The following is a 71625-nucleotide window of genomic DNA, read 5'->3' on the forward strand; positions in this document are numbered from 1 at the left end:
ATAACAGTAGATAAATACAAGCAAGTAACTACTACATAATATAAGTAAAAACATTCTACACTCTTTTGGTCTTATAAAAGAACTTCACCGGAAGAAGTACCACCTATTTTTTTTAAAATGCAATAGAAATTTAAGATTTTTTTTTTAAATAGTTTTTTTTAACTATCTTTTATTAATTTATAATGAGCTTATATTATATTTTTGTAATTCTTTCAAGACCAACTTGATTGAAATTAAATAGTTCATAAATTTAATAGATTTAATCAATAATTCAAAAATTAAATTAATTTTGATTTATATATTTTAAGAATTTAATAGATTCAATGAATCATTAATGAATTATGGCCTTTGTTTGGAAATAAGGATTTTTAGGTCAAGTTTGGCAAGTCAAATATAATCCAAAAAGTCAAAAAATTACACAAAAAGTAAAAAATGTATTACTATTCACAAATAAAAAATATTAAAAAAATAGTTTATACATTTTTATAATATAAATCCACTGACAACGTCACAGAGGCTATCATACACTTCTCTTGGGCAAAAAAAAATTTACCTCCTTCCGGGCAAATAATTTTTCGATAGTGATGGTCGGTCTGTAGCGGCCACCATAGGTCCCATTTTAATAATCTGAATCGTTGAATATGTTGAACTCGTCGAGTAATATACGCCCGTAAAAAACCACGTTGATCGGATATCGTTAACTATATGATCAAATCAATTTTGTATAAACAAAACAAAACAAATGGTGTGATAGTTAACTCTTGAACAAAACTAATCCGATCATATAGTTATTGATATCCGATTAATGTGATTTTTTACAATCATATAATACTCGACGAGTTGTACATATTGAACGGTTCAGATTATTAAAATGAGACCCATGATGGCCCCCATGGACCGACCATCACTGTCCAAAAGTTATTTGTCCTAAAGGAGGCAATTATTTCTATGAAGACATGCTGCGCAGCCGCAGGAGAGCCGTACAATCAATTAATTTTCTTCTACTATACACTTTATTTATACAATTTTTTATTACATATTTTTCTGTAAAAAAATAAAAAGTTAATCAAAACATCCATATTTTTTTCCTCAATTTTTTAGTTCAAAAAAATAAAAAGTACACTTATTTAGGACACAAAAAACAAGTTTCAAAGTCAAAAAAATACTACAAATTATCAAATCATTAATTCTATTCTTTTTTTTTTGCACATTATTTCATAAAAAATTAAAAATAACTGAAAAATTAATTTCCAATCGAGCCATAATTACATAATTTGACACTAGTTGAAGTAGAAAGCGTAATCAACCCAAAATAATTCAATAAACTCATCAAAGATCTAGGTTTGTTTGGAAATTGAATATTTTTTTTTTTCAAATAAGTTTTCAACTTTTTACAAAATACATGCATAGAGTTTATTTTTATAATGATTTTTTTTTAAATATTTTTTTTGACTAAACGCCTTAAGAGCATCTTCGACGTTTAAAATTTTTTTTCATCAAATTTAAATAAAAATTTAAGTTAAAACTTCGTCTGATATCACGCATTCTAACGAAAAATTTTGAATTTGAAACACTGGCCGATCAAGAGGATCTCTGGCCGGTTGACCGGCTTGGTGTAAATTGACCACAACCTACAGAATAATTTGCAAGGAAGAGGTTATGTCCGGGAGTCACAGATTCTCATATTTGTAAGAGCTTGACCTCTTCGATCTCTCAATCATGCCGAGCATCATCACCAATGAACTCAACGATACCAAATCCATCAAGATCAGCGACATCAGATCCAATGGCGACTTCACTCTTCGGAAGCGAAGATTGAGATCCGATTCGGCTGCAGAAGACGGATCAAAGTCGAAATCTCCTCGTCGATGCATCAATGGCGGCCTCAATTGCACTGAAAATGTGAGTCTGAAAGCACTTCGATTTGCATCTGTTGATATTCCGCCATTGATGGTGATAGTGTTGGAGTTTCTTACATTTTTATGTTTTTTTTTTTTCTCCAGGGAATTATTGAAAAAGAATCTGGTGATAATAAGGTTGTCAAATCTCGCGAATTGCTGGTGAAAAAATTGTCTGATGATTTTATTGACAAACCAAAATGGAATCCAAGAGGCAAGTTTGAGCAATTAAACAATTTTATAGGTTGTGCTTTTATTAACGACAATTGATAGATGAACGAAATTTAAAATGTGGAGTTTAAATTAATAAAATTAAAATTACGAGAACTAAAATGAAATTTCCCTCAAATTAGAGGATTAATGATATATTTGACGTTCGAATAATTATTAACCATTTTGAAATTAAATCCGTCTTTCCCTTTCATCAAATCGTCAAAGAATTTAGATGTGAAGTTCAAAAGACACAATGCATTTGTACTCACCGCCGCAAGTGTGTATATGTATAAATATATATATATATATATATATATGGTATACATATATATATATATATATATATGGACATTATCGTTCGATATTAACCAAATGTTAGTTTTGATCTTATGTAATAGATGCGGTGCAGTTGAGTGCAGTGAAGGAGGCATTGCATGTATCAACGGCGCCACATACGGTTGTGTGCAGGGAAGATGAGAAGAAAAGGGTTTTGGAGTTCTGTAAACAATGCATAGAGCAAGAGAAAGCAGGGAGTTTGTATGTGTGTGGATGTCCAGGGACTGGGAAATCGCTGTTGATGGAAAGAGTTAAAGACTCTCTGGTCTATTGGGCACAGGGGGTAAGCTGATTGCCCTTAATTGAATAAGTGTTTGGTTGAAAATGTTAATCTTGCTGCATTACCGGTTTATATTCAACAAACAAATTATCGGTCACTCCTTTGTTTGGAAATTGTTAAGGGAAAAGTTCAGAACATGTTTTAAGCATCATTTCCATTGTTCTTGTTTTTGTCTCTGGTTTTCAATTTTTGTGTTTTTAGAAGTTTGAAAACACTATATTTTTTGTGTCACTTTTATTTTAGTACAAATTTTTTTGGGACCTTATGGAGCATATTTCAATTTTTCCTCAAACATGAGTTGTCTTTCAGATTTTTTTTTTTTTTTGCCTGCCAAAACAATTTTAATATGGATGCTGCTAATGACAGCTCAATAGGCTCTCAATAAGAGAAACAAAATGTTGAAAAAATTAGAATATCGATGTATTTTTTACACATCCCAAAGCATTTTCACATTTTTTATACAATTTTTTCAAATCCACCAAGGCTATTAACAGCCCAAAGTGCTTTAATATTACTTCTTTTCTTTTCTTTTTATTTTTTATTTTTTTATAAACAAAAGCAACTTTTGAAAATGATACCAAACAAAATGAATTATACCACAAATGCTAGTATGATTTTCTCTTTTTGTGCAATCCCGGGCACAATTTTCACTTGCACTCACTTGCATTACATTGATTGCAATTATTTTCCCAATTTTGAGAGCTAGCTCTTCAGCTGATCTTTGCACAAGTCATTTGAATGGAACGTAAGAAGAATCATTATGTCTTAATTTACCTTTTATGGAGTTCGACGTAGGATATTACATGCAAATGCAGGTTAATTGATAAGGAAGTTGGGAAATATAAATGTGCATATAAATTTCCTTTTATTCTGTAATAGGTGACTTTTTTAACCCTAATACTAATTGAATCATAACTCTTGATGTCAGGCAGGTTTTCAGCCACTGGATGTATTAGCCATAAACTGTACTTCTCTTACTAACACATCTGAAATTTTCAGTAAGGTACTGAAATCAATGGGATTATTTCTTTTGAGCACCTGAAAATTACAACTTCCATATGCTTACATTGCATTAGCTTTGGCAGATACTTGGAAAAAATCAACTCCAGAAGAAAGCCAAAAGTTCTACTTCACCATTAAAGCATCTTCAGAATTTGTACTCGCAAAAGCAGCAATCAACTGGCCTGAAGATGATGTAAGATGCATTTCCTTACCCATGCAGTCCTAGATTCCTTAAAACAGTATGGGCCCCTGATCTCTTAATATAGCAATTAGCTATGTTGAATTAAATACAACAAAAGCAAGATCCCTCTGACTTTAAAAATATGATGTAACTTGTTTAAGAATATCAGTATCACCATAAGTATGGTTGTGCTCACGTGGATTTCTTGTTTACAGGCTAATTATTGCTGATGAATTGGATTATTTAATAACTAAAGACCGGGCTGTACTTCATGATCTTTTCATGCTTACGACTTTCCCTTTCGCTAGATGTATATTGATAGGTATGATGTTGCAAATACAATGTTTTAAACTTTTTTTGCTCTATTTATGTGATTTTGTGCAGAATTTGATGACAGAGTAGCTGTTAGCTGCCTGTGGTAGGGGAGTTCTCATATTCCATTTGCTTTTACAGGAATAGCTAATGCTATAGACCTAGCAGATAGATTTCTTCCAAGACTGCAGTCATTGAGTTGTAAGTTAGTCACTTGCTTTAGTCAGTCATCTTTATTCACTATCCTTTCTAATTCATCAGGTCTGGTGACAAGATTTCTTCCGCTAAGGCCCTCTTTGATGCCTGGCCTTCTCCCTAAATTGCTTACATCTTCAAAACATTTCTCCAATAGTTTTATTCAACCAATGTGTAATTGAATTGTCACCCTAACAACTTAGCTGGTTTCCATCAACAAGGATAATTGTTACCTATTGGTATTAGGGAATGTGGAAGTTCCTAGTCCTGCTGTTTGGATAACTCACTTCCTCCTTTCTATTTGCCTAAACCTTCCTTAGCAATAGCAGGAGGCAACTGCTAAGCACTACTTGGTGTAATGCTCAGTGATTGGTGTCTTCTATTCCCCTCTCCATCCTCTCATCGAAGTTTCACATATAAAAATGACATAAAAGAATGTGCTATGTTGTTGGCCTTGGTACTTACTGTTTGGTTCTACTTCTACCCATTTCTTGTGCTAGGCAAGCCTATGATGGTAACTTTTCGGGCATACTCCAAGGATCAGATCATCATGATTCTTCAGCGGAGGTTAATGGTAATTCTTGTGCTCCCTTTTTTGCTTTTCTTTAAACAAGTGGTCTGCTTTTGTTTAATCAAGCAATAATTTTTTATTATTTTGAATTGGATATGCTTGAAAGACCAAATGCTATGTTTTTTCTATTTAAGACCAAAGGTAAATCACTTTGTGTACAACCTGTTCTCAGTATGGCAGCATCACATCTGAGTGAATGTATGGGTTGGAAATTATGACTTTCATGTTTTATTTATCTGAAGTTGGCCTAAGAATTCTAGCTTTTTTTCCAAAAAGCAAGAAGAAAAAAAATGTAGGTACGAGGCTGTGAGAAATTATACATTTGCAGTTGCAATTACAAGTTGATAATTGAACAAGTTGCAACTTAATCATTTTCAGTATTTTCCTAGGAATCCAATGCCACTATTGTGACCTTTCTGCATTTAATGTTAACATATCTAAGTACTTCAATTGTGGAGATACCGCAATGTTCAAGGAATGTGTAAAAAAGTACTTAAAATGCAATCTTTAAATTCTAAAACAGAATTTATTTGTTATTGACTTAACTTAAGACTGAATGCTATTCTCTTTATTAAAAAAAAATAAAAAATTAAAATGGAATCTTCAAACTCTAAAACAGAATTTATTTATTTATTCATTTATTTGTTATTGACTCAACTCAAGACTGAATGCTATTCTCTTACAACAGGCACTTCCGTACGTCGTCTTTCAACCCCAAGCCCTGGAACTCTGTGCCAGAGTGAGTCACCACCATTGATTTTTTCTGTGTTCTGATAAATAATGATTGCTTCTCTTTTCTTGACACATTGCCATTAATTTGGTAGTGGATCTGTATATGTAATATTACTTGAATGAATTCTCTTGACGTTAAGGATGCAGCCTCAATTTTCTATATTTCAAGTTAGCAGTGAAACTTCAGCACCAAACACCATTATGTGTAATTGTCTCATGAGCAAAGAAATTGATTATCTTTTAAAACATGGCAGAAAGTTGCAGCTGCATCTGGAGATATGAGGAAAGCTCTGTGCATCTGCAGGTTGGCCTTTTATTGCCATAGTTACAGTACTTAATTAGTAGCATATGTTGAACTTGTATTGTATTCAAGATGATTGAAATTAGATTGGTAGAAAATGTGCTTAGAAGTAATCATCAAGAAGATGACAGTGTCAATGAAATAATGTTAAAAAAAAGTTGACTTCTATAGAATTTTTTGGACTTAATGATTACTATACATGTACACCATCTGTGTGTGAGCAATGGGTGTAATAAGCTTAACACTCTTTCGGAATATGTAAATAAGGATGTCGTCCATACTTATGTGAAGCTAAACAATTATCATGCATACAAGAGAGTAAACTTAGGGGCATAGTATGGGAATTTTTTAGATGTCAATAACCAACATTAGCAATTTTCACTTACAAGGAATGCTATATCAATAAGATGATATGGATATGTTACAATCCAGCAATGTTGATGTATCAATGGATATTATCTGCAGAAATCAATTGTACTTTTGAAAAGTGCAAATTTTAATTTAAAAGATTATAAGAACATTTTGAAAGTTTTAATGTAACAGACATATCTAAGTCTTGAAAATACAGACATCTACAAGTATATCGCTGATATTTAATTTGATGCTAATTTATATATGCCTGTGCAATTAATTACGCCGATAACAATCTACTCTGCCCCTTCTCTCTCTTTTTTATGGGGCTTGGCTTCATTCAAGTGTGCATCCATGATGCTCTCCCTTGATCTCATTTTAAGCAGTACTAATGACTGAGAAATTAGATTCCACGAGAAATGTAGGAATTTGTTCTCTTTCTTGCATATATTACTATTGCTAAATCTTATTAACTGCGAGGTAGTCACTCAGCCCTGTGATAGGCTTTAAATTGTAAATGTAGTATCAGCAAAATCTACAACCAATGATGTAGATGGCATATCTGTGATGAAAATGATGCTTTTGTTTTGACTAGGGTATAAACTGCAGTGTAATTACTTCGTCTTTTATTTTTTCTGTTTCAGAAGTGCAATTGAGATGCTACAAGCAGAGCTGAGGGAATCTGCATGCAATTTGGATTTCTCATTAGCAGAGAATGGGTACTCAAATCAACAGACAACTCCAGCTTGTGATTTAATAAAGCAAGGAATTGATATTGTAGGCACTTGCTATTTACATCAACTTCATCCATTCCAAGCGTAAATAAGTTAAATTAATGATATAAAAACATGTTTTGTCAGTAACTGTTTGTCTCACCATATAAAGTTTTTAAACTTTTTGTTAGCCCAGCTAAAAGCAATCAGATTCAGATATCCCTTTTTAAGAATTTCATATTTCTTACAAGTTTTGCTGCTTGTCACAGGTGAGGGTTGACCATATGGCTATTGCTTTGTCAAAGACCTATAGATCACCAATAATGGACACCATACAATCTCTTCCACAACATCAACAGGTAAGTTTGTTCTGCTAACATGATTAATTAGTTGACTATTATGGCTCAAAAGATGTGCATTTTATATTGACGGGTCTGTTTAAAGGAGTTTATTCATGACTCGAAGGACTTTATTTATGCTTTGATCTAATAAGATAATCTAGATACGATGTAATTGAAAATCTAGTGTCAACTGAATTCAGTTACTAAACTAGCATGTGTGCCCTATGATTGTAACATCACGAAAATTCATCCAAAACTGAGATCTGGTGAATGTTAAAAGTGATGATAATATGGGAGGTATGTACTTATTTCAAATGTTCCTCACTTTATATATATCAATCAAATGATGTTTTTTTTTAGGCAACTCAACTTCCTGAAAGTTGTCTTTGATCTTGGCATGCCTTGTGATGTGTTTAATTGATGGCATCATAAGAAGCGTTATAAGTATTTTTGTGGAAACTTGCATAATACTATTGCAGCCAACTGTTCAGCTCTTAGAATTGGGGTCCACTGTCCAAAAGTCCAAACCAGTTTCGATAAATTGTAGCCTGTTAGTTTTTATGCTGTTTTCCTTCTTGCTCTTGCTTACCTATCTCTAGAAACATTATTCTGTTTTTATGTTTTTTACGGTTTTTCCCTTGGCTTCAGATTATACTTTGTTCTGCTGTGAAGCTTTTCCGTGGGGGAAAGAAGGATACAACTATAGGCGAGGTATATTAGCTGACATAGTGTTCAATAAGACTTTAGAAGAGTACATTGTACAACAGTTAATTGAGATTTGTAAATTTTCTAGATGAATGCAGCTCAGTAAATCATACTTAGACATCTGCAAATTAACATTAATCCCACCAGTTGGAATTATGGAACTTTCAAGCATGTGTAGAGTTCTAGGTGACCAGGTGAGCTTAATATGCTGCGTGTTCTGATTGAATTTATTTCTTTGGATATAATTCTCTATACAAGATTTAGATTGAGCGCATGAAGCTTATTTTGCAATACGATACGATCCCCGTGAAATGGCAAGCTAAGATGCATGATTCAAAGTGCAGGGTCTTCTCAAACTTGGTCAATCTCGAGAAGATAAATTAAGAAGAGTAACACTAAAAGTCGATGAAGCAGATGTTGCATTTGCATTGCAGGTATTAGAAAATAAATTTAAGCTTATTGTGTGTCCTGCTCGTCAATATCTTTTGAAAGTTACTCTGGCATAGCTTCAATCTGCTTATTTACAATGAACTATTTTGTTTTTGCTAATTTTTGTATAATCTGTTTGGCAGGGAATTCGTGTCTTTCGAAATTGCCTTAATGCTTGTCAGTAGGATATGGCCTTGTGATTGTTATTTTTGCTTGGTATTGGTGGCCGTTCCATTTTCAGTTATGTGGATGCTCTAATTATAAAGGTTAGAAGGCATCACTTATTTAGTTGTTTCTCGAGATATCACTTCCTTAAACTCATGTTGGTCGTTTATCTTCATTCCACTTGTGGAACTTGACACTATATAATGCCTCTTCACTTGTATCGCTTATGTTGTTCGTTTTTGTGTCTTCTATCTTCACAAAAAATAGCTTCTCATTCTTCAGACCTATTTGCAACAAGAATGCTGATGCAACTTATGTTTGATATATGACTGAAGAAATGCTTTGTAATTCGGCTGACTGCCATGAAATCATTATTTTTACTGTACAAATTAACCAGCTGTTCACTTGTTCAACAATTTGTTCTAGGGAACCTTTCCTATGCTAATGAAATTTCCCTTTCACAAGCCTTTTTTTTAGCCTTTGCTTGCCTGATGTTTTGTTTCTGTATTCTAGTGTTATACAATGCTGAAACACTGAAGTTTCAGCTTTTAGGATTGCCAACGCTGTAGAGCTTTCTCATTTCTAGCTAATTCTAATTGTTTGTATTTTGGGTTTTTTGCTTGTATTCTAGTTTATTTGATGCAAAACACATGTCTGTTTCACTGTAAGATTACCTAAGCTATGGAGGTTTGAGTTGGGACATTCTGAGTGAAAGCATGTTAAACTTAACTCACTCACTCTCTCTTTCTCTCTCTCATGTTTGCATTATTCTAAAAGGCTCCATTTTCGTTGCAGATAACAGTGCTTTGGTGAGCACATATTATTTCACTCAGAGGTTGCAATGAATAAGCTTTAACCGATGGAATAATCAAAGAGCAAACTTGAAAGGCTAGGAGGGTGTTGCTGTTGCTAACATTTCAATTATCTTAGTTTTTTAGAATTAAAAAAAAAAATATATATATATATATATAGCTCAAAAATATTGAAGAATGGAATATATACATCCATATCTTCCTTGTAACAGAATTTCCCAGGTATTTATTTGAAGAATGAATTATACACATCCATATCTTCCTTGTAACAGAATTCCCTGATATGAGTGCAAAGTCGTCAAATTTTCAGCTTACCAAGAAGGGCGAAAATGATTGCTTATAAATGACCAAAAATTATCTAATCTGTCTTGATTTTGACTTGTGCTGATTTTTTCCTTCGCGATAAAAAAAAAAAAAAAAAAAAAAAAAAAACGAGGAGGATATTTGCATCACCCTATTCATATTTTCCACCCACTCTTTCAAAAGCAAGCTTGCGAAGAAAATTGCAGTGTCACGGGTGTACATGATATTCTTAATTATATTAAATTAAATATTAGATTTTATATGTATATATATTAATATATAATTTCAGTTTGCTAAATAATAAGTAAAAAACCAAAACATTCCTATATCTTTCATTTTTTACCTCTTATCTTTGATATTTAATCTTTTTTTATCTCATTTTAATATTTTTAATTCTCATTACTTATCAATATTTGTGTTATATATTTTTCAGTATGTGTTTTTATATTTTCACTAGTACCATAAAAAAAAGTGGAGGATAGAAAAAATAATTTCAAAATGATGATAAGTACAAGTCTTCATTAAATAAATTATTTTATACTTTCATCATTTTGAAATTATTTTGTCTACATTTCACTTTTTTAAAATTCTTCCTAATACTTATAACTATTTGTGTTTTATATCTTTTTTTTTTTTAATACCATCCCTTTATATCTTTTTTTTCATTAATACCATCCCCTCTTAAAGGTAGGAGTGAGCAGTGGATATACTGATCCGTTCAAACCGACTGAACCGCATCGATCCACCTCATTTTGGACGGATGCGTGATGACGAGTGGACGGTTGCGAATTGATTTTTTCCAATCCGCTTAGTTTTGGACAGATGGTGGATTTGAGATTTTTGGCCGCAACTGAATTGTTAAATCATGAGCACTCCTAATAATTTGTAAGATTTTGTGTTTTCAATTCTGTTTATAATTTTAATTGAAAAATAATTTAAATGTTCTATTGAAAAAGAATTTTCAACTTAAATATATATTTTTTGAATTGAAAAAAATAAATGTATTATTTTATCTATATTTTTTTTATTTTTAAATCTAACTCTAAAAGTAATAAATAAAAAGATGATGTATGTTTGTTGGTTTTTGTTTTCGAAAACAGATTAAATGTAACAATAGGCATATAATCTTCACTATTGCTCTGTTTTATAATTTTAGTGGTTTGAATTATTTTTATATTTTAAGAATCACAGATTGTAATATTTGAAACATGCTATGATTGTAATACTTTTTTAAGTCAATGGCTGTAATATATATATATATTTTTTTGAGGAAATGCATAGTTAAATTATGTTAAAAATTTATAAAATTTTAAACTGCCAAATCGATTCACATCCATCGCCAATCCGCTCAATCCACATTCGCCGAATTGACGGACAGATGTGGATTGATTTTTTCCAATCTACCAATCTAACGAACGGATAACAGATTAGAGATTCTGTGATTGCAACCGACCCCTTCCCACTCCTATTAAAAAGTAATAATAATTATCTTGACATTACATTTCCTCACTCCAGTTCCGCTCTCATCAAAGATGGGGATGGGATGGGGACAAGAGACTACAAACTCAACCTCGTCCCATTGACATGAGACTACAGAAGGAAAAAAACGCATTTGATTAGGATATGAAATAACTAAAAAGCCAAAACAGTAATTCCAACTATAACCAAAGTTTCCCATAAGTCAAACAGAAATCAAACCAAAAGGATCCTAAACGATACCAAAACATAGCAAAAAAGTTCACCATACTACTCTCTCTTCACTCATCATCAAACAAACCGAAGATAGGTTGATCGTCATCAGACTCCTCCTCAGGCTCCTTAACCTCTTCCTTCTTGGCATCAGCTGCAGGAGCAGCAGCAGCAGCAACTGGAGCAGCAACAGCAGCAGCAAATTTGCTTGGATCCTGCAATTTCATCGTTCAAACAATTTACCAATGTTGCAAAGAAAGGAAAATGAAATGAAACCTAGTGCTTGGTTTACTGGAGCGGAAGGTTGGAATTAATTTATCGTTCTGTCAAAATACCCATTTCTATGTTTATTTCGGTAAAAAAGAAAATTGAATCACCATTCACCAATTTATGAACCATTTTATTGGCATTCCAATAAACTAAAACACTACCTTGGATCCACAAATAAGTGCTAACCTTTAAGTATTCCTTCACGGTCTCAGCGTATGTGAAAGAGTATGGTGTTTCCACTGCAACAGCAAGAACATTCTTGTAGGCGTTAATGAACATGTGAGGTGCAGCAGCAAGTGTTGGGTATGTTAGAGCCAATGACAGGGCGGCAACCATGGATATCCCAGAAGCAAATTTCACCATTAGATCGTCGTCTGTGAGGTGAAGCACCTCAGGACTAAACACAGAACCATTGTCGTAGACAGACAACACTACAAGACCGTAAGAGAATGGCCTTATCAATAGCTTTGAGAGAAGGGCGGCCTCGGAAGAACCCACCTTTTCGCCCTTCTTGATAAGCTCCACAGGGGTGATGATTTCAACTGTACCTTTGTTGATCTTGGTTGGAATGTTAAGCACCTGAAAAATGGAGTGAGATTACAGGGAGCGAGTGAGAGAAAGAGGGGGGGAATCACCAAGTGGTGTTAGGAGCTTGAAAGATATAAACCTGGAAGAAGGAAGTCTGAGATGGATCCAATCCAGTGTTTCCAGGAGGAACAACAACATCAATTGGAGCAATAAGGCCAACACGAGCAGGAGCTCCGACCTATTCATGCAAATGTTGTCAAACGGAATAATCTCAATAGATTATATAAAATCTAAAGAGAATATTGCGGATCCGTTAACAAAAGGTTTGACAAAAGAGCTAGTGTATAGTTCATCAAAGGGGATGGGATTAAAGCCTATTACATAAGAGTCGTCATAATGGTAACCCTACTTATATGACTGGAGATCCCAAGAATTAAGTTCAAAGGGACAACTAAGTTATGTATGGCTCACCAGAAATCACCAGGGGATTAAAAATTCCCTACCCATTCCTATGGTGAGAGTGATATCTGCAACATATGTTGTATGCAGGGGTATAAGGATAAGCTTTGCTTTTAATGATTACTTATATCTTGATTAAGGCATAAAATCAAGATGAGTATAAGGAGATACTCACAATAAGAATCACATATATGAGTGTTGAACTGGGGCCGGTTCTATGAGAATGAAGAGGCTAAATTCTCTAGAAACACTTATGAAAACCAGGCGCGTTCAAGGCCAAAATGAACACAACAGTGAGAACCACGATGTGTTAGAAGATATTTTGTGTGAAATCTATTGTCTTGGCTTACACAAACGGCTGAACAATTCAAGGCATCGCGTCCATTGGTTAGCCAGTAAGTCCGATAGGTTATCACTAGGGAAGGTTCAAAGCCGAAAACTACCTATCCTGATGCAAGATATTTTCGACTTATACTCTTTCGTTAAAGTCTGCATATTGTTGCATTTCCGTTGTCATCAAATTCCATTCATGTGGGGGATTGTTGGAAATGGTTATAAAATTCTGGATAAAACCAAAATTTTTTCCTAAGTTCGGTCTATTTTTTAGGTGGGCCCTGAGTGTCGATTTACTCGGGTCAAAGTGGTAACGCGTTCTATGCCGCGTTGTGATTCACGTGATATATTTGGTTGCTCAAAACCATTACCGAGTGAATGGGAAATTGAAGCCAAAGTGTGCTCCATGGAAATGGAGTTTTGGTGGAAATTCCTTAAGGTTGTAAATTGGCTTGTCCCACATTGATTTGGTGGGAAGTTTTGAAAGGGTTTATAAGGCTTAGGGTGAGATACTTGGGGTGAAGTTTTGAAAGGGTTTATAAGGCTTAGGGTGAGATACTTGGGGTGTGCCCCAAGGGGTACCCAAGTGTTTTAGAGGAAGAGGTTATGGACAAAATGGGCTAGACCCATTGGACCCAAAAATCAACACACGCGCGCGCCGCCGCCGCCGTCCGTCCGGGCTGGGCGCTGGTTGGGTTGGGCCAAAAACATTTGAATTTAATTTTATTTTTTATTAAAATAAAATCCAGAATTCAAAATTAAATTGGTTTGGATTTTTTGTTCATCCAAACAGGGCCCTTCCCGTTTTCAAACAGAATTAAACTGATTTGGATTTATTGCTCATCCAAACAGAGCCCTTCCCGTTTTCAAACAGAATTAAACTGATTTGGATTTATTGCTCATCCAAACAGAGCCCTTCCCGTTTTGCTATCTGTTTGAATTCAAAACCAACAGGTATCATACCTGTTCAATTCAAAACCAAGAGCCACATACCTGTTCAATTCAAAACCAAGAGCCACCTTCACATCTATAAATAGGACCACCCTCATTTGATGTTTTTCATTCAGAAATTTCGTATTTCACTTCTGCTAATTATATTCTTCATCTTGCTGCATTTTATTTCCGAAAGAAAGAGTGTAAACACTTAGTGTGTTCGTAAGGCAAACAATTTGTAGTGCTGCTATTGTTTGTGGTAAGATCATTTCATCCTGGGAGATAGACGTCCAAATTCTGAAAGTACCGTGGAGAGGACGAATCTGTCTTAAGGACACAGTGTCAAACACTGGACTTGATCAGAAAATAAATCGAAGAAATTAAATCAAGTAAGTTATTTAATTTATTTTCAGTGTTGTTTTTATTTATTTAAATCAGATTTTAATTTTATTTTTGTAACAAAATAAAATCTTTTATTTATTTATTTATTTATTTTTATTTCGAGTTTGATTTTTGTATTCAAACAAATTCTCTCATTTTCTTTATTTCTTTAAATTCTATTTGTTGTTGTGTACACAATAGAATTAAATCTTTTAAATACAGTGAAGATTGTCCGACAATCTTAAGACAGAATCCTTTTTGGGTATCTTCATTGTATTTAATTTTCTGTGTTTTCAAATTAATATTCTGGTTGGAAAAACAAATGGTGATTTATGCTATTTGACAGATAGTAGTAATATACTGTCTCTTTTCTTTGACAACAACTAGTAGTACGATACTGGTGTCATTAACAATTCAGAATATTATTTGGTATTACAGAAAATTCTTGTGATATTTTATTTTTCTAGTTTTAGTAATAAGGAAAATAAAATTATTTTGTTGTTATAATTTATTTTCTGGTTTTAGTAACTAGAAAGTTAATTTGTGTTTTAATTTTTTCTGATTTTTGTAATCAGAGATTATGGCTACTACAACTGAAACTGCATCTGGCAGTGGTACTCCTATTGTTACACCTACATCGGTCCCTATTCAGAACCATGTTCATGTACCAATCAATCATGGAGAAAAACCGGAAAAATTTAACGGTACCGAGTTTAAGAGATGGCAGCAGAAGATGCTGTTCTATCTTACAACTCTTAATTTGGCCCGGTTTCTCCATGAAGAGGCTCCAGCACTTAAAGAGGGTGAAAGTGATCGGCAAGTTGTTGCCGCTGTAGATGCTTGGAAACATTCAGATTTCCTGTGCAGAAACTACATCCTAAATGGCCTTGACAATATGCTGTATAATGTATACAGTCCTCTGAAAACAGCAAAAGAATTATGGGATTCTTTGGAGAAGAAATACAAGACAGAAGATGCCGGCACGAAGAAATTTGTCGTCGGTAAATTTCTGGACTTTGTTATGGTAGACTCCCAAACGGTAATATCTCAAGTTCAAAGTTTTCAAATAATTTTGCATGATATTCATTCAGAAGGTATGTCTCTTAGCGAGTCATTCCAAGTCGCTGCTTTAGTGGAAAAGTTACCACCGGCTTGGAAAGATTTCAAAAATTATTTAAAACATAAACGCAAAGAGATGACTATGGATGAATTGATTGTAAGATTAAGAATTGAAGAAGATAACCGAAAGGCTGAAAAGAGGAATGGGAAAAATCCTATTGAGTCCAAGGCTAATGTGGTTGAACAAGTTCATAAACCACATAACAAAAAGAGGAAGTTTACTGGAGATGGTCCTAAACAAGGCGATAGTAGCAAGAAGTTCAAAGGAAAATGCTATAACTGTGGCAAAACTGGACATCGAGCTTCTGACTGCCGCCGCCCTAAGAAGAATCATGGAAGTACAAGTAAGAAGACCACCAATCAGGCCAATATAACAGAATTGGATTACATCTCTGACGGAGTGAATGACATCAACCTTTCTGCTGTGGTGTCTGAGGCTAACTTGGTGGGAAATCCCAAAGAGTGGTGGGTTGACACTGGAGCAACTCGTCACATATGTGCGGACAAGAAGATGTTCACTACCTACAATGAGGCTGCAAATGGTGAACAACTTTTTATGGGAAATTCTTCTACTTCTACTGTGGCTGGACAAGGGAAAGTGATCTTGAAGATGACATCAGGGAAAGAACTGACCCTCAACAACGTACTGCATGTACCTGACATCCGGAAGAATTTAGTTTCTGGGTCTTTGTTAAGTAAAAATGGTTTTAGGCTTGTATTTGAGTCTGATAAATTTGTATTAACAAAGAGTGGTATGTATGTTGGTAAGGGATACATGAGTGATGGTCTCTTTAAGTTGAATGTAATGACAGTTGTACCGAAAGTTGCTATGAATAAGAATAACACATCTTTTGTTTATATTCTTGAGTCAAATTTATGGCATGGTAGATTAGGACATGTGAATTTTGATGCTTTGCGTAGATTAATTGGTTTAGATCATATACCAAAGTTTGAAATTACTCCTAATCATAAATGTGAAATTTGTGTAGAAGCGAAACTAACTAAGGCTCCATTTAAATCGGTTGAAAGAAAAATCGAACCTCTAGAATTAATTCACACTGATGTATGTGATTTAAAATTTATTCAAACTAGAGGTGGCAAAAAGTATTTCATAACATTTATCGATGATTGCACAAGATATTGTTATGTTTATTTACTTAGAAGTAAAGATAAAGCCTTAGAAATTTTTAAACTCTACAAAACAGAAGTTGAAAATCAACTTGGTAAAACCATTAAAATGGTTAGAAGTGATAGGGGTGGTGAATATGATGCACCATTAAATGAATTTTGTGCACAACATGGCATTATTCATCAAACTACAGCCCCTTATTCTCCACAGCAAAATGGAATTGCTGAAAGGAAGAATAGAACCTTAAAAGAAATGATGAATGCCATGTTACTAAGTTCAGGCTTACCACAGAACTTGTGGGGGGAAGCAATATTGTCTGCTAATTATGTTCTTAATAGAATACCCCACAAGAAAACCAACAGCACTCCTTATGAATTGTGGAAAGGTCGATCGCCTTCCTACAAATATTTAAAAGTGTGGGGGTGTTTGGCAAAAGTTGAAGTTCCTGTTCCTAAAAAGACTAAGATTGGACCAAAAACAATAGACTGTGTGTTTATTGGTTATGCTCAGAATAGTAGTGCATATCGGTTTCTGACTTATAAATCAGAAATACCTGATATAAATGTGAACACTATTATAGAGTCAAGGAATGCTGTGTTTTTTGAACATGTCTTTCCTTACAAGAAAGGACAGGAATTAAGTTCACAGAAAAGAACTTATGATTGTACACAAAGTCAAGAAACTAATGACAATCAAACACAACAGACTAGTAATAGTCTCGACCAACAGGATTTAACTAATGATGAACCTAGGCGAAGTAAGAGAGCAAGAACATCAAAATCCTTTGGTCCAGATTTTCTGACATACTTGTTAGAAAATGAACCTCAAAGCTTTAAGGCAGCAATGACAGGTCCTGAAGCACCTTTGTGGAAAGAGGCTGTTAATAATGAAATTGAATCCATTATGCAAAATCATACTTGGGAATTGGTGGATCTTCCACCAGGTTCTAAACCTCTTGGATATAAATGGATATTCAAGAGAAAAATGAAATTAGATGGTTCAATTGACAAGTATAAAGTAAGACTTGTTGTTAAAGGTTACAGACAAAAGGAAGGTCTGGACTATTTTGACACATATTCCCCTGTGACAAGAATAACATCCATTCGCATGCTTATTTCTATAGCAGCGTTGTTTAATTTAGAAATACATCAAATGGATGTTAAGACAGCTTTCTTAAACGGTGATCTAAATGAAGAGATTTATATGGAACAACCCGAAGGGTTTGTAGTATCAGGGCAAGAAAAGAAAGTTTGTCGACTTGTAAAATCCCTTTATGGATTAAAACAAGCACCTAAGCAATGGCATGAAAAATTTGATCATGCAATGCTTACTAATGGGTTTAAGATAAACGAATGTGACAAATGCGTCTATGTTAAAAACACTGACCAAGGATATGTCATAGTTTGTCTTTATGTGGATGACATGCTTATCATCGGAAGCAGTCAAAACATGATCAAATCAACTAAGCAGATGCTTAACAAAAGATTTGATATGAAAGATATGGGGGTCGCAGATGTTATATTAGGAATGAAAATTACTAAAACATCTGACGGATATGCATTATCTCAATCTCATTATATTGAGAAAATTCTTGATAAATTTATCAAGGATGATTTGAATTTAGCTAGAACACCTGTAGACATCAGTCTTTATTTATCAAAAAATAAAGGAGATGCAGTGTCTCAGTTAAAATACTCCCAAATCATTGGAAGCCTAATGTACCTAATGAATTGTACTCGTCCTGATATAGCTTATGCTATCAGTAAATTGAGTAGGTACACTAGTAATCCTGGAGAAGACCATTGGAAAGCGATCATTCGGGTTCTTAGATATCTAAGATTTACTCGTGATCATGGTTTGAACTTTACTCGATATCCAGCAGTACTCGAAGGTTATTGTGATGCCAATTGGATATCGGATACTAAAGATTCAAAATCCACTAGTGGATATGTCTTTACTCTAGGAGGCGCTGCTATTTCTTGGAAGTCCACGAAACAAACTTGCATCGCACGATCCACAATGGAATCCGAGTTCATTGCTTTAGACAAAGCAGGTGAAGAAGCAGAATGGCTTCGTCACTTCTTAGAAGACATTCCAATGTGGCCAAAACCTGTGCCAGCTATTTGCATTCATTGTGATAGTCAATCTGCAATAGGCAGGGCACAGAATCATATGTATAATGGTAAGTCACGACATATTCGTCGTCGACATAATACCGTAAGGCAATTGTTGTCAAACGGAATAATCTCAATAGATTATATAAAATCTAAAGAGAATATTGCGGATCCGTTAACAAAAGGTTTGACAAAAGAGCTAGTGTATAGTTCATCAAAGGGGATGGGATTAAAGCCTATTACATAAGAGTCGTCATAATGGTAACCCTACTTATATGACTGGAGATCCCAAGAACTAAGTTCAAAGGGACAACTAAGTTATGTATGGCTCACCAGAAATCACCAGGGGATTAAAAATTCCCTACCCATTCCTATGGTGAGAGTGATATCTGCAACATATGTTGTATGCAGGGGTATAAGGATAAGCTTTGCTTTTAATAATTACTTATATCTTGATTAAGACATAAAATCAAGATGAGTATAAGGAGATACTCACAATAAGAATCACCTATATGAGTGTTGAACTGGGGCCGGTTCTATGAGAATGAAGAGGCTAAATTCTCTAGAAACACTTATGAAAACCAGGCGCGTTCAAGGCCAAAATGAACACAACAGTGAGAACCACGATGTGTTATAAGATATTTTGTGTGAAATCTATTGTCTTGGCTTACACAAACGGCTGAACAATTCAAGGCATCGCGTCCATTGGTTAGCCAGTAAGTCCGATAGGTTATCACTAGGGAAGGTTCAAAGCCGAAAACTACCTATCCTGATGCAAGATATTTTCGACTTATACTCTTTCGTTAAAGTCTGCATATTGTTGCATTTCCGTTGTCATCAAATTCCATTCATGTGGGGGATTGTTGGAAATGGTTATAAAATTCTGGATAAAACCAGAATTTTTTCCTAAGTTCGGTCTATTTTTTAGGTGGGCCGCGAGTGTCGATTTACTCGGGTCAAAGTGGTAACGCGTTCTATGCCGCATTGTGATTCACGTGATATATTTGGTTGCTCAAAACCATTACCGAGTGAATGGGAAATTGAAGCCAAAGTGTGCTCCATGGAAATGGAGTTTTGGTGGAAATTCCTTAAGGTTGTAAATTGGCTTGTCCCACATTGATTTGGTGGGAAGTTTTGAAAGGGTTTATAAGGCTTAGGGTGAGATACTTGGGGTGAAGTTTTGAAAGGGTTTATAAGGCTTAGGGTGAGATACTTGGGGTGTGCCCCAAGGGGTACCCAAGTGTTTTAGAGGGAGAGGTTATGGACAAAATGGGCTAGACCCATTGGACCCAAAAATCAACACACGCGCGCGCCGCCGCCGCCGTCCGTCCGGGCTGGGCGCTAGTTGGGTTGGGCCAAAAACATTTGAATTTAATTTTATTTTTTATTAAAATAAAATCCAGAATTCAAAATTAAATTGGTTTGGATTTTTTGTTCATCCAAACAGGGCCCTTCCCGTTTTCAAACAGAATTAAACTGATTTGGATTTATTGCTCATCCAAACAGAGCCCTTCCCGTTTTCAAACAGAATTAAACTGATTTGGATTTATTGCTCATCCAAACAGAGCCCTTCCCGTTTTGCTATCTGTTGGAATTCAAAACCAACAGGTATCATATTTGTTCAATTCAAAACCAAGAGCCACATACCTGTTCAATTCAAAACCAAGAGCCACCTTCACATCTATAAATAGGACCACCCTCATTTGATGTTTTCCATTCAGAAATTTGGTATTTCACTTCTGCTAATTATATTCTTCATCTTGCTGCATTTTATTTCCGAAAGAAAGAGTGTAAACACTTAGTGTGTTCGTAAGGCAAACAATTTGTAGTGCTGCTATTGTTTGTGGTAAGATCATTTCATCCTGGGAGATAGACGTCCAAATTCTGAAAGTACCGTGGAGAGGACGAATCTGTCTTAAGGACACAGTGTCAAACACTAGACTTGATCAGAAAATAAATCGAAGAAATTAAATCAAGTAAGTTATTTAATTTATTTTCAGTGTTGTTTTTATTTATTTAAATCAGATTTTAATTTTGTTTTTGTAACAAAATAAAATCTGTTTTTTATTTATTTATTTATTTTTATTTCGAGTTTGATTTTTGTAAACAAACAAATTCTCTCCTTTTCTTTATTTCTTTAAATTCTATTGTGTATTTGTTGTTATGTACACAATAGAATTAAATCTTTTAAATACAGTGAAGATTGTCCGACATTTATTTGGGGCATTTATGAACATGTTAGTGTCAACAACCATATCATTAAGCAACTGATCATCACCATTGGTGTTGTTGAGTAATCCGAGCGGATTTAAGGCAAAAACACTATTAGAATGATTATTTTGAGCTGTTTTTGCCTCAATTGAAGCCTCGGAATTGTTGTTATCATTCAGAGGCTGGTCATTTTTGGTACCGAAGAAATTTATCATGAAGTTTAGTTTGTCGTCGAATGTTTTGTTCATAAACTGTGGAGAGTCATCAATGGAGGACTCAGATAAGTCCCCGAGAGGAGCAAAATGGGTTGAGAAGTCTTCAGTGACGGTGGAGCCAATGGTGGTGGCGGCCGTATTAGATGGATTCATGCTTTTGATGTATTCTTGGAGTATGGTGGGTTGAGATTGAGACTTCCAATTCTGGCTGCCTTGTGGTTTCTTGATGTTTTTCCTTCTTGAATTTTGCTTTCTTTTAGTGGCGTTCCAGTGATTCTTTATTGAATTTTCGGTCCTTCCCGATATTCTCTTGGCAATTTCTGCCCATCTGTTGCCGACTTTCTTATGAGCTTCAACCAATATGCTCTCTTCTTCTTCAGTCCAAGTATCTTTCTGATAAAAAAAAAAAAAAAAAACAAGGCCGCCACATTGTGTATTATAAACAATGCAATATACATAGGGGAAAATTAAAAATAAAATAAAATAACAAAAAAAGGTACCAAACTCTAATAAGAATTTCAATAATGCTATGTGCACTGTAGACAAAAATTCATAGAAACGTATAGAGAAAAATCAATATTACACTTTGCTGTAAAGAAAAGTAATATTTTTATAAATTTTTTGTACAAAATTCTTGATTAGAATGATGTGGTAGTGGCATTTTTAAAAGTATAAGTCAAGTTGATGAATTTTTTGTTTTAAAATGATAAAATTAAAATTTATCACATCATTTTATATTTATTTATTCTTATTTATTTTTGCTATGTGGCACTATAAGAATTTATATCTATGAAAACATTAAATGTGAACCTTTTTATAACAAAATTGATGCTTTGAGGGAGAAAAGGTCCCAAAATCACATGAAAGTGAACACTAAGAAAGAGTGGGTGCAAGGAGGAATTTGAGAGGGTATAAACAGACATTGGACTGACCCTACAAGTTTTGCATGTCAAAGTGCTCATATGAAAGACAATCCCGAGGCCCTTGTCTCACAAGGAATTATATTAATTTCCTAGTCCACATATAACGTGGCTTTGTATATTTAAATAACAACAATATTACGAATTCAAAAAAAAAGTTAATGGTTAAAATTTATTTTACTCATGTATTCACATTTCATCAATTTAATCTCCACCACATGTATACATTTGTAATAAATTATGAGTTGATAAGGATGGGTTCATAGCATTTTTATTTAAATAATCATAAAATTCTAAACATGAACCAACATGTCTAGATGGTTAGATGGAAGAAGAAATGTCACTAACTTTTGCGAATTAAAATTAAAAAAAAAAATGGAATGAGAGATGTCAGATGGTGTGAATAGCACCAAACTCACCATAAGATCTGCATGTCAAACCCATAACTTGTAAAACAAAACCCTAATCCACTTTTTGAATGAAACTTTTCACTAATTACTAAATATAAAATATCAAAAGAAAACTCATGAAGAGATGAAGGACAAATCACCTTGATGAAATTTTGGCAATCTAAATCCTATATCTCTAACTTTTAAGATATAAAATTAAATAATTAAAAAAAGAAAAAGAGTTGAGAATAGGAAATTAAACCAGACAAGGCATCCTAGGGTTTTCTCTTTTGACTATTTGAAAAATATCACACAAACCCAAACCAAATCTCAGTTCTTAGATATCTGTCATGGATTTTTATGAGAAATCTAACACAATTGTTTAATGATTAGTTTTGCAAGAAGTAAAGCAAATTTTAACAAAAACCAAACCACACTCAGTGGTTTTGACAAAACCTCAAATTGGGAAAAAGGTGAGGAAAAAAGACCTTGATATTAAGGCGCAAATGATTATGCCACCGCTCCCGGCATTGTTTTCGGCCCTGCCAACCATATTCTCTGTTATCTGAGCCCATTTTCTCACTCCATGCTACGTCACTAAATTGAGCAGTTTCCTGCACAAAAACAAAATCATAGAAATCTTCAATATCAACTGCACTTTCATGTAAAGAGTAGATATATGTGGATTTAGAATAAGCGATACAGTCATATATGGGCTGATATTAGACAATATCGATTGATATATCATTATCAGAAGACAGATATTTAAACCCTAGGATGTATGAGACCAAAAGAAGGGTAAAAATTAAAAATTATGTGTTATATCACCTATCTTCTTCATCTGTCCATTGTCCTTTGATCAGAGTAGTTGTAGAAGAGCCACATTTTGCTCTCTTTGCCACTCCTTTACAATTCCTCTCTGTCGATTTGTCATTTTCACTCAAGCCCATATTAGGATCTATCTCATATGTCCATTTAAGAGTCTCACTATCATGGAAAAGCCCATCCATGAAGCTCTTCTCCAGAAAACTTGGCCCCAAAAAGTCGCTTGAGTAGCCACCAATTGCACCACCAGAAGAAGAAAAACCACCGTACACACTTGTCGGAACGAGCAGTCCTTGGTTGTGCACATTGTTTTGAGTCTGTTGGTGAGAGAAATGGTGGTTCTTTCTTGACAAGAACCTCTCTATGGCTGTTAATTGAGGACTAGGTCTATATAAAGAAGGGTTGTTTTGTAAATTCACATACCCAAAACCACCACTATAGCGATCCCGGTTTCCCTTTCTTTAATTGTTGTATCCGGACGTAGGTTCAGTGGAGTTGGTTGTTGTATGTATCTCGTTTACATCCTTTACTCTTTGTATTTGAGTCTTGGGTTGTGTTGGGCAGGTTTGAAACAGGTTGGTTGAGCTTAGAAACCAAAACTAGTTGCCCAGATTTTAGCCTTCACGCTCGAGCGGAGCTTTTGACGCTCGAGCGGGGGTTTTGGCCCTCGAGCGGGAAAATCCATCTCCTATTATTTCCTCTGCAGTGTTCGACGCTCAAGCGGGCTTTTTGACGCTCGAGCGTGAGTTTTGGTGTGACGCTCGAGCAGGGAGTTGGACACTCGAGCGGGGACCTGGTTCTGCAAAAGTTCTGGAAGGTTGTATCCGCCGCTCGAGCGGGAGTCTGTGAGTGACGCTCGAGAGGGGGTTTCCACGCTTGAGCGGGGCGATGAGTATATCACTCTGAGATCCGACTTTTTGGATCACTTTTTCAACTCCATTTCTCTCTCTTACTTTTGAAAAACACCATTGGAGACATTCTCTCACTAGAACCTCAACTTCTCTCTAGGTATTGATCTAGTATGAGTGATTTCTTCACCTTGGGCCTTTGTAAAAGTTGTGTTGATCGTCGAGGGCTATCTTTTGATCCGAAAATTTTAGGATTTGGAGCATCTTCAATTTCTTCATCTTCTTCCCTTGGGCTCCGAATTTGAGGTAGGGATTCCTACTCATCCTTATGGGTTTTGACCTAGATTTTGAGCATTTTGTTTAAATGGTTGATTTTGGGATTTAGGGTTTCAAAAGTTAAAAAATGGGGTTTTGTTATTTTGATTCTTGAATACGTATTTTGGGTTTCAAAATGATGTTATTGTTGTTAGTTGTTGATATTTGAACAATTGGGTTAATATTGAAAGATGTGGTAGAAAGCGCCAAATTGTGCATAAATTAATGGGTAAAAATTAATTTAGGAAAGTTGTGGATTTGTGAAATTGAGTCGAATATAATGAAATTGGCTCATTATGAGATGGACTAGTGAAGTTGGATTTATTAATCGCTCACTTTTGAAAATGTTGATAAATTATCTGTTGACGAATTTATTATCTGTTTAGAAATAATTGCTTTGAGCAACCGGTGGAGGGTAGTCTTGATTGTTGTAAACAATGCATGATGATTAGGCAAACTAAAACTAATCAATTGGATGTGTCATAGAGTATGACGGATGAAAGGATACATTAACCTTATGTATTGACTGATTATGTACATGATGTGTGTTTATATACATTGCGTTATATGGAAGGAGATAGGGGATGTACTCTACGGTTTAGGGGAAGATAGGGGATGGACCTCTAAACCGAATATTGTCTGGGAGGAGATAGGGGATGGACTCCGTTGATACAGTACCAAAATGTGTATCTATTGAGGTGTTGATATAGCTCATATGCTTATCTATGGAAGTGTTGATATAGCTCATGTGTTTATCTGTTGAGATGTTGATACAGCTAGTATGCTTATCTATTGTAAAGTGGGAAATATTTAATATGAGTTACTATCCCATTTAAATGGTTTGGCCAGATTCTGAGCCGTAGTTGTGAATTGAGAATTGGATAAGAAATGGAAAATGAAATGAAATATGGAGACATATGTCATGTAATGGAAATGGTTTATGAATTGATTTATGTGAGTCAAACATTTATCAATTGCTAATCTCTTAGTTACTGCTCATATTATGTTTAGTATATCTCTATTAGGCGTTGGATTACCCTATATAGGACATCATTTTCAGGTATAGGTAGCATGCCACCTTCAAGGACGTAGCTTGGGAGGCTTAGTGGCTGAAACGTCTTTCTGTGATTATTTTTGTTGTATTACATGTATATCAAGCCCAGGGCCTTCTTTGTATAGAGTTAGCACTCCCTTTTTGTAACCAAGTGTTGACTTGGAAAGTTGTAAGCCCATAGGGCATTTACTTTTGTTGTCAACATGTAATACATTTTGTAATGATTACTCAGATGGAATATATTTGTGCTTGAATCTCTTATGTCTAAGCATGCTTTTGTTGGATGATTTATGGGTTTATTTTGAGGGCGTTACAACCACCACCACCACCTTCCATGAAAGAGAGGCTTGAAGGAGACTAAGAACAATAAGAGAAATGATTGTTTTCAAGCAACAAGATTGCTTCCAGAATTGCTTTGATTTACGGAAGGTGCTTTTTTGTGTTTTTTCTTCTCTCTACTTGTAAAGACACAAGAGCTGGACAAAGAGAGATTATAGTAAAAAGCCTTGTTTGGAGCTACTACAAGGGTTGGAAACCGTTAATCTGAGGGTTCATCCAACGGCTGAGATTCAGAGGTGAGTGTAACTCCTCAGCTTCTCTTCTCAGACAAAAGTAGAAAAATAGTGGTGGAGAGATTAGTGGGTTCGTCATTAACCCTCAGTAATGAATCATTTTTGCTAAATTAAGATTACACTATTATTTCTGAATATATGGAAAGTTTGTGTCTTGTTACAATTAGGGAAAATTTGAATCCAATGTAAATTTTTATAAAAAAAAAAATTACAAATAATTGGTAAATTTTATACATATTAATAATTATAATTATAATTTTTTTCATGACTCTGTAATAAATTTTTTAATAGTAGCATTTATAATTATTCACTGCCATTGTTTGGCCACCCCTCAAGGAAATTACTTTTTTACCCACTACAACATATAAGAGTTTTAGAGATCAAATGTTTTGGTTTCTAAAATTAAAAATTTTGTTACAAAAGACATTTAGGGACTAATTTCTATCATCATGAAGATAGTCACTAAAAGGTCGTCTTGAAAAGTCAAAAATAAGACTTTTAGTGACAAAATTTTGAAAATGTCACTAATAAATAGACTTTTTGGGACAAAATAATTTGGTCTCAAAATGCTTTCTTTTTGAAACAAAAAATTTGGTCTCAAATAGATAATTTATCACTAATGTCCAATTTTCGTTATTAAAAATATAATGACAATATTTTTCACAATAAAAATATTTAATTCTTAAAAAATAATTTTATCCTTAAATTTTAATCCCCAAAATCTTAATTTTTTGTAATGACCGTTGTATTAACAAACTATTGCGCATCAAAGAAAGGGTGCTTTAGGGCACTAAATGTCATTCAACTTGAAGGGCGGTACTATTGATTAGAAATGATGGTTGCCCAAGTCAATTTGGTGATAAAATTAGGAGAAATTACCCCTTACTAGTAATTTGACAGTGGTAGAGTTAATTACCCCTTTTGTAATAAGCCAGATTTCTGCCCAGATTTTTGCTTCAGTGAACACCTTCATTTACAGACTTTGTCTTAAAAAATTCTTTGGTTTTCAACCTACCCCTGCAATCTACATTAAATGTAGCAACGATCCGAACTTCCATTTTTATTTCATTTTAGAACCCTTTCTTAGTCTCCACCGATTGAATATCCTTATTCAGCTCTTTGACCCGATCCATCATTAGGTAGCATCTTTTTAGAGCTAGCTGAAGGTCAAGGTTATACTTGAGTGGCCCTTTTTTCCATTCCACTGCCCTGGGGAATAACCCTAATTAATTTCTGTAATTTTAGTTGACTTTTTGACCATAAATTTATAATTTTAATTTAATTTGGTCTAATTAATTACAATTCTTAATATTTTTTTATGAAAAATATGTATATAAATAGCATGTGTTATATTTGTTACAGTAAAACTATAAATTTACTAAATTTAGTGAGTTAACCTCAACTAATTCAGTAATTGTTTTCTATCAAAAAACATTAACGGCATTATCAATTGGACCAAATTAATACAAAATTTAAAATTAATAGTCAAAATTAAGTCAATTGAAAGTGGAGAGACCAAAATGACATAAAGAGCAAAATGTCTGAACAACCGATGTAATTTGCCCTAATTATTAATATTGATAAAATTTGTCACTAATTTGTAATTATTTTTCAAGTTTTGTCTTAATCTAAAATTCTCCCATAAAATTATAACTACTGAGAGGGACGGAATAGGAGAGAACTTATTATGGTCATGCAATTAATTGCTTGGATGACTGCTTAATGCTTTACTTGTGGAGGTAACGCTCTCTTTCATTGTTGATTTAGGATTTGTTTGAAAATTTGACTAGTTTATTTGATATTTTTGACTATTTTAACTTGTCTAAAAAAATTGAGTTTGAGATAATTTTTAGTTTTTTAATTTTTTTTTTTGTAATTTATTTGATGATTGTAAGAAAAAAAAATTAAATAATCAGGGTTTGAATATAACATTTTGTTTTATTAGTTATTTTAACTTTTTTGTCTTTATTGACTATTTTAGCCAAAACTTGTGTCCCAAACACTCCCTCAATTTGAATTCTAATGTCCACCTCAAAATAATTCTCATATTAGTACTAATAGGGGTGTTAAAAAAATTGGTGAAACAGGTAAACTGATCCAGTCTAGTCCAAACTATCGATTTAGTATAGTTTTTATTGATTTTGATTCTAGTTCTAGTTTTGAAAATGATGGAATTATTCAAATCAATCTGATTCTCGATTCGAAAGCTTTGGTTGTGGCTCCAAACTGAATTGTGATATATTTATTTTTTTCACAATAACTTTCTATTGTCTTATTTTGCTATGTTTTTAAATTAGTATTAAAATCTAATTTCGTAGTCTTGTAATAAAATTATGAGTATTAAATATACTAAACAAATATAATCAAATAATTTAAATAATAGCATTTGCTACAAATAATAATAAAACAAAAAATACATTAATTAGATTATTGTAAAAACTTAATGAAAAACATAAATACAGTTAATTGAAAATTAGTATATAAACGAAATTGGCATATAGCAGTAGATAAATACGAGCAAGTAACTATTACATAATATAAGTAAAAACATTTTACACTCTTGCTCTTATAAAAGAACTTCACCGGAAGAAGTACCACCTTTTTTTACAAAAAAAAAAAACACAATAGAAATTTAAGATTTTTTTTTAAATAGTTTTTTTTAACTATCTTTTATTAATTTATAATGAGCTTATATTATATTTTTTTAATTCTTTCAAGACTAACTTGATTGAAATTATATACTTCCAAAATTTAATAGATTTAATCAATAATTCAAAAACTAAATTAATTTTGATTAATATATTATAAGAATTTAGTAGATTCAATGAATCGTTAATGAATTATGGCCTTTGTTTGGGAATAAGGATTTTTAATCAAAACGTCAAAAAAATACTACAAATTATCAAATCATTATTTCTATTCTTTTTCTTCTTTTTTTTTTGCACATTATTCCATTAAAAGTTAAAAATAACTAAAAAATTAATTTCCAATCGAGCCTTAATTAGATAATTTGACAATGCTTGAAGTAGAAAGCGTAATCAACCGTAAATAATTCAATAAACTCAATAAAGATCTAGGTTTGTTTGGAAATTGATTTTTTTTTTTCCGAATAAATTTTCAACATTTTACAAAATACATGTATAGAGTTAATTTTTATAGTGATTTTTTTTTTTATTTTGACTAAACGCCGTAAGAGCATCTCCGCCGTTTAAATTTTTTTTTCGTCAAATTTGAATAAAAATTTAAATAAAAATTTCATTTGATATCACTCATTTTAACAAAAAATTTTGAATTTTTATCAAAACACTAATCGACCGAGAGGATGTCTGGCCGATCGACTGGTTTGGTGTAAATTGACCACAACCTGCATAATAATTTTGCAAGGAAGAGGTTATGTCCAGGACGACATCCGGCCCAACAATCACCTACAAATTTGATGGAACACTCCAAGCATCCTTAATTTGATAAAAATTTTAAGACATCATTAATTTGATATTGGTTTGATATTAAGATTGGAGCACCAAAATTATTATTTTTTTCCATCAACAAATTTAAATTTGATGAAAGAAAAATGTAAGCGTAGAAGCTCTAACCGAACTTGACCAAGCACTCGTTTGGCATACAAAATTTTGGGGGTAAAATGCTATTTTAATCACAAAAGACAAAATAAGTTAAAAAATCAATAAGATAAAATGTCATATCCAAATCATAATCATTTCATTTTTTTCTCACAAAGTCAAAAAAATTAAAAAATCTATCTCAAACGAAATCTTTTAACCTAAACTAAAATAGTCACAAAAAAAAATTAAAAAGTCAAAAAATCAATCAACGTCCCAATTGAACCCTAAGGCCCCACTTGTTTTGGGGTGTAATGGATGAGAGGACATTACGATGGATATGGGGTTATTTAGCGACGCCGCGCTCCCCGTCGCAAAAAACGGTTTTTTGCGACGATAACTTCACCCGTCGCAAATAATAGCCTTTAGCGACGGCACTTACCCGTCGGTAATGAAACTAAGCGGCGGGGTCGGAAATGCGGAAGTATTAGCGACGGTAAATAAAACCGTCGCAAAACACCTTTTTTTTTAGACGACACATCTCATTTGCGACGGAAATTGGCCGTCGCAAAAAAGGATTAATTCAAACGGCGCCGTTTTACGACCTACTGCCTTCTATTTGCGACGGTCTACAGAATACCGTCGCAAAAAGTCAAAATAAAAAAATCACCCCTCTTCCTGTTGCCGCTCGATCCTTCCTCCCCAAATCCCTAACTTCACCCCCAAATTTCTCAAACGGACTACGAGCAAGACAGCGGTGGTGCGGCGAGCAAGCCGGCGGTGGTGCGGCGGCGACGACGACAAGTAGTGGTGCTCCGGCGACGACTCTCTCTCGCTCTGCGTATGCTCTCTCTCTCTCTCTCTCTCTTTCTCTCTCTCTCTCTCGGTCTCTGTATATATATATATATATATATATATATATATAGATGAATGTCTATATATATAAATCTGTATATATATGCAATGTATATAAATCTATATATATATATAAATCTGAAATCTGTCTATATATATATATAAATCTGTTTATCTGAAATCTGTCTATTATGGTATATATATTATGGTATATATATATTTTCTGGTCTATTATGGTATATATATTATGGTATATATATATTTTCTGGTATATATATTATGGTATATATATATTTTCTGGTATATATTATGGTATATGTATATATATTATGGTATATATATAAATCTGTCTATTATGGTATATATATATTTTTTAAAATATAATTTTAAAAAATAAAGTCCATATCATTATAAATTACATTTTCAACATACGATATCAAATAAAATTACATGTTGAAAATGTAATTTCAATTTAAAATTGTATTTTTAAAATGCGATTTTAAAAAATAGATTAATTTTCTAAATAGTTTAAAAGTGAGTCAATTCTCTAAATTTTTTTTAGAATATTTAAATAAAAATAAATAAAAATAATAATAATAATAATAATAATAATAATAAAATTAAGAAAAACTCCAACATGATGACTACATCGGAGTACAATATTTTGAATATTATCATTAATAGATAAAAAAAAATTTATGATGTGCACTTTTAAAATTAATGCATAATAAGATAATTATATTTTTTTATGATAAAAATTGTAAATATATGTGATGTGTTATGTTTAATTTGTAGGAAAAATTATAAATGCTGAATATATTATCTTAAAGTAATTTTTTTTTTTTTTTTGAAAGTAATACATTTTTCAAGAGAAAAATTATGCTATTTAACTATTATTGTCATAAATTTTGTAATATTATTATGAAAAATATATCATATACAATCCAGAATAGAATGCAATTTATACATAAGATGATGACTACATCGGAGTACAATATTTTGAATATTATCATTAATACATAAGAAAATTTATAATGTGCACTTTTAAAATTAATACATAATAAGATAATTATATATTTTTATGATAAAATTGTAAATATATATATATATATCTGTTTATTGGTTTATATATATCTGTTTATTATGGTTTATAAATCTGTTTATAAATCTATTTTATTGGTTTATAAATCTGTTTATTGTATATAAAATAATCTTAAATAATCAGATTTCAGAGATGTCTATATATATCTGTTTATTGGTTTATTTAAAATACAATAAACAGATTTCAGAGATGTCTATATAAATCTGTCTATATATACAATAATCTTAAAATACAGTTCCATAATAAATCTGTTTATTATGATAGAATTTCTTTTTTTTTTGTATTTTTGATATCATACACATGTAATGGTTCGATTACAAATTTAAATTGCAAATGTTTAAATAAGTCATAAAAATATTTAAGAGAAAATAAAAAAAATACAAAAAAAAAACAGGATTTTAACCCTTATAATAAAATAAATCTTAAATTTTTAATTTAATTAATTTAAACCTTAAATAGGAATTTTAGACATTTCGTTAATTTGCCAAATAGGATGTCGAGTGAATATTTATGTGTAGGTATTATATTTAGAGTTACTTTGGTGAGATATTCTTGTGGATGTGTACAGATGATGGATAAGAGTTGGATTGATTTGCCAAATAGGATGTCGAGTGAATACATTAATGGGATTGATGAATTCCTTGTGTTTGCCTACACCAATAGGGTTGAAGGTTCGATGATCAGTTGTCCGTGTAGAAAGTGTGAGAATCGATACTATTTTGTACGAGATGGTGTACGAGGGCATCTGATTTTGAATGGTTTTTTTAAAAAATACAAACATTGGATTAATCATGGGGAATCTTACATATCTCTGCATAGTAATCGAGAGAATGAACATTAGCTAATTTAGACATTGGAGATGATATGATTGGAATGATACAAGGGGCTATGGGAAATCCACATGCCGGTACAAGTGTTGAGGGTGATGAACCACAGGGGCCTGATCCCCGTGCATCTGAACCCCAGCTCGGTCCAAATGCAGAGACTGCAAAGTATTTCAAACTTCTTCAAGATGCACAAAGTGAATTGTATCCGGGTTGTCAGAAGTTCACATCTTTGTCATTCATTGTTCGACTTCTACATTTGAAGGTGCTTAATCAGTGGACGGACAAGTCTGTTGACATGTTGCTTGAGTTATTGAATGAGGCGTTTCCGTTGGGTGTGAAACTCCCGGACTCATATTATAAAGCTCAAAAGGTCACAACAGATTTGGGCTTCACGTATGAGACGTGGGATGCATGTCCCAACAGTTGCATGTTGTTTCGAAACGAGGACGCCAATCTTGATAAATGTGTCATATGCAACAGTTCTAGATGGAAATCAAATGGTGATGGTGGTTCAAATGGTCCTAACACAGGTGGCAAACAAATAGCTGCAAAACAGATGAGGTATTTTCCTTTAAAGTCAAGGTTGCAGAGGTTGTTTATGTCATCCAAGACTGCCAAGTTAATGAGATGGCATGCAGAGGAACGAACTGATGATGGTGTCTTCAGGCATCCTGCTGACTCCCTTGCATGGAAAGATTTTGACCGTCGGAATATTGACTTTAGTAATGATTGCCGAAGTGTAAGGCTTGGCTTAGCATCTGATGGTTTTAACCCATTCAGGACGTTGAACATAGTTCATAGCACTTGGCCTGTTGTGTTCATTCCATACAACTTGCCGCCATGGATGTGCATGAAGCAACCATTTCTAATTTTATCCGTGCTTATTGACGGCCCGAAAGGACCTGGTGACAAGATTGATGTTTATATGCAACCGTTGATTGAGGAGTTGAAAGAACTATGGAATGAGGGTGTGTCAACATTTGATGCATCAACAAATCAAATGTTTCAAATGCATGCAGCTTTACTGTGGACAATTAGTGATTTTCCTGCATACGCAAACTTGTCAGGATGGAGCACTAAAGGAGAATATGCATGTCCTTGTTGCAATAAGGAAACTACATTGTGTTGGTTGAAGCATAGTAGGAAACAATCATACTTGGGTCATCGCAGATTTTTACCTACTGGCCATAAATTTCGGAAGGATAAAGTATCAATTGATGGTAGTCGGGAAGTCAGACTCAAACCAAAATTGTTGTCTGGAACTGAGATGTTGCTACAATTAGAATCTGAGGGTATTTTAACCCAATACAATAGGGATGACCTTAAGGAGAGGCATAGGAGACAGGTAGAGAAGGAGAAAGCTGGACATCGCACCCATAGTTGGAAGAAAAAGAGTATCTTTTATGAATTGCCATATTGGGAGCACAATCTAATAAGACACAACCTCGATGTGATGCATATAGAGAAGAATGTTTGTGACAATGTGTTGTGGACAATATTAGGGGTTGCAGGAAAATCGAAGGATGGTGTTAATGCTCGGCGTGATTTACAAGATATGAATATTAGAAAACCCCTACATTTGCAGTTAAGAGGGTCGAATAAAGCCTATTTACCACCAGCACAATTCACGATGACCAAGGATGAGAAAGATTTGTTCTTGAAAGTGTTGAAGGAAGTAAGAGTTCCCGACAGGTATTCATCCAATATATCACGTCGTGTGCGCTTACATGATAGAAGCATTGGGGGTCTTAAGAGCCACGATAGTCATATTCTGATGCAACAACTTATTCCATTGGCTACTCGCAGATCGTTACCGAAGAATGTAATTGAACCCTTGATTGAATTGAGCAATTTCTTTAGACAATTGTGTTCGAAAGTGAATCGTGCGACAGATTTGCAATATATTAAAGATCGTATCGCTGTAACACTTTGTCATCTAGAGAAAATATTTCCTCCGAGTTTTTTTGATATAATGGAGCACTTGCCTATACATCTAGCTGATGAAGCGTTATTGGGTGGAGCGATTCAGTTTCGATGGATGTATCCAATTGAGAGGTATCTTCTTACTTTGAAGTAATACGTGCGTAATAGAGCTCGTCCTGAAGGATCAATTGCTAAAGGATATCTTATGAAAGAATGCATGAATTTTTGTGCACAATATCTCAGTGATGTGGAAACCAAATCTAGTCGACCCGTGAGGAATTATAGTGGTGCTGATAATTTGGGTCATGCTACTGGTGAAAACACAAGCTTTTATCTTGATAATACTTCTTGGATACAAGCTCATCGGTACATATTATGCAATACAAGCGCGGTTCAACCATTCATAAAGTAGGTTAAGTCACTCACTCAATATTTTATTATGTTTTATTGAATTTTCAACTAAAATTTTTGTATGGCTAAAATTTCAATCTACACAGCAAACACCTTGAAGTACTTAAGCTCAAAATGCCTCGTGTCGACGATCATCAACTTCGGCGTGAACATTTTGAAACTTTTCACATTTGGTTCAAGGAACATGTATGTATTTAACTTTATAGATTCTAGTTACTTAAGTCGATCTACATTTTAAATTTTACATTTCGTGTTAAATAGGTCCAAACTTTGCGAAGGACTACTGATGTCATACTTTCTGAAGAGATTATTCTATTGGCAAATGGTCCTCATAACCTGGCAAGGAGGTTCAACGGGTATATACTGAATGGGTTTCGGTATCGAGTAAAGGCCATGGATGATCGTCGAGCCACACAAAATTGTGGTGTAGCTTTGAAGGCAGATACCATAAGTTATGCTAGTCGAAAAGACAAGAATCCTCGTCTGGGGTCTGTGTACTATTATGGACAATTAACAGATATTGTTGAGATTCGATATTCCAATGAGAAGAAACATGTGTTGTTTAAGTGTGATTGGATTGACAACATTCACGGAAAGAAAGAAGATGTCTTCAATTTCACGTTGGTGAACTTCAATCATTTGTTGTACCGAGATGATCGAATTACCAATGAACCTTTCATCTTGGCGTCCCAAGCAGAGCAAGTTTGGTATGTTGCAGACCCGTTACAACCAGACTGGCAAGTCGTGGTGAAGATGTCTCAAAGAGGTTTATTTGATATGAGTTCAACTGATCCACAAATCGAGCCATACATGAGCCAACAATTGGAAGAAAATATAATGCTTCGTGATGAAGAAGTTGGTTGGGTGAGGGAAGCCGCAGAAGGGGAAACAGTTGATGTTCAAATAGGCTGATATGTAATCAACATTAGTAATTCAATTAAGGCCAAGGTTGTAGTTAATCATCAATTTCTTAATTTACTTTGTCTTTGTAATTGTATTAGTTCAATTCATGTCATATTATAGTTGATGACAAACCATTGTCTATGTTTCTAATGTCAATTAATGTTATATTGCTTGCAGATTATTATGGGAAGGAAGAGGAAGCCTGATCATCCCCGGCGCATGATGTCTGATGTGCTACATAACAGGACATCAGTAGCACCACCATTAGAGGAGGCATCACATCGGCCAGCATCGGAGGGGCCATTAGTGCCACCACCATCTGAGGGGCCATTACCACCGTATCGACCACCATCAATGGCACCACAGCAGCTACCATGTACTCAGCCTCCACGCTTACCATTGGTGCGTCCACAGCAGCTATCATCATCAGCTTATGAGCCATCCGCAGGTATTTAAATTTGCTTTGATTTGCATGAAAATTATTTACACATACATTTATTTATGCTCATTATATATAACTTGTTTATTCTCATTGTATTTTGCAGACCCTTCGACTTCTTCACAGCCCACATCAGGTTTATTTGATATGATTTGTATTCACATTATTTAAATTTGCATTTGGTTGTTACCATTGCATATTGTTTATTATTATTGTATATCGCAGGTCATGTTAGTTCTTCATCAACCTCGACTAGGCGTGGTAGAGGATGTGCCAAGGGCATTAAAGAGTGGGGTACTGGTAAAAAGCTGCATATACAATTTGATGGAAATTACTGCCCCATAGGGGATAACGTGGCCAAGTTAACTACTCAACTTGGCATTATTGTCCGGAATGGTAACATTGTTCCTCTTACTTTTGTTGACTGGAACAGTGTGCCTGATGATATTGTTGATGCTATCTGGAAGGATGTGAAGGTAAAAGTATATTTTTGTCCACAAATTCGAATTCCAAATTTGTGTTATACTTAGCCTTAAACTTTGTGTTTTATAGGACAATTTGAATATATGTCCAGAGGAGTACAAGCCAATCTGCATGAAAAACTGCAACAGCATATGGAAGGATCACAAGAACAAGCTTAAGGCTAAGTATTTCAAGCCTAGAAGCTCTGATCCTAATCTGAAGGATGATGTTCCTATGAACGTTGTGCCAAGCCAGTGGGAACAACTTGTGGAGTATTGGCGTACTTCCGATGCTGAGGTATACAATTACGTTATATTTATGATATGTAAACATACAAATCATATTTACATACTTAAATTTGTTGAACTTGTTATAGAAAATTGCAAGTAGGAACGCTAAAAATCGGCGAGCTCACGGCATAGCTCATACCACAGGGCGTACTACTTTCTCTCAGATACGGCATGAGGTTTACATTTTATTGTTTTATTTTTGTATATAAATAAACATTGTATATTTGCAAATTATTTGGATTCTAATTTTCATATTTCTAAAAAAAATTTAGATGACCAGTAAGGGGGAGTCTACTGATAAGATGAATGTTTGGCTTATGACACGTAGAGTAGATGACCCAGAGGTTATCCAGACCTTGGTAGTTTCCAAACACATTTGATTGTATTTAAAGTTTATTTTTTGTGTGTCAACCATCTTAATTTGGCGTATACTTGTGTGTCTTATTTAATACAGGATAAGTTTAATCGTCAACTCTCTATGCTACCTGAGGATGGTCGGACTTTGGAGGCTAGGAATGCCATTTTCCATGAGTTGATAGGTCATGACAGACATGGATATTGTCACACATACGGGAGAATCGTGCCTCGGAGAGTGGTGTATAAGGATGGTGTTGGGCCATCACAGTCAACACCCCAGCCATCGACTATTGATCAGATCACGCAGCAGGTTCGTGCTGAGCTAAGGAATGAGTTTAGGGAGGAGCTGCGAGCAGAGTTCTCTACACATTTGCAGCAGATGAGAGCTGAGATGATGGCCCTTGCGTCACAGGGGGCGAGTGTGGATCCTAACAGATAGGTTCCATATAAACATCACAATTGTTTGATAGTTCAATTTTCACTCAAGATTATGTATGAAATTCGAATATGATTAACACATTATGCACTGACTAACATAGGTTCCTGATGCATCGAGTGGCCACCGGGCATTTAGGAAATTTGCAGAAAACGAGAATCCATATACACCACCACCAGAAGATCAGGTATAAAATGTATCTTTGCATTCTAAGCTAAAATGCATCTTTTCGTTCTTTACTTGAATTCGAGGCGTTAACGCCCCAAAATCACCAAACGGCGTTGGTTTAGGACAAAACTTGGCGCACACGACCGCCTAGGCACGAGAGACTTGTGGGAGAAGACGGGGCTCGAATCGGGTTCCCGGTTTGGGAGTTAGAGCCGGATTTCACTTTAGGCAAACTACTTCCTTAAGAAACTTGAATTCGAGGAGTTAACGCCCCAAAATCACCAAACGGCGTCGGTTTAGCACGAAACTTGGCACACACGACCGCCTAGGCACAAGAGACTTGTGGGAGAAGACGGGGCTCGAATCGGGTTCCCGGTTTGGGAGTTAGAGCCGGATTTCACTTTAGGCAAACTACTTCCTTAAGAAACTTGAATTCAAGGAGTTAACGCCCCAAAATCACCAAACAGCGTCGGTTTAGCACGAAACTTGGCACACACGACCGCCTAGGCACGAGAGACTTGTGGGAGAAGACGGGGCTCGAATCGGGTTCTCGGTTTGGGAGTTAGAGCCGGATTTCACTTTAGGCAAATTACTTCTTTAAGAAACTTGAATTCGAGGACTTAACGCCCCAAAATCACCAAACGGCATCCGTTTAGCACGAAACTTGGCACACACGACCGCCTAGGCACAAGAGACTTGTGGGAGAAGACGGGGCTCGAATCGGGTTCCTGGTTTGGGAGTTAGAGCCGGATTTCACTTTAGACAAACTACTTCCTTAAGAAACTTGAATTCGAGGAGTTAACGCCCCAAAATCACCAAACGGCGTCGGTTTAGCACGAAACTAGGCACACATGACCGCCTAGGCACGAGAGACTTGTGGGAGAAGACGGGGCTCGAATCGGGTTCTCGGTTTGGGAGTTAGAGCCGGATTTCACTTTAGGCAAATTACTTCTTTAAGAAACTTGAATTCGAGGAGTTAACGCCCCAAAATCACCAAACGGCGTCGGTTTAGCACGAAACTTGGCACACATGACCGCCTAGGCACGAGAGACTTGTGGGAGAAGACGGGGCTCGAATCGGGTTCCCGGTTTGGGAGTTAGAGCCGGATTTCACTTTAGGCAAACAACTTCCTCAAGAAACTTGAATTTGAGGAGTTAACGCCCCAAAATCACCAAACGGCGTTGGTTTAGCACGAAACTTGGCACACACGACCGCCTAGGCACAAGAGACTTGTGGGAGAAGACGGGGCTCGAATCGGGTTCCTGGTTTGGGAGTTAGAGCCGGATTTCACTTTAGGCAAACTACTTCCTTAAGAAACTTGAATTCGAGGAGTTAACGCCCCAAAATCATCAAACGGCGTCGGTTTAGCACGAAACTTGGCACACACGACCGCCTAGGCATGAGAGACTTGTGGGAGAAGACAGGGCTCGAATCGGGTTCCCGGTTTGGGAGTTAGAGCCAGATTTCTCTTTAGGCAAATTACTTCTTTAAGAAACTTTAATTCGAGGAGTCAACGCCCCAAAATCACCAAACGGTGTCGGTTTAGCACGAAACTTGGCACACACGACCGCCTAGGTACGAGAGACTTGTGGGAGAAGACGGGGCTCGAATCGGGTTCCCGGTTTGGGAGTTAGAGCCGGATTTCACTTTAGGCAAACTACTTCCTTAAGAAACTTGAATTCGAGGAGTTAACGCCCCAAAATCACCAAACGGCGTCGGTTTAGCACGAAACTTGGCACACACGACCGTCCAGGCACGAGAGACTTGTGGGAGAAGACGGGGCTCGAATCGGGTTCCCGGTTTGGGAGTTAGAGTCGGATTTCACTTTAGGCAAACTACTTCCTTAAGAAACTTGAATTCGAGGAGTTAACGCCCCAAAATCACCAAACGGCGTCGGTTTAGCACGAAACTTGGCACACACGACCGCCTAGGCACAAGAGACTTGTGGGAGAAGACGGGGCTCGAATCGGGTTTCCGGTTTGGCAGTTAGAGTCAGATTTCACTTTAGGCAAACTACTTCTTTAAGAAACTTCTAACGCCCCAAAATCACCAAACGGCGTCGGTTTAGCACGAAACTTGGCACACACGACCGCCTAGGTACGAGAGACTTATGGGAGAAGACGGGGCTCGAATCGGGTTCCCGGTTTGGGAGTTAGAGTCGGACTTCACTTTAGGCAAACTACTTCTTTAAGAAACTTCTTTTCGAGGCGTTAACACCCCAAAATCACCAAACGGCGTCGATTTAGCACGAAACTTGGTACACACGACCGCCTAGGCACGAGAGACTTGTGGGAGAAGACGGGGCTCGAATCGGGTTCCCGGTTTGGGAGTTAGAGCCGGATTTCATTTTAGACAAACTACTTCCTTAAGAAACTTGAATTCGAGGAGTTAACGCCCCAAAATCACCAAACGGCGTCGGTTTAGCACGAAACTTGGCACACACGACCGCCTAGGCACGAGAGACTTGTGGGAGAAGACGGGGCTCGAATCGGGTTTCCGGTTTTGGAGTTAGAGCCGGATTTCACTTTAGGCAAACTACTTCCTTAAGAAACTTGAATTCGAGGAGTTAACGCCCCAAAATCACCAAACGGCGTCGGTTTAGCACGAAACTTGGCACACGCGACCGCCTAGGCACGAGAGAGTTGTGGGAGAAGACGGGGCTCGAATCGGGTTCCCGGTTTGGGAGTTAGAGCCGGATTTTACTTTAGGCAAACTACTTCCTTAAGAAACTTGAATTCGAGGAGTTAACGCCCCAAAATCACCAAACGGCGTCGGTTTAGCACGAAACTTTGCACACACGACCGTCTAGGCACGAGAGACTTGTGGGAGAAGACGGGGCTCGAATCGGGTTCCCGGTTTGGGAGTTAGAGCCGGATTTCACTTTAGGCAAACTACTTCCTTAAGAAACTTGAATTCGAGGAGTTAACGCCCCAAAATCACCAAACGGCGTCGGTTTAGCACGAAACTTGGCACACACGACCGTCCAGGCACGAGAGACTTGTGGGAGAAGACGGGGCTCGAATCCGGTTTCCGGTTTGGGAGTTACAGTCGGATTTCACTTTAGGCAAACTACTTCCTTAAGAAACTTGAATTCGAGGAGTTAACGCCCCAAAATCACCAAACGACGTCGGTTTAGCACGAAACTTGGCACACACGACCGCCTAGGCACGAGAGACTTGTGGGAGAGGACGGGGCTCGAATCGGGTTTCCGGTTTGGGAGTTAGAGCCGGATTTCACTTTAGGCAAACTACTTCCTTAAGAAACTTGAATTCGAGGAGTTAACGCCCCAAAATCACCAAACGGCGTCGGTTTAGCACGAAACTTGGCACACGCGACCGCCTAGGCACGAGAGACTTGTGGGAGAATACGGGGCTCGAATCGGGTTCCCGGTTTGGGAGTTAGAGCCGGATTTTACTTTAGGCAAACTACTTCCTTAAGAAACTTGAATTCGAGGAGTTAACGCCCCAAAATCACCAAACGGCGTCGGTTTAGCACGAAACTTTGCACACACGACCGTCTAGGCACGAGAGACTTGTGGGAGAAGACGGGGCTCGAATCGGGTTCCCGGTTTGGGAGTTAGAGCCGGATTTCACTTTAGGCAAACTACTTCCTTAAGAAACTTGAATTCGAGGAGTTAACGCCCCAAAATCACCAAACGGCGTCGGTTTAGCACGAAACTTGGCACACACGACCGCCTAGGCACGAGAGACTTGTGGGAGAAGACGGGGTTCGAATCCGGTTTCCGGTTTGGGAGTTACAGTCGGATTTCACTTTAGGCAAACTACTTCTTTAAGAAACTTCTTTTCGAGGCGTTAACGCCCCAAAATCACCAAACGGCGTCGGTTTAGCACGAAACTTGGCACACACGACCGCCTAGGTACGAGAGACTTGTGGGAGAAGACGGGGCTCGAATCGGGTTCCCGGTTTGGGAGTTAGAGTCGAACTTCACTTTAGGCAAACTACTTCTTTAAGAAACTTCTTTTCGAGGCGTTAACACCCCAAAATTACCAAACGGCGTCGATTTAGCAAGAAACTTGGCACACACGACCGCCTAGGCACGAGAGACTTGTGGGAGAAGACGGGGCTCGAATCGGGTTCCCGGTTTGGGAGTTAGAGCCGAATTTCACTTTAGGCAAACTACTTCCTTAAGAAACTTGAATTCGAGGAGTTAACGCCCCAAAATCACCAAACGGCGTCGGTTTAGCACGAAACTTGGCACACACGACCGCCTAGGCACGAGAGAGTTGTGGGAGAAGACGGGGCTCGAATCGGGTTCCCGGTTTGGGAGTTAGAGCCGGATTTCACTTTAGGCAAACTACTTCCTTAAGAAACTTGAATTCGAGGAGTTAACGCCCCAAAATCACCAAACGGTGTCGGTTTAGCACGAAACTTGGCACACACGACCGCCTAGGCATGAGAGACTTGTGGGAGAAGACGGGGCTCGAATCGGGTTCCTGGTTTGGGATTTAGAGTCGGATTTCACTCTAGGCAAACTACTTCTTTAAGAAACTTCTTTTCGAGGCGTTAACGCCCCAAAATCACCAAACGGCGTCGGTTTAGCACAAAACTTGGCACACACGACCGCCTAGGCACGAGAGACTTGTGGGAGAAGACGGGGCTTGAATCGGGTTCCCGGTTTGGGAGTTAGAGTAGGATTTCACTTTAGGCAAACTATTTCTTTAAGAAACTTTAATTCGAGGCGTTAATGCCCTAAAATCACCAAACGGCGTCGGTTTAGCACGAAACTTGGCACACACGACCGCCTAGGCACGAGAGACTTGTGGGAGAAGACGGGGCTCGAATCGGGTTCCCGGTTTGGGAGTTAGTGCCGGATTTCGGTCCAGTCAAAATTATTTACTAAACTATCTTTCTAATTATATAGTAGTCAATTTTTTTTATATTTTTTTATAATTAAAATATTAACACCATTATATGGTTTTTAATTATTTTTATCTTGTTTTTTTCAGATATTTCCTGAGTAGCAGTTGGCTTCTTCTGGAATGCGGGCGTATCAAGATTATGACCAATTTTTGTTTTTGTAACCCACGAACAAATGAAGACGAAAACTTTTGGTTTTGATTTTGATTTATGTTATTTAAATTTGTGAGCAACATTATGTATGTATTATGCGACGTTATGTAGTGGCATAATTTTTATTGTTATGAATTTTTATTTATGTATTGCTATGAATGGAACAATATTATTAATTTTCATTATTTGTCAATTTTTGTTTATGTACGTATTTATATTATTCTGTAATTTTTCAATTTTTTTATAGTTATTTTTTTTATCTAATACAGGTTATTTTAATTTTTTTAATAATTTTTCAGCAGGTTTTTTTTTTTTTTTTTTTTTGAGACGGGAGAAGAACCCGTCGCAAAAAACAATAATAGGCTTTTGCGACGGCACCAACACAGTCGCAAAAGCTGTCCAATTGGAATTTACAAGATACCTTTAGCGACGGTAACCGTTGCCGTCGCCAATACTTATAAGATGCCAGAGTTTTAGCGACGGTAATGTTGCCGTCTCAAAAACTAACTTTTAGCGACGGGAATTACGTGCCGTCACGAAAACTGATTTTTTTTCCATTATTGGCGACAGGAAAAGTGCCGTCGCAAAAAACACACCTTACCGTCGCAGAAACTAATGGTGACGGTACTTACCGTCGTGAAAGCTCTTTTGCAACCCCCTTTGTCGCGACCCCCCATTACCGTCGCAAAAAGCCACATTACCGTCGCAAAAAGTATTAGCGACGGTGTCCGGGGCATTTGCAACGGCCTTTTACCGTCGCAAAAAACAAATTTTTTTGTAGTGTATAAGAATTTAGTAGATTCAATGAATCGTTAATGAATTATGGCCTTTGTTTGGGAATAAGGATTTTTAATCAAAACGTCAAAAAAATACTACAAATTATCAAATCATTATTTCTATTCTTTTTTTTTTTTTTTTTTGCACATTATTCCATTAAAAGTTAAAAATAACTAAAAAATTAATTTCCAATCGAGCCTTAATTAGATAATTTGACAATGCTTGAAGTAGAAAGCGTAATCAACCGTAAATAATTCAATAAACTCAATAAAGATCTAGGTTTGTTTGGAAATTGATTTTTTTTTTTTCGAATAAATTTTCAACATTTTACAAAATACATGTATAGAGTTCATTTTTATAGTGATTTTTTTTTTTTATTTTGACTAAACGCCGTAAGAGCATCTCCGCCGTTTAAATTTTTTTTCCGTCAAATTTGAATAAAAATTTAAATAAAAATTTCATTTGATATCACTCATTTTAACAAAAAATTTTGAATTTTTATCAAAACACTAATCGACCGAGAGGATGTCTGGCCGATCGACTGGTTTGGTGTAAATTGACCACAACCTGCATAATAATTTTGCAAGGAAGAGGTTATGTCCAGGACGACATCCGGCCCAACAATCACCTACAAATTTGATGGAACACTCCAAGCATCCTTAATTTGATAAAAATTTTAAGACATCATTAATTTGATATTGGTTTGATATTAAGATTGGAGCACCAAAATTATTATTTTTTTCCATCAACAAATTTAAATTTGATGAAAGAAAAATGTAAGCGTAGAAGCTCTAACCGAACTTGACCAAGCACTCGTTTGGCATACAAAATTTTGGGGGTAAAATGCTATTTTAATCACAAAAGACAAAATAAGTTAAAAAATCAATAAGATAAAATGTTATATCCAAATCATAATCATTTCATTTTTTTCTCACAAAGTCAAAAAAATTAAAAAATCTATCTCAAACGAAATCTTTTAACCTAAACTAAAATAGTCACAAAAAAAAATTAAAAAGTCAAAAAATCAATCAACGTCCCAATTGAACCCTAAGGCCCCGTTTGTTTTGGGGTGTAATGGATGAGAGGACATTACGATGGATATGGGGTTATTTAGTGTTGTGTTTGTTTGTAGTTGGGGAATAGATTATGATGGAGGAAGGGATTAAGATGGAGGTTGGAAGGGGGATTGAGATGGGGGAGATGGAGGTAGTATTACAAAAATAGTGAGGAGATTAAATTTTTTTTTTATTTTTTACATATTGAATTTTTTTTTAATTTTTTATATTTTTTTATTTGTTTTATTATTTTATATAAAAATAATTTAATAATTCCTACACTAACAACTATCATCAAAACAAATACAATTTTACTTAATCCCCTCACTATCAATCCCATTACTACTAATTCCCTCATTATGAATCTCCTCCATCCTATCTCTGAAAACAAACAGACCTAAACGAGTTCGAATCTATTTACACTACACATTGGCGAAGCACACTTAGGGGTGCAACTCGGGCGGGCTCAACCCGAGCAACCCGAGCCCAGCTCGAGTTTTTTTAGGACTTGGGAAACTATATCTTGTAATCTAGACGGGCCTGGGCAGATTTTTGATGCCTGAATTATAATTTGTGTCGAGCTTGGGCAAAATCAATGGCCAACCCGAACAACTCGAACCCAAATTGAATTTAATATATTATATAAATTATATAATATATATAAATTAAATAATCGAGTTATTCTTAATTTTTATTTTTTGTTTTTTTGTTTTTTTTGTTAGTTTTTCACTGTTGGATTAGCATCTTGTTTGACTATTTAAACTAGCAGTCAGTTATGATTTTTTCAATTCTTGGGCCCCTTTCAAATGAAAATTATTTTAAGTAAGATTATTAAATAGTAAAAAATAATAGGAAAAAGAAAACTAAAAGTACCGTATACTAAATTCTTAAGCAAGAAGTGATAAAAATGTGTTGATAATTGGTCTACTTACAAGTTTCTGGACTTGTAAATTTCGAGCAATGCGGACTAATCCGAGTTCAAAATATAAAGCTTAGTCTAGGCTTGGATAGCAATACTCAGATTTATGGTCGGCCTGGGACAAACTTAAACACTACCAAATATAATTCGAATTGGACTTAAATAAACCCCGAACCCGCCCGAGTTGCACTTAGCACACTTGATAAGGTTACATTTTTCCCGCTAAAGACAACTCTCTCTCTCTCTCTCGACATTTGCCCCCTTTTTCTTTTGTTTTTGGTACCAAACCAACACATTTTAACAACTCTGTTCTCTCTCTGAGTTGAGTCACAGATTTGTAAGAGTTTGACCTCTTCGATCTCTCAATCATGCCGAGCATCATCAGCAATGAACTCAAGATACCAAATCCATCAAGATCAGCGACATCAGAGCCAATGGCGACTCCACTCTTCGGAAGCGAAGATTGAGATCCGATTCGGCTGCAGAAGACGGAACAAAGTCTAAATCTCCTCGTCGATGCATCAATGGCGGCCTCAATTGCACTGAAAATGTGAGTCTGAAAGTACTTCGATTTGCATCTGTTGATATTCTGCCATTGATGGTGATAGTGTTGGAGCTTCTTACATTTTTATGTTTTTTTTTTCTCCAGGGAATTATTGAAAAAGAATCGGGTGATAATAAGGTTGTCAAATCTCGCGAATTGCTGGTGAAAAAATTGTATGATGATTTTATTGACAAACCAAAGTGGAATCCAAGAGGCAAGTTTGAGCAATTAAACAATTTTATAGGTTGTGGAGCAATTAAACAAGTTTGGGCAATTGGCACGAAATTTAAAATGTGGAGTTTAAATTAATAAAATTAAAATTACGAGAACTAAAATGAAATTTCCCTCAAATTAGAGGATTAATGATATATTTGACGTTGGAATAACTATTAACCATTATGAAATTAAATCCATCTTTCTCTTTCATCAAATCGTCAAAAAATCTAGATGTAAGGTTCAAAAGACACAATGCATTTGTACTCACCGCCGCAAGTGTGTATAGGTATAAATATATATATATATATATATATGGACACATACGGTTGTGTGCAGCGAAGATGAGAAGAAAAGGGTTTTGGAGTTCTGTAAACAATGCATAGAGCAAGAGAAAGCAGGGAGTTTGTATGTGTGTGGATGTCCAGGGACTGGGAAATCGCTGATGGAAAGAGTTAAAGACTCTCTGGTCGATTGGGCACAGGGGGTAAGCTGATTGCCCTTAATTGAATAAGCGTTTGGTTGAAAATGTTAATCTTGCTGCATTACCGGTTAATATTCAACAAACAAATTATCGGTCACTCCTTGGTTTGGAAATTGTTAAGGGAAAAGTTCAGAACATGTTTTAAGGATTCTATTGTTTGGCATCATTTCCATTGTTCTTGTTTTTGTCTTTGGTTTTCAATTTTTGTGTTTTTAGAAGTTTGAAAACACAATATTTTTCGTATCACTTTTATTTTAGTACAAATTTTTTGGGACCTTATGGAGCATATTTCAATTTTTCCTCAAACATGAGTTGTCTTTCAGATTTTTTTTTTTTTTTTTTGCTTGCCAAAACAATTTTAATATGGATGCTGCTAATGACAGCTCAATAGGCTCTCAATAAGAGAAACAAAATGTCGAAAAAATTAGAATATCAATGTATTTTTTACACATCCCAAAGCATTTTCTCAAACCTGTTCTCAGTATGGCAGCATCACATCTGAGCGAATATATGGGTTGGAAATTATGACTTTTATGTTTTATTTATCTGAAGTTGGCCTAAGAATTCTAGCTTTTTTTCCAAAAAGCAAGAAGAAAAAAAATGTAGGTACGAGGCTGTGAGAAATTATACATTTGCAGTTGCAATTACAAGTTGATAATTGAACAAGTTGCAACTTAATCATTTTCAGTATTTTCCTAGGAATCCAATGCCACTATTGTGACCTTTCTGCATTTAATGTTAACATATCTAAGTACTTCAATTGTGGAGATACCGCAATGTTCAAGGAATGTGTAAAAAAGTTCTTAAAATGCAATCTTTAAATTCTAAAACAGAATTTATTTGTTATTGACTTAAGACTGAATGCTATTCTCTTTATTAAAAAAAAAATTAATTAAAATGGAATCTTCAAACTCTAAAACAGAATTTATTTATTTATTCATTTATTTGTTATTGACTCAACTCAAGACTGAATGCTATTCTCTTCCAACAGGCACTTCCGTACATTGTCTTTCAACCGCAAGCCCTGGAACTCTGTGCCAGAGTGAGTCACCCCCATTGATTTTTTCTGTGTTCTGATAAATAATGATTGCTTCTCTTTTCTTGACACATTGCCATTAATTTGGTAGTGGATCTGTATATGTAATATTACTTGAATGAATTCCCTTGACGTTAAGGATGCAGCCTCAATTTTCTATATTTCAAGTTAACAGTGAAACTTCAGCACCAAACACCATTATGTGTAATTGTCTCATGAGCAAAGAAATTGATTATCTTTTAAAACATGGCAGAAAGTTGCAGCTGCATCTGGAGATATGAGGAAAGCTCTGTGCATCTGCAGGTTGGCCTTTTATTGCCATAGTTACAGCACTTAATTAGTAGCATATGTTGAACTTGTATTGTATTCAAGATGATTGAAATTAGATTGGTAGAAAATGTGCTTAGAAGTAATCATCAAGAAGATGACAGTGTCATTGAAATAATGTTAAAAAAAAAGTTGACTTCTGTAGAATTTTTTGGACTTAATGATTACTATACATGTACACCATCTGTGTGTGAGCAATGGGTGTAATAAGCTTAACACTCTTTCGGAATATGTAAATAAGGATGTCTTCCATACTTATGTGCAGCTAAACAATTATCATGCATACAAGAGAGTAAACTTAGGGGCATAGTATGGGAATTTTTTAGATGTCAATGACCAACATTAGCCGTTTTTACTTACAAGGAACGCTATATCAATAAGATGATGTGGATATATTACAATCCGGCAATGTTGATGTATCAATGGATATTATCTGCAGAAATCAATTGTACTTTTGAAAAGTGAAAATTTTAATTTAAAAGATTATAAGAACATTTTGAAAGTTTTAATGTAACAGACATTGTAACGCCCTGACCCTTTACACGTCATCGATACTGTCCGCTTTGGGTCACGCCCGCACGGATTTGTTCTTTCCAGTGGGTCACCCATCCTAGAACTACTCCAGCCTAAGCACGCTTAACTGGGGAGTTCTAATAGGGATTTCACCACTTGGAAAAAGGCCTCGATGCTATATAAGGGTCTAGGTTTTTACTTTTATAGCTCAGGAACTCCCCCTCCATTCCCGATGTGGGACACCAGGGCCTTACAGACATATCTAAGTTTTGAAAATACAAACATCTACAAGTATATCGCTGATATTTAATTTGATGCTAATTTATATATGCCTGTGCAATTAATTACACCGATAACAATCTACTCTGCCCCTTCTCTCTCTTCTTTATGGGGCTTGGCTTCATTCAAGTGTGCATCCATGATGCTCTCCCTTGATCTCATTTTAAGCAGCACTAATGACTGAGAAATTAGATTCCACGAGAAATGTAGGAATTTGCTGTCTTTCTTGCATATATTACTATTGCTAAATCTTATTAACTGCAAGGTAGTCACTCGGCCCTGTGATAGGCTTTAAATTGTAAATGTAGTATCAGCAATATCTACAACCAATGATGTAGATGGCATATCTGTGATGAAAATGATGCTTTTGTTTTGACCAGGGTATAAACTGCAGTGTAATTACTTCGTCTTTTTTTTTTTTTTTTTCTGTTTCAGAAGTGCAATTGAGATGCTACAAGCAGAGCTGAGGGAATCTGCGTGCAATTTGGATTTCTCATTAGCAGAGAATGGGTACTCAAATCAACAGACAACTCCAGCTTGTGATTTAATAAAGCAAGGAATTGATATTGTAGGCACTTGCTATATATATCAACTTCATCCATTCCAAACATAAATAAGTTAAATTAATGATATAAAAACATGTTTTGTCAGTAACTGTTTGGCTCACTGTATAAAGTTTTTAAACTTTTAGTTAGCCCAGCTAAAAGCAATCAGATTCAGATATCCCTTTTTAAGAATTTCATATTTCTTACAAGTTTTGCTGCTTGTCACAGGTGAGGGTTGACCATATGGCCATTGCTTTGTCATAGACCTATAGATCACCAATAATGGACACCGTGCAATCTCTTCCACAACATCAACAGCTAAGTTTGTTCTGCTAACATGATTAATTAATTGACTATTATGACTCAAAAGATGTGCATTTTATATTGACGGGTCTGTTTAAAGGAGTTTATTCATGACTCGAAGGACTTTATTTATGCTTTGATCTAATAAGATAATCTAGATACGATGTAATTGAAAATCTAGTGTCAACTGAATTCAGTTACTAAACTAGCATGTGTGCCCTATGATTGTAACATCACGAAAATTCATCCAAAACTGAGATCTGGTGAATTTTAAAAGTGATGATAATATGGGAGGTATGTACTTATTTCAAATGTTCCTCACTTTATATATATCAATCAAGGGAGATGCTAGAGAGCTCTAAATCTAGAGCTCTAATTTGAGCTCTAGTGATGTGTCCAAGCAATAAAAAAAAAAAAAAAAACAAGGCAAGGCACAAACATCACATCAGAGTGGGTCTCACATTCCCATTAGAGCTATTAGAGCTCTTATATTAGAGCTCTAAAGCATTTTTGATGATGTTTATGTTTAGGCAACTCAACTTCCTGAAAGTTGTCTTTGATCTTGGCATGCCTTGTGATGTGTTTTATTGATGGCATCATAAAAAGCGTTATAAGTATTTTTGTGGAAACTTGCATAATACTATTGCAGCCCACTGTTCAGCTCTTAGAATTGGGGTCCACTGTCCAAAAGTCCAAACCAGTTTCGATAAATTGTAGCCTGTTAGTTTTTATGCTGTTTTCCTTCTTGCTCTTGCTTATCTATCTCTAGGAACATTATTCTGTTTTTTACGGTTTTTTCCTTGGCTTCAGATTATACTTTGTTCTGCTGTGAAGCTTTTCTGTGGGGGAAAGAAGGATACAACTATAGGCGAGGTATATTATCTGACATAGTGTTCAATAAGACTTCAGAAGAGTACATTGTACAACAGTTAATTGAGATTTGTAAGTTTTCTATATGAATGCAGCTCAGTAAATCATACGTAGACATCTGCAAATTAACATTAATCCCACCAGTCGGAATTATGGAACTTTCAAGCATGTGTAGAGTTCTAGGTGACCAGGTGAGCTTAATATGCTGCGTGTTCTGATTGAATTTATTTCTTTGGATATAATTTTCTATACAAGATTTAGATTGAGCACATGAAGCTTATTTCCCTATACGATACGATCCCCGTGAAATGGCAAGGTAAGATGCATGATTCAAAGTGCAGGGTCTTCTCAAACTTGGTCAATCTCGAGAAGATAAATTAAGAAGAGTAGCACTAAAAGTCGATGAAGCAGATGTTGCATTTGCATTGCAGGTATTAGAAAATAAATTTAAGCTTATTGTGTGTCAATATCTTTTGAAAGTTACTCTGGCATAGCTTCAATCTGCTTATTTACAATGAACTATTTTGTTTTTGCTAATTTTTATATAATCTGTTTGGCAGGGAATTCGTGCCTTTCGAAATTGCCTTAATGCTTGTCAGTAGGATATGGCCTTGTGATCTATGAAGCACGGACACGGACACGGACACGGACACGGACACACGCATACGGACACGGACACGGACACGGACAGGGGACACGACAATTTCTAAAAAAAAGGGACACGGACACGGCAGGAGACACGGCAATTTTTTTAATATTTTTATAAATATTTTTATTTTAATACACATTAATTATTTTATTTATTTATTATATTTTTTAAATAATGTATTTTAATTAATTTTTTATTTTATTTTTCCTATGTGTTTATTTATTTTTATTTTTATTAATATGTATAAATATATATTATCTTATAATATGTATAAGACATTCTGAGTGAAAGCATGTTAAACTTAACTCACTCACTCTCTCTCTCTCTCTCTCTCTCTCTCATGTTTGCATTATTCTAGAAGGCTCCATTTTTGTTGCAGATAACAATGCTTTGGTGAGCACATATTATTTCACTCAGAGGTTGCAATGAATAAGCTTTAACCCATGGAATAATCAAAGAGCAAACTTGAAAGGCTAGGAGGGTGTTGCTGTCTGTTGCTAACATTTCAGTTATCTTAGTTTTTTAGAATTAAAAATATATATATATATATAGTTCAGAAATATTGAAGAATGGAATATATAAAAAAAAAAAAAAAAAAAGCGAGGAGGATATTTGCATCACCCTATTCATATTTTCCACCCACTCTTTCAAAAGCAAGCTTGCGAAGAAAATTGCAGTGTCATGGGTGTACATGATATTCCTAATTATATTAAATTAAATATTAAATGTGAACCTTTTTATAACAAAATTGATGCTTTGAGGGAGAAAAGGTTCCAAAATCACATGAAAGTGAACACTGAGAAAGAGTGGGTGCAAGGAGGAATTTGAGAGGGTATAAACAGACAATGGGAGGAATTTGAGAGGGTATAAACAGACAATGGATTGACCCTATAAGTTTTGCATGTCAAAGTGCTCATATGAAAGACAATTCCTGGCCCCTTGTCTCACGAGGAATTATATTAATTGCCAAGTAAACATATAACGTGGCTTTGTATATTTAAATAACAACAATATTATAAATTTATACTTATGAACTCAAATTTAACTCAAAAAAGAAAGCTAATAGTTGAAATTCATTTTACTCATGTATTCACATTTCATCAATTTAATCTCTACCACATATATATTTGTGATAAATTATGAGTTGATAAGAAAGGTTCATAGCATTTTTGTTTAAATAATCATCGAATTCTAAACATGAACCAACATGTCTAGATAGGTAGATGGAAGAAAAAATGTCACTAACTTTCGCGGATTAAAATTTTAAAAAAACAATGGAAGGAGTGATGTCAGAGGGTGTGAACAGCACCAAACTCACCATAAGATCTGCATGTCAAGCGCATGACATGTAAAACAAAACCCTAATCCACTTTTTGAATGAAACTTTTCATTAATTACCAAATATAAAATATCAAAAGAAAACTCATGAAGAGATGAACCGACAAATCACCTTGATGAAATTTTGGCAATCTAAATCGTATATCTCTAACTTTTAAGATATAAAATTAAATAATTAAAAAAAGAAAAAGAGTTGAGAATAGGAAATTAAACCAGATAAGGCAACCTAGGGTTTTCTCTTTTGACTATTTGAAAAATATCACACAAACCCAAACCAAATCTCAGTTCTTAGATATCTGTCATAGAATTTTATGAGAAATCTAACACAATTGTTTGATGATTAGTTTTGCAAAAAGGAAAGCAAAATTTAACAAAAACCAAACCACACTCAATGGTTCTGACAAAACCTCAAATTAGGAAAAGGGTGAAGAAAAAATACCTTTTTTTTTTTTATCAGCAAAGAAATTCCTTTATTGATGAAGAAAACATACATTACATATGAGAAAACATCAACAAGGAAGAGAGAGAAGAAAGGATAAGAAAAGAAACTAAGCATAGTGTTGGTGAGAATCCAACACTAGCTCACAAGACCACAAACACTTGAAGCCAAAACCCCAAAACTAGCTAACAACACTTATACCCACTGAGAAACTCCAGCTAAGCTTACTTGATGCCATCCATCAACCTTTTGAGACCAGACCCTCCCATTTATTTGGATCTCTCTTTGTCCTTTAGCTCTACCTCAATAATCTTGTTTAGTACATCATCTTCTTCCCCATTGAAATTGATGCCAAGAGATTTACCTAATTGTAAAATGGCTTTAGCTTCATTGAGGAGGAGATTGTTCGGACTAGTAATACCCTCCGACAGATCTGAACGTTCAATCGCAGCTGCTGCTGGTCTGAAGATGATAGACTTAGAAGTGTGCTTGCTGACTGCTGCAGCTTTCTGCCCATTAAATCTAGCAAAGCTGGTGAACCCCTCTAGTTAAACCTTCCTCTTTCTTTTTCTCTTCTCATTCCGCAGGAGTTTTGGGACAGAAGTAGGTTGCCTAACTAAGCCTGACTGATTAAGGCTCAAAAGACCCTTCCTATTTAGATTCTTACTAATCGCTTGTGACAAGTCCACTTCAAAATTGATACCAAAACCACTTCCAACGCGAGATCCACTGAAGCTTTTAATGAAACCAGGAGTAGATACTTGCTCAACAATAAAATTTGGACTGTGCACTGACTCCTCCAATATGGTCTCCTCAATAACTATGTTTACCTCCTCGCCCAAATGACAATCATTAGACCCTGACCTCTGATCTACCTCCTTGGTGCATACTTCCTCTTCTCTGATGAATCCTTCATCCCATTTTGACTCCTCAATAACTGAGTTTACCTGCATCACATCGTCAGACTCCTTCTCCCTAAAAAACTCTTCTAGACTTGTTCTTTCCACAACACTACCACAGATTTTGTTAGAGCTGCACTCTTCCAAACCATTGCCCTTGAAGCTACTAAATTCTGCTGAAAGATCTTCACACACAAGAATGGGGTGTAATATACCCTTGCAATCCAAAGATATAGTTTTGTTAATGAACTCCATACAAGATGTAGCCACTCTGATTCTGGTGTGGGAGAAGGTCTTAGGTTGACAAAAAATCATCATCCAAGCTACGGACAATACCCCACATGCTTCCAATGTTGTTGAGTGTGCCGCTATTCCAGAGGTTTAAAGGAATGTCATAACACCTCAACCACACACATCGTTCTTGTTCAAGAAAAAATCCTGGCTTCCATTCCATCACAAACTGACTCCATTCCTTAAACCATTCTTTGATATTGCAAAGATTTGATTTCAGTTCCTCTTGAGATTTAAATGTAAGAACTAGATCTCGACCACTCCCTTTCCTGACCATTACATGATCCAAGCCTTTCTTTTTCAAGATATTACCAATGTTAACAGTAGAGAATTCAGAAATAAATCTGACTATTACACTACCATGGAACCATTCAAGATCCTCTTCATTGGCTTTAATGGACAAGCTTTCTTTCCTAGCCACAGTGGGTGTGACCCCTTTCAATACTTCAACGAATGATCTTTGGCCTGAAAATGGAACTTGAGCCCTGTAACTGATAGGATTAGGAGGTCTGCTAATGGAATGGGGTTCTTTCCTGCTCTTCTCAAATCTGATGCATCTGTCCTTGGTAGCTTTTTTAACTTCTAGCACCCTTTCTTCTACTAGCAGGCCATGTCTGCTGCAACAGGGCAATTGAATCTCACAAATCCAAATCTAGACTTAGACACAGTCCTTCTTTTGAACGGAATGAAGACATCCTTTACAATGCCAAACTGTGAGGAAATCTTGAACAGCGTTTTGGCATCCAAAGCTGAAGGTAAGTTATCCACAAAAACGGTAAATAGACCAAACTTAACATCTTTACCTTGGTCTCCATCTCCTTCTCTCCACCTCTCTTTCGGAATCCAACCTCCATTTCCTATTTTTGCCATTACATTTTCACTGAGGCATATTATCAAACAGGTGGAGTGCAAAACTAATTGCTGAGCAGAACAGGACCAGTTCCTACTCTACGATTCCCTCAAATCACAAAACCCAGATGAAATAAGAGAGATCTGAAAATAAAGTAATGGCCTACCCCGAAAGAAGATGGAACAAAGAGTTGATACAATCGAAGATAGAAAGAGGATGGAACCCAAATGGAACACAGAACAGGACTAGCGCCTTTAATCCTTTCAACTGTGCACTTGATAGGCTATATACTGTTGCCACTAATCCAAGAGAGAGCTTCGCTGTTGAAACTAATCTTTACCGGAGAGCCGAAGAGAGAGTGATCAATAGACTCGAACACACGATCCTCTCCTCTCCTAGCAGTAGCAATCGCTGTTTTGAACACTTTGCACCTTCGTTCTATAAGAGTTTGTAAACATGAAAGTAACTCAGATTCGAAGTGTAAAATTTTTTCCCCCTCTTTGCTACCATTTCTCAAACCAAACAGAGCCTAATCGGCGGAGTAAGTGTTGTTGGAATAATGCTTGGGTGAAGAAAAAAGACCTTGATATCATGGCACAAATGATTGTGCCACCGCTCCCGGCATTGTTTTCCAGCCCTGCCAACCATATTCTCTGCTATCTGAGCCCATTTTCTCACTCCATGCTGCGTCACTAAATTGAGCAGTTTCCTTCACAAAAACAAAATCATAGAAATCTTCAATATCAATTGCACTTTCATGTAAAGAGTAGATATATGTGGATTTAGTATAAGCAATACTGTCATATATGGGCTGATATTAGACAATATCGATTGATATATCATTATCAGAAGATAGATATTTAAACCCTAGGATGTATAAGACTAAAAGAAGGGTAAAAATTTAAAATTATGTGTTATATCACCTATCTTCTTCATCTGTCCATTGTCCTTTGATCAGAGTAGTTGTAGAAGAGCCACATTTTGCTCTCTTTGCCACTCCTTTACAATTCTTCTCTGTTGATTTGTCATCTTCATTCAAGCCCATATTAGGATCTATCTCATATGTCCATTTAAGAGTCTCACTATCATGGAAAAGACCATCCATAAAGCTCTTCTCTGGAAAACTTGGCCCCAAAAAGTCATTTGAGTAACCACCAATTGCACCACCAGAAGAAGAAAAACCACTGTACACGCTTGCTGGAACGAGCAGTCCTTGGTTGTGCACATTGTTTTGAGTCTGTTTGTGAGAGAAATGGTTGTTCTTGCTTGACAAGAACCTCTCTGTGGCTGTTAATGGAGGACTAGGTCTATATAAAGAAGGGTTGTTTTGTAAATTCACATACCCAAAACCACCACCACCAGCACCTTCCATGAAAGAGAGGCTTGAAGGAGACTAAAAGCAAGAAGAGAAAAGACTGTTTTCAAGCAACAAGATTGCTTTGAGAATTGCTTTGATTTAGGGAAGGTGTTTTTTTGTGTTTTTTCTTCTCCCTACTTGTAAAGACACAAGAGTTGGGCAAAGAGAGATTATAGTAAAAAGCCTTGTTTGGAGCTACTACAAGGGTTATAGCGATCTCGGGTTTTACCCCTTGTTGTACAGTGATCCGAACTTGGTTCCGTGGATGTTAGCAGTTGTTTACATCTTGTTTCCGTCCTTTAATACTTTATATTTGAGTTATAGGATGTGTTAGGCCGGTTTGTTACAGGTTGGGTGTGATTGGGAGCAAATGGTTGCTGCCCAGAATTTTGGTCCTTCGCTCAAGCGAGCGTTTGTCGCTCGAGCGAGCTCTTTGCTTTTCGTCCTTAGCTCGAGCCTTGGTTTCTTCGCTCGAGTGAGAGTTGAGTTTTGTGTCTGGTGGCTCGAGCCAGGTTTCCTTCGCTCGAGCGTGCATCTGTGTCTGCGTCTGGTTCTGGACCTGAGAGTTGCATTTCTTGGCTCGAGCGAGCTTTCCTTCGCTCGAGCGAGCCTGGTGTTCTTCGCTCAAGCGAGCATTCTGTTGCTCGAGCGAGACTTTATTCGCTCGAGCGAGGGTTTCTTGTGTCTGGTCGCTCGAGCGAGCCTGTTGTATATCAGCAGGCAGCAGCGGGTTACACTTAGCATTTTTCATCCTCTTCTTTACACAAACCCTAGATCTGAGTTCTCTCTCTCTCTACAAACCTTCTCTCTAGGGTTTCATCTCCCTTTAGTGTGAATCTACACTGAGTCCTTTGTAAGAAAGGTAGAGTGTGACTTGGGCTTCATTTTAATCTGAAAGTTTATCGATTTGGAGCACGTTGGATTTTGGTCTTCTTTTCCATTTGGGCTCTAACTTCGAGGTAAGGCCCTACTCCATCTTATGAGCTTTGTCTTTAAATTTTGGCATTTTGATATGTTGGTGGTTGTTGGGTAATTTTGAGAAAGTTTTGGGTCTTTGTGTAATTTTCAAAAGAGGGGTTTCAAATATATATAAACCCATATGCATGTATGACATAGAGAAATGAGATTAATGTTGGGTTATTGATGAAAATGAAACCTTAGGGTTAATATGCGAATTATGGGAAAATGCCCTAATTCTTATGATAAATTAATTTGTATAATTAATTTTAAGAGATGAGAAATTGAATTGGGAATATTGAAATTGGAGAAGTATGGAATTAAATGGTGTAGTTGGACTAATTTATCGCTCACCTATGTGAAATGTTGATGTTATATCCATTTTAGGCATTTATTTCTTGTTTAGAAATAACTGCTTTGGGCTATCGGTAGAGGATAGTCTTGATTGTTGTAGACAATGCATGATGATTAGACGAACTAAAACTAATCTATTGGATATGTCACCGAATATGACAATTGGAATAATGCATCGAATTTGTGCATTGATTGAACATGTATATGATAAACGTTTATATACATTGTATTGTGTGGGAAGAGATAGGGGATGTACTCCACGGTTTAGAGGAAGGTAGGGGATGGACTCCTAAACCGAATTTTGTTTGGGAGGAGATAGGGGATGTACTCCATTGATACAGCAAATATGTGTATCTATTGAAATGTTGATATAGCGAATCTGTATATCATATATGAAGTATGGAAGTGTTTAATTGAGAATGATACAACAATTATGTGTATCTAATGTGAAGTAAGAAATGTTTAAACATGAGTTGTTATCCCAATTGAATTGGAAGTATTGTTAATAAGAGATGTAATCTCTGTTGAATTATCTGGCCAGGTTCTGAGCCACGTTTATGAATTGAATTGATAAGTAAAGGAAAATGAAATGTAACATGGACATCATTGTCATGGAACTGTAATGTGATATAAATGGATGTACAAGTGTTGACCATTTATCAACTGCTATTATTTTAGTCATTGTTTATAGTTGGTTTAGTATATTTCTACTGGGCTGTGGCTCACTCTATATGGGACATCATTTTCAGATACCGATGGTATGCCACCTCCAAGGACATAGCTTGGGAGGCTAGAGGCAGGCAGACTTTTTGTTGTTTTGCTTTCTTTTGATGTATTACATGTAAATTCAGACCAAGGGCTTAATATGTATTTGAGTTAGCACTCACTTCTTGTATCCAAGTGTTGGCTTGGAAAGTTGTAAGCCCATAGGGCATTTACTTTTGTTGTCAACATGTAATACTTTTGTAAGAACTACTCTGATAAATAGAAAGAAGTTTATTTCTCTTATATTGTTGCATGTCAAGAATGATGGGTTTTATGTATTATTTTGAGGGCGTTACAAGGGTTGGAAACCGTTGATCTAAGGGTTCATCCAACGGCTGAGATTCATAGGTGAGTGTAACTCCTCAGCTTCTCTTCTCAGACAAAAGTAGACAAATGGTGGTGGAGAGATTAGTGGGTTGGTCATTAACCCTCAGTAATAAATCATTTTTGCTAAATTAAGATTACACTATTATTTTTGAATATATGGAAAGTTTGTGTCTTGCTACAATTAGGGAAAATTTGAATCCAATTTAAATTTTTTAAAAAAAAATTACAAATAATTGGTAAATTTTATACATATTAATAATTAAAATTATAATTTTTTTTATGATTCTGTAATAATTTTTTGATAGTACCATTTATAATTATTCACTACCATTGTTTGTGTGACGACTCTCACCACTGATTAGTGCTAATCCATGATTAAGCATGAGAAATGACTGATTGAACTGAAATTCTGAATTGATTGATTGAGTGTATTAGTTTAAATACATGTCTATCTGTTTGATTGCTAAATGATCTGTTTATGTTTTATGTTTTAAACTGCAAATTGAAGGCTTTATCGGCGGCCGAATCCGAAATTGATTGGTGTTTTATGCTAGTTAGAATTTATGTGTTTTGATGGTATATTTAATTAAAATTTGATTTGGAATGATTAAATTAGTTTAAGGCCTCGTTTAGGAACAGGCTAATTTAGTAACTTTTTTGCTATTTAGCTAAAATATGAGCTAAAAAAAACTAGTATGTTTGGAATGACTTTTTGGCTTTTTACGAAAAAATGTGCAAAAAGTAGAGAGAAAAGAGAATCTTTGACTTTTTGGTATGGGTTGTTGGCTTTTTGGCTAATTTAGTAACTTTTTGACTTTTTAACTAAAATGGAGGGTTCCCAAACGAGGCCTAAATAATGCTAAATTGCATTAGTTTAATTATCTACCAAATTGCCATTAAAGTGGGCCACTATCTAAAACCTTGTTCGGAGCCTTTGGTGTATCATTTGCTCATCTTTGAAGTCCATAACCGAGAGAAAGAGTGAGAGAGGAGAAAAACTTGGTTTCAACAAAGAATTGCTTGGAGACTTGGAAGATTTGAAGAGAATTAGTAAAATTGAGCTTTCATACCCTAGATTGAAGACTCAAGGTAGAGAATTTATCTTCTTGAACTTGTAATTAAGTTAGTTCTTGCATGGTTCTTGACATATTGAAGACTAGAGTCTAGAATTGGTTTAAAATGTTGAATTGAAGCCTAAATCATGCATGCATGCACACATTCATGAGTTTTGAGGTTGTTTTCATGGAAATTCTTGCATGCATATCCACATTCTAATTGTAGCTCATGAATTCATCATGTTTTTGAAAGGATTGGCTCTTTGGAGCATGTATTAGAAGCTTTGAATTCACTAGAACATTTGCATGTTATATACACATTATGTTCTTGAAGTTATTGTTGAATTTGTGTTTAATTGGACTACATTTGGGCTTTGATTTTGCAAATTGATCTTTGAAACATGTTATACTATGAGTTTATAAGTGTTTTCTAGAAAATTAGCCCAAAAGGATCGAATTTGATGCATTTAAAGTTGATTTTGAGTTTAAAGGTTCAATCTGAAAATTCCAGAATTTGGACCTACGCTCGAGCGTAGGACTTCACGCTCGAGCGTACACTCTGAGTTCGTGCAGTCCGCTCGAGCGGGGAAAGTAACGCTCGAGCGTGAAATGCATATATCCAGTACCTTTCATATGTTTACAGTCCGCTCGAGTAGGGGAGTGCACGCTTGAGCGAGGACTTGTGTCTCACACTCAAGCGGAGGTCGAGCGCCCATCGAGCGTGAATTGCATGCATCTAGTACTTTTGCTTGAGTTTACAGTCCACTCAAGCGGGGGAAGTCACGCTCGAGCGGAGATCTTTTGCCTGCATGTCCGCTCGAGCGCAGAAAGCCACGCTCGAGCGGGACCCTTGTTTCAACAAAAATTTGGAAAGTGTTTTAAAGTGCATCTTTGCATCTTCATTTTATCTTAGGCATTCCTAGGCCTAGTTTAAGGCGTCTTAATGAGGATATGGATGTAGAACCACACCGAGTCGAAGTAGGGACTAAGTCATTGATTCCCAAGTGTGTAACTTAGTGTGTGTTCATTCTGTAACTATGTAGGGTTAACATCCGAGGACGCTCTCTAACCTGTCTGTAACCCAGTACTCTGTGAGTAACAATGTTGTAAAGATATGTTCAATCATGTATATTTTTTGAAAGGTCAATTATATTGCTTTCTGAAAAGATATATCTTACTAAATGAATGTTTGTCCTATTTATGAACTGTACTCATGGCATCCATAGCAATTTACTGTTACTGTACTGTTACTGCTACTGTTACAGAGATCTCTGTCGGTTCCCATGTTTGGAACCACGACTGTTTACTGATATGATGGCCATCAACTGACTGTTTGGTCTGTTAAGACCTACTGTACTGTTTTGCTATTGAATGTACCATATATGACTGCTATGATTGCATAACTGGTATATTGATGCAAATGACTATTTTCAATACTGAAAGGACATTCATTCTTAACCTCTTTACGCATATGTTATTCACTGGGTTTTAGCTCACTGTTTATTTATATATATATATGTAGGTGTCTAGGCACCGGATCAGAGCTAGGAGTGTTGGGTTAAACTCCCTTTTTGGTCAAGCCAACCGTTGTGCCTCACTGCGAGGTTCCAAGTCCTTCAAGCGAAGGCTGCTTTTGGGTGTTTTAGATTTCCCCTTTTTTCTGCCTCTGTTTTGTATAGACTAAATGAACTTGTACTGTACTGTTATGGTAGGAATTGGGTCCCTAACCTGAATGTCTGTATGTGACGTATGTACATACTGTTTTGGTCTTGAATGTGAATATGTTTGAAAAGTCTTTTTGCATACAGACTGTCACAGCTCATTGGACATCTTTTATTTACTGTTTTGGCTTCCGCCAGCCCCTGTACTCTGTATTTCTGTTATTACTGTCAAGCAGGCCTTCGGTAATCATGGATTACTGGCCGATTACGGTACTAAACCCATAGGGGCGGGTTTGGGTCGTGACAGTTTGGCCACCCCTCAAGGAAATTACTGTTTTACCGTTGTATTAACAAACTATTTGTGCATGAAACAAAGGGTGCTTTAGGGCATCAAATGTCATTACCCTCTACAAACTTTTTTTTGTTTTTTGATTGGCAAAGAAAAACTTTATTAATAAATTCAAATGAAACAAAGCTTACAAGAAAATATTAACAAAGAGAGGATAAGAGCAACACAATTTTTTATCTTTTATTTTTATTTTTATTTTTTTTGTGATAAGCAAAGAAAATTTTATTGATGAAATATAGCATACAAAGTATGAGGATACATCAATAAAGGGAAAGTTACAGAGCTAAAACAGCACATAGATTGATGAAATGTAGCAACTTGATCCCACTCAGTGAACAAAAAGAGAGGACCCAACAGTTGGCAAGAAACACCCTAACACCCCAACAGTTGGCAAGAAACCAACCACGGGAAAGACCAAAAGTCAAAGAAACAATAACAGAAATAACACAGCAAACCTGATCTGGTGGAGGTTGGATACAATGTCGTGCACTGAATAATCTACTTTCAAGAGCCATTTTGGACCACAAAGTTATCTGCACTTTAATCTTTTCGCATAAAACTTGAATATCTGGATGAGCTCCCTTAAACAAACATTCATTCCACAACTTCCATACGGACCAAAAACGACAGAAGGGATAATGTATTTACAGTGTTGCTCAATCAAATGCCATTATTATATGATTTATTCAATAAAACTTCGTTAGAATGTATGATTTGTTTATAAGTATAGAATAATTTAATATTTTTATAATGGTATTATTTTCACGTTTTAACATTTCATTTTTATTTTTGTTTGTTTGTTTATTGAAGATGCACTCAAAGAACAAAAGGTTATTCATTTACTTTTAATGAAAAACTCTATTCATAGAAAAGAGTATTACAAATATGTAAAATTAATTTGGAATAGCTTTAGTAATGAGTTTTGTAGAAATTGATACTTACATATTAATACTTAGAATTTGATCTAGAGTAAATTCTTCACATTACAATTTGAATCATATATATATATATATATATGTGAATAAAATTATGAGTACATTTTTTGAACATTGAAAATTAGCCCACAAAGTATGTAATTAAGGCCTCATGTGCCTAAGGTATTTAAAGTAATTTTTTTAGTTATAAAAACCATTTTGTCATTTTTCAAATATCAACAAGCCAAAAAAAAGAAAGAAAAAAAAAACTTATTTCATAAAACAAGCTAAAAGTGAAAATTTTAAAAATTGTCACAGTTTAGTCCCCATCCCAAAAAGAAAATCTTTTTCCTTTTACTCCTTGACTTAATTCGTCATGTTGATTTTTTTTTTTCAAAATCTATGTTTTTAAAAATAAAAAATAAAAATTGGGTTACTCGAAATTAAAATTACAAATAAAAATTCCATTCAGTTTCTTTCTTTAAATAAAAAAAAAAATCATTAAAAAAGTCTTCCTATATGAAGTTTTAAAAAAAAGTTAAGAAAACTAAGAAAATTACTAAACAATATGACTTATTTAACCATTACAAGACTAAAAAAAATGCAATATGCTATAACTTTAAAAAAATAATAAAATAAAATGAGATTATCCAATCCTTTTAATATATAGAGTATTGTAAATGATTTTTTTTTTTTTAATTTTAACAAAGACTGTTTTTAGAGTTTTAAGTCTCAAACTACAAAACTTTTTTTTTTAAAAAAATATATTGTTTAGGCCATTCAATCCCAAATATTTGTAACTTAAAATTTTCATAATAGAAATCCTTATCAATAAATTTAAAAAGAAATGTCTTATATTTTTATTTTGTTCCTTATAAGTTCTTAAGTTCTATTAATTTTCAAAATGTCATTTAATTGTGCTCTTTTAATTAATATTTTTAATTTTCAAATGGAATGAACACATTTTATACAATTATTTGTAATTTTTTATTTTATTTTAGTAAATTGCACATATTATTTATACATTTCAAAGGAAAAATACTGAATGTATGGGTTGGGAGAGAGAAAACTAATAACCTAAATTGTTTATTATTATGTTTTCAAAAAAAATTAAAAGCATGTATTGATTAACGATTAAATTTGTTTGGGTGGAGAGAGGAAGTCATTAATACACAACTCATAAATTTGTATTTAATTTTTTATTTATGAGCAATAAAATATTAAAAAAAAAGAAGATAAAATGTAAATAATATTTTATCTTATTGAAAAAATAATATATTATTTTATCTCGTGTATAGCACAGGTCATAGAGTAGTTATAATTGATTAGGGTGTACCATAAGAAAAACATATACATTTTATTTAGTGCTTAATATGTGTTGTTCTTATTAGTAAATTCACATTAAGATATAATAAGAATTAAAATTTTAAAACTTGAGTTAGGTGTATTGTGATGATTTTTGGATTCAAGTATAATGACCCTTTTCATTAATGTTGTGTATGGTTGAGGAATTTGGAAATGGATTTGGAAAGGAAAAGGAAAAAGATAGGCAAAATGTGAATGAAATGTACTTATATTTCACTTATTTTCACACATATTTTCTCTCTCCGTTTCCATTTCCAAATCCTTTCTCAAATCATTCAACTAAACACAGTATAAAAGAAACTCATTCCTAAACTCCATTAGTGGCCAAATATTTTTGAGGCCTTGGGCCCAATATCAAAATAAGGTTTATTGTTCTAGGCTTTTAGCTGATTAGAGTTTTTGGTGGAAAAAAAATTTTGAAATTATTTGATGAATCCCAAGCAATGAATTAAGTGGACTAAAAATTAGGTCGACTTTGCTAAACTGCTATCCATCAGTCTTGTGGGGACTTTTTCCACAGTTGGAGAAAATTCTTAATGGTCCATCCAACATAAACAATAATGTTATGGGCGTAAAAAGTGTACAACAAAATTAAGGTGTAATCAAAATTTGAACCACATTTTAATTTTTTATTTTGTATATACTTCTATGATTTTTTTTATTTTTATTTTTTTGCACATATTATATGGCGACATAATAGGTTGCACAAATGGCCATTTAGGGTGAGAAACATTGCCTAACACAAGTCCAAGGCTAAAGGTACAATTACAAAACAACAAAAATCAGAAGTGTTTGGATGTTGAAATCAAAAGTGGTTTTTCATCAAGAGTTTCTTTTAAATTTTTGTAATTTATAGTAATTGCTTGTTTATGGGCTTGACTCACACCTAGGGCAAACTTCATGGTACAAGCCTAGCACTGATTGAAAGACACTAATTTAGTTTATGGATGGACCTTGTCGAATCTTTTTTCTTCTCACAGTTTTGTAAATAATATGGTCCATGATAATTTTGTCAAGGCTCCCATAATTATCTCAAATTCCAATTTAACAATCGGGAAAATAATGTTAACATGAGAAAGGGGGATTCTATTTACACCAAAAAAATCATTAAGTACTCCCAATTTCTAAGTACACCTTACTTAATTATTTAAAATTTTATTTTACTCTCATTACACCCTATTATTTTTCCCAAATTACCCTCAAGGTAAACCCAAATAATAAATAATAAACAAACTAAAAAGACTAAATTATTTCAAAAACTTTTCAATATAGAAAATAATTCTCAAATACAGAAAAAAAAAAAAAAAAAAAAAAAAAAAAAACTTATAAGCATATAAGCATTATAAATACAGAAATTGTGAAACCCCTTTATGTTTTCCAGTAACTTCATAGTTCATTCATGATGATCTAATCACAATTATCAATTCATAAAATATCTTAATTTGTTAATATTTGGGCTGAACAATATTGCAAAGCTTTGGTGAATAAAAACATAGCCATAGAATAAAATAATTGAGGAATATGCGAGAAGAAAATAATAGAAAATGAAAGTTTTTTATTTTTTTTTTTCAAAACAAACATAAAGTTCAACAAAGAAAGAGTAAAAAGGATAGAAAAAAAAAATTATTAAAAGGTGCCGCAGGATATACCTCCTTTTTTTGTGAAGGATACTAACATGGTCATTGAGTTCAAAGATTATCTCCAAAAAAAATATATATATATTAAAAGTTGTAATGCTATTTATATGATTGTGAAAATTGAAAGATCTAACATTGTAATGGGACATGTGAAAAAATACAGAAATTAATAATTATATTTTGATTTTTATATGAATGCTTACCTCCTCTTTGATGGGTTGCTTTAAAAAATTATCTTGATTATTACTTTCATTCATTGTTTAATTGTTCAAACTTTCTTCTAGAGTTTAGGTTTTCAAAATAATAATAAATTAATGATATTAATGATAATGGTGAATTTTGATAGGATAGAATGGAGTTTTGGAGTGAGAAAGAAGAAGAAAAAAAAGACGACGACATAATAACTTTGATCTCTTGGGGAAGAAGATGAAGAGATTTAAATAAGAATAATGGATTAGGGTGTACCATAAGGAAAAAAAAATTATTTTAAGATTTATTATGTGTTGTCCTTATTAATAAATTCATATTAGGATATAATAAGAATTAAAATTTATAACTTTAAATTAGGCGTACTAAGACATATTTTGAGTTCAGATAAAATCTCCCATGAGAAAATGTATGTTAAATTAAACATTGAAAAAAACAACTGTCGTTGAAAATATAGTCACAAAATGTGGGCCAATGTTGTTAAAAATACATTGCCTATATTCATTTCTTTTTTATCGAATGTGGGCCAATGTCCATGGTGTTCAATTCTTCTTTGAACCCTCACTATCTCCTTCTCTTTAGGCTTGGACTTGTGTTAGGCAACTAGGATGGTTGTTCAAAGGATAAGTGATGGTTGCTGGCAGTCGGGGAAGTAAAAATAAGTGAATAAGGGGATTAGGAGGCAAGTGAGGGGAAAGGGATAGTAGAGCTAGGGTAAGAGAAGAGGAGGGGCGGTCGTAGAGCGTTGGAGGTAAAGGGGCAGCAACAGGTGGTATGGAGAGAGAAAATGTGGCTGTGTGGAGAAATTTTAAAAGAATAATCCTTCGTAAATCGAGAAAAAATTTGGCCCGAGTGGCTTGAATACCCAAAACGACGTCTTTTTGGGTATTATTTTTATTTTATTTTTTTCTCTTTCTTTCCCTCTTATATCATTGAAATAGAGGGATGAAGAGAAAGAAGAGAGAAGAGAGAAGAGAGAAGAGAGAGAGAGAGAAGAAGGAGGGGGAAAAGAGAGGAGCACCACCGGCGCTGCTATCACCGACGCCATCACCGGCGCCGCCTGGGTACAGATCTGCGTATAATGATGATGATGATGATGATGTGTTGTTGATGATGATGATGATGATGATATGTTGTTGATGATGATAATGATGTGTTGATTTTGATTTTTGCTTTTTGGGTTTGAATCTCTCTAATTTTTTGGTTTAATTTTTGGATTTTTGGGTTTGATTTTTAATCTTCAAAAAAACAGAGGATGAATCTCTCTGATTTTGTGTTGTTTGTTGTTGTTGTTGATGATGATGATGATCTCTCTCTTATACAGCTTCCTCTTCTCTCCTCCTCTTTCTTTTTCTACTTCTTCTTCATCTGCAGATAGAAAAAGGCCAAAAAAAAAAAAAATTGCACAAAACGACGTCATTTTGGGCAGTCGAGCCACTCAGGCCAAAAGAAAATCGAGCTACAAAACGGAACTAATTTTAAAATTTTTGTCAATCGGACTAAATTTGCCTAGGGTACTTAGTGTAATAAAAAATGAAAATTGTTATTCAAGTTAAAAAATTAGACATATTTTTCAAGTTTAATGATATGACAATTAATTATGATATCTAAGTAACACTCTCTCTCATATCTTCGTTAATCATCAACCAATCATATCATTTGGACATCATTGGGTCTAGAAAATAGATTTAGAAAGTGAGCTTATATATCATTTTTCTAAAAAAATTTATTAAACAACAAGATTTAAATATATATATATATATATATATGTAAACAATCATAAATATTTCTAGATAATGCTACAATGACAATGGGCTCTTTTGGAAAGAGTTAAAAAAGTCAAAAGTCAATTTTTAATCTATTTTTGATTATATCATCTCTCACATTTTTTTCATGTTTTTGCAAAAAAAAATAAAAAAAAAAATTAATTTTTAACCATCTTTCTAAAATAAGCCAATATTTCAAACATCATTTTTCGTGGCACAATCATAACCATTAGATATTAATGAAATTTACATGGAATTCATTGCATTTATGATATTTAAAATGTGATAAAAATTTATGATTAGCATTAATCATATTTCTATTGTCATTAAAATTTCCATTTATGTACTCTATAAAATGCATTGAAAGGATTGATTACTCAACCAGCACCGTTACATAATGCATGGAGAGTTAGCCAATTGTTAGGTCATATCCATTCATGCCTTCATTTGCTTCATTTCAGTTTCTTTCTCAAAGAAACAAAACTTTAGTCAAACAAAAGCTCCACAAGGTTGAAAGCCGTTGAGAAAGTGAAGGAAAAAGCACGAGAAAACCAAGGAAAAAGAAAAGAAAACGCTAAATGAAAGAGTGATTACAACTGATGAACAGAGAAAACTAACACACTCATATATATTTAACATATGTAGTGTATATATATTACCCACCAAATATTATATATATTTATTCAAAGCATTAAAGTGTTAGTGTTCACACCTTAGAACATAACGAGTTTAACTTAAGAATTCTTGAAGTCTGTCATTTCTAGTACACTTAAGAATTTTTGTATCCCTGCAAAAAATTTGCTGCAAGCCACCTAAATTCAGTTTCTACAGTACACTTCTCTTGCATATAGTCTTTAAACCAGCATAACCTGGATCCAAAAAAGAAAAAATCTTAATATAAAACTATCAACACTAGGTGTGTAAAAAAAAAAAATTGATAATAAAATGAGTAGACCAAATTTGTTTTGGATGTGATTCACTTCACATGAAGTTCGCATTTCATGATTTTTCTCAAGTCCAGATATTGTGGGCCCATCTCAAGTCTATTTTTGCATTGACCATCTCAAGTTTATTTTTGCATCGTTCAATTTTTAATTCATTTTAAGTAGATCATTCAAGAAAAAAAATCAACGTAAACTTATAGTTGCAAAAAATAAATTTTATACCACTAAAACTAAATGTATTGGCTATCAACTCATACATATAAAAAATCGACAATGCGTATGTAATTTTTTTTCCAATAAAATACATATCAATCAATACTTAAACCATACTTCATTTTCAAACTGGCTTTTGGTACATACCTTATCGGTAGAATTAAAGAAAAGGAAAAAGGAACTAGAGAGGAGAACTTACTCAGATCACGAAGATAGCATTGCCACCCATAGAGAACTAATGAGAAGAAGCAACCATCTCCATCAAATCCATATCTTTTTTCCCACTAAAAGAAGCTTGACCAGTCAAGCAATCCACCTTGAAGTTATTATCAATAATATTACAGTAGTTATCCATGGAAGGCAAAGCATTGGATTATCCATCCAACAGAAAAGAATGGTAAATGTCAGAAGAGAAATGGGTTATTGGAAGCTCTTTATTTGGGGCATTTATGAACATGTTAGTGTCAACAACCATATCATTAAGCAGCTGATCATCACCATTGGTGTTGTTGAGTAATCCGAGCGGATTTAAGGCAGAAACACTCTTAGAATGATTATTTTGAGCTATTTTTGCCTCAATTGAAGCCTTGGAATTGTTTTTATCATTCAGAGGCTGGTCATTTTTGGTACCGAAGAAATTTATCATGAAGTTCAGTTCGTCGTCGAATGTTTTGTTCATAAACTGTGGAGAGTCATCAATGGAAGACTCAGATGAGTCCCCGAGAGGAGCAAAATGGGTTGAGAAGTCTTCAGTGACGGTGGAGCCAGTGGTGGTGGCGGCCCTATTAGATGGATTCATGCTTTTGATGTAGTCTTGGAGTATGGAGAGTTGAGATTGAGATTTGCAATTCTGGCTGCCTTGTGGTTTCTTGATGTTATTCCTTTTTGAATTTTGCTTTCTTTTGGTGGCGTTCCAGTGATTCTTTATTGAATTTTCGGTTCTTCCCGGTATTCTCTTGGCAATTTCTGCCCATCTGTTGCCAACTTTCTTATGAGCTTCAACCAATATGCTCTCTTCTTCTTCAGTCCAAGTATCTTTCTGATAAAAAAAAAAAAAACAAGGGCGCCACATTGTGTATTATAAACAATGCAATATACATAGGGGAAAATTAAAAATAAAATAAAATAACAAAAAAAGGTACCAAACTCTAATAAGAATTTCAATAATGCTATGTGCACTATAGACAAAAATTCATAGAAACGTATATAGAAAGCGAGGAGGATATTTGCATCACCCTATTCATATTTTCCACCCACTCTTTCAAAAGCAAGCTTGCGAAGAAAATTGCAGTGTCACGGGTGTACATGATATTCCTAATTATATTAAATTAAATATTAAATGTGAACCTTTTTATAACAAAATTGATGCTTTAAGGGAGAAAAGGTTCCAAAATCACATGAAAGTGAACACTGAGAAAGAGTGGGTGCAAGGAGGAATTTGAGAGGGTATAAACAGACAATGGACTGACCCTATAAGTTTTGCATGTCAAAGTGCTCATATGAAAGACAATCCCTAGGCCCTTGTCTCACGAGGAATTATATTAATTTCCAAGTACACATATAACGTAGCTTTGTATATTTAAAAAACAACAATATTACGAACTCAAAAAAAAAAGTTAATGGTTGAAATTTATTTTACTCATGTATTCACATTTCATCAATTTAATCTCCACAATATATATACATTTGTAATAAATTATGATTTGATAAGGATGAGTTCATAGCATTTTTATTTAAATAATCATAAAATTCTAAACATGAACCAACATGTCTAGACGGTTAGATGGAAGAAGAAATGTCACTAACTTTTGCGGATTAAAATTAAAAAAAAAAATGGAAGGATAGATGTCAGATGGTGTAAACAGCACCAAACTCACCATAAGATCTGCATGTCAAGCCCATGACTTGTAAAACAAAACCCTAATCCACTTTTTGAATGAAACTTTTCACTAATTACCAAATATAAAATATCAAAAGAAAACTCATGAAGAGATGAACGGACAAATCACCCTGATGAAATTTTGGCAATCTAAATCCTATATCTCTAACTTTTAAGATATAAAATTAAATAATTAAAAAAATAAAAAGAGTTGAGAATAAGAAATTAAACCAGATAAGGCATCCTAGGGTTTTCTCTTTTGACTATTTGAAAAATATCACACAAACCCAAACCAAATCTCAGTTCTTAGATATCTGTCATAGATTTTTATGAGAAATCTAACACAATTGTTTGATGATTAGTTTTGCAAAAAGTAAAGCAAATTTTAACAAAAACCAAACCACACTCAGTAGTTCTGACAAAACCTCAAATTAGGAAAAGGGTGAGGAATAAAGACCTTGATATCAGGGCGCAAATGATTGTGCCACCGCTCCCGGCATTGTTTTCCAGCCCTGCCAACCATATTCTCTGCTATCTGAGCCCATTTTCTCACTCCATGCTGCGTCACTAAATTGAGCAGTTTCCTTCACAAAAACAAAATCAGAGAAATCTTCAATATCAACTGCACTTTCATGTAAA

General features: G+C 34.9%; 6 protein-coding genes across 18 annotated transcripts in view; 4 read left to right on the forward strand and 2 right to left on the reverse strand.

The window, feature by feature from the left end:
• Window positions 1-1328: 1328 nt before the first annotated feature.
• On the forward strand, window positions 1329-9786 carry LOC114323874 (cell division control protein 6 homolog B). 4 transcript variants are annotated; one of them, XR_014364049.1, is made up of 17 exons: window positions 1329-1902; window positions 2004-2112; window positions 2510-2730; window positions 3656-3730; window positions 3813-3922; window positions 4126-4232; window positions 4364-4423; window positions 4918-4991; window positions 5677-5727; window positions 5975-6024; window positions 7017-7149; window positions 7355-7444; window positions 8075-8137; window positions 8220-8325; window positions 8476-8565; window positions 8704-8826; window positions 9521-9786. XR_014364049.1 is itself a non-coding variant. In XM_082919935.1 (16 exons), exons 1-16 carry the CDS (start codon window positions 1720-1722, stop codon window positions 8743-8745), a joined length of 1554 nt encoding a protein of 517 aa, XP_082776061.1. In that variant the 5' UTR covers window positions 1329-1719; the 3' UTR covers window positions 8746-9121. The 4 variants fall into 4 exon arrangements, 1 of the variants encoding a protein (XP_082776061.1); XR_014364048.1 differs by having other exon boundaries at window positions 8230-8325; window positions 8451-8565; XR_014364047.1 differs by having other exon boundaries at window positions 8230-8325.
• A 1811-nt stretch (window positions 9787-11597) lies between these two features.
• LOC114255856 (uncharacterized) lies at window positions 11598-56789 on the reverse strand. The gene is made up of 6 exons (XM_082918107.1): window positions 56160-56789; window positions 55819-55945; window positions 20991-21614; window positions 12467-12565; window positions 11986-12378; window positions 11598-11744 (listed from the first exon to the last, which is right to left on the reverse strand). The coding sequence occupies exons 1-6, from the start codon at window positions 56606-56608 to the stop codon at window positions 11598-11600; spliced, it is 1839 nt and encodes a 612-aa protein (XP_082774233.1). The 5' UTR covers window positions 56609-56789.
• On the forward strand, window positions 34802-35844 carry LOC145821025 (uncharacterized). Its single transcript, XM_082917642.1, has 2 exons — window positions 34802-35005; window positions 35081-35844. The coding sequence occupies exons 1-2, from the start codon at window positions 34934-34936 to the stop codon at window positions 35729-35731; spliced, it is 723 nt and encodes a 240-aa protein (XP_082773768.1). The 5' UTR covers window positions 34802-34933; the 3' UTR covers window positions 35732-35844.
• On the forward strand, window positions 36756-45498 carry LOC145820816 (uncharacterized). The gene is made up of 6 exons (XM_082917359.1): window positions 36756-36920; window positions 37000-37089; window positions 37186-37272; window positions 37368-37580; window positions 44826-44888; window positions 45460-45498. The coding sequence occupies exons 1-6, from the start codon at window positions 36756-36758 to the stop codon at window positions 45496-45498; spliced, it is 657 nt and encodes a 218-aa protein (XP_082773485.1).
• Window positions 45795-51728, forward strand: LOC114266703 (cell division control protein 6 homolog B). Of its 10 annotated transcripts, none has more exons than XM_082919937.1 (10): window positions 45795-46206; window positions 46306-46692; window positions 46753-46900; window positions 47889-47939; window positions 48187-48236; window positions 49488-49620; window positions 49826-50773; window positions 50866-50961; window positions 51087-51201; window positions 51331-51728. In XM_082919937.1, the coding sequence occupies exons 3-7, from the start codon at window positions 46859-46861 to the stop codon at window positions 49859-49861; spliced, it is 312 nt and encodes a 103-aa protein (XP_082776063.1). In that variant the 5' UTR covers window positions 45795-46206; window positions 46306-46692; window positions 46753-46858; the 3' UTR covers window positions 49862-50773; window positions 50866-50961; window positions 51087-51201; window positions 51331-51728. The 10 variants fall into 10 exon arrangements, with proteins under 10 accessions (XP_082776063.1, XP_082776064.1, XP_082776062.1 ...); XM_082919938.1 differs by having other exon boundaries at window positions 51092-51201; XM_082919936.1 differs by having other exon boundaries at window positions 51112-51201.
• Window positions 56790-69480: 12691 nt separating the features above from the next.
• Window positions 69481-71625, reverse strand: part of LOC145821580 (transcription factor MYB119-like) — a 2769-nt gene continuing 624 nt past the window's right edge. The window contains exons 2-3 of the mRNA XM_082918108.1: window positions 71444-71570; window positions 69481-70146 (exon numbers count right to left, since the gene is read on the reverse strand). Of these exons, the coding sequence (XP_082774234.1) occupies window positions 69481-70146; window positions 71444-71570 (793 nt within the window). The remainder of the gene's footprint in view (window positions 70147-71443; window positions 71571-71625) is intronic.

This window comes from Camellia sinensis, chromosome 3, assembly GCF_055761805.1.
Source record: "Camellia sinensis isolate YWXY chromosome 3, ASM5576180v1, whole genome shotgun sequence".
Taxonomy (NCBI): domain Eukaryota; kingdom Viridiplantae; phylum Streptophyta; class Magnoliopsida; order Ericales; family Theaceae; genus Camellia; species Camellia sinensis.

Excerpts from the sequence above, each read along its gene's own strand:
- LOC114266703 (XM_082919937.1), top strand. The coding sequence starts at position 46,859 with ATGGAAAGAGTTAAAGACTCTCTGGTCGATTGGGCACAGGGG. Across the intron at positions 46,901-47,888 it reads TGGTCGATTGGGCACAGGGG|GCACTTCCGTACATTGTCTT; the intron begins GTAAGCTGATTG and ends CTCTTCCAACAG. Across the intron at positions 48,237-49,487 it reads AAAGCTCTGTGCATCTGCAG|AAGTGCAATTGAGATGCTAC; the intron begins GTTGGCCTTTTA and ends TTTCTGTTTCAG.
- LOC114255856 (XM_082918107.1), bottom strand. The coding sequence starts at position 56,608 with ATGGAAGGTGCTGGTGGTGGTGGTTTTGGGTATGTGAATTTACAAAAC. Across the intron at positions 21,615-55,818 it reads ATTTGTGCCATGATATCAAG|AAAGATACTTGGACTGAAGA; the intron begins GTCTTTTTTCTT and ends TTTTTTTATCAG. Across the intron at positions 12,379-12,466 it reads CTCAGACTTCCTTCTTCCAG|GTGCTTAACATTCCAACCAA; the intron begins GTTTATATCTTT and ends TCCATTTTTCAG.
- LOC114323874 (XM_082919935.1), top strand. The coding sequence starts at position 1,720 with ATGCCGAGCATCATCACCAATGAACTCAACGATACCAAATCCATCAAG. Across the intron at positions 4,992-5,676 it reads TTCTTCAGCGGAGGTTAATG|GCACTTCCGTACGTCGTCTT; the intron begins GTAATTCTTGTG and ends CTCTTACAACAG. Across the intron at positions 8,138-8,229 it reads AGGATACAACTATAGGCGAG|CTCAGTAAATCATACTTAGA; the intron begins GTATATTAGCTG and ends AGATGAATGCAG.
- LOC145820816 (XM_082917359.1), top strand. The coding sequence starts at position 36,756 with ATGAAAAACTGCAACAGCATATGGAAGGATCACAAGAACAAGCTTAAG. Across the intron at positions 36,921-36,999 it reads GGCGTACTTCCGATGCTGAG|AAAATTGCAAGTAGGAACGC; the intron begins GTATACAATTAC and ends AACTTGTTATAG. Across the intron at positions 37,581-44,825 it reads TTGATCAGATCACGCAGCAG|ATTATGATGGAGGAAGGGAT; the intron begins GTTCGTGCTGAG and ends GTTGGGGAATAG.
- LOC145821025 (XM_082917642.1), top strand. The coding sequence starts at position 34,934 with ATGCCTCGTGTCGACGATCATCAACTTCGGCGTGAACATTTTGAAACT. Across the intron at positions 35,006-35,080 it reads ACATTTGGTTCAAGGAACAT|GTCCAAACTTTGCGAAGGAC; the intron begins GTATGTATTTAA and ends CGTGTTAAATAG.